The 72,089-nt window shown below is 41.2% G+C and overlaps 1 protein-coding gene across 1 annotated transcript; it reads right to left on the bottom strand.

The window, feature by feature from the left end:
- Positions 1-43,017: 43,017 nt before the first annotated feature.
- LOC124545785 lies at positions 43,018-71,429 on the bottom strand. The gene is made up of 4 exons (XM_047124731.1): positions 71,384-71,429; positions 58,698-58,784; positions 48,165-48,229; positions 43,018-43,251 (listed from the first exon to the last, which is right to left on the bottom strand). Exons 1-4 carry the CDS (start codon positions 71,427-71,429, stop codon positions 43,141-43,143), a joined length of 309 nt encoding a protein of 102 aa, XP_046980687.1. The 3' UTR covers positions 43,018-43,140.
- Positions 71,430-72,089: the final 660 nt, after the last annotated feature.

Here is a 72,089-nt window from a genome sequence, read left to right as displayed (position 1 = left end):
CGTCTCGGAAGCAACTCTTCCCTAACTTCTCCTTACTACAATTTACCAAAGTTGGTTTAAAAAAACTATCTGGCTGTGTTTTCATCTGACCAATCAGGGTCTCAATGCTAACCTTAAGCTCTGCCTACAAAAACTCTGTCTATCCAATGAGAAACGTTATACTCTTCGTGGTGAAGCAATGTTTTTAAAGTTTGCAACGTAACAGAGACGCGAAAAAGTCTCTGGTGTGGTCCTTTTAGTGTTATTGTATGATCTATACTGTTCTTCTGGAGGGCTCTAGCTTTTAACATGGCTGCGGGGTGGTCCTAGCGGTTAGCTGGCGACGTGGGTGTCCGTCCCTTATTGTAGGGCCTTCCAGCTTAACACGGTTCTGCTCTCGGCTTCTGTTCTCGTTTCTCCCCTCGGAACTTCGTCTGTCTCACGGTGGGAAGGTATGACATGCATTTAGGCATTCGTGTGTTAGTCTGTGGTATTCCATTTGCTCACTCGTTACTCGTATTACTTTGGTTAATTTAATGTCACGATTTATTCGGAGCTATGTGACATACTACTGGATTTGCTTGTCATGCCAGGGTTTTCATGGAAGGTGTTGGGTTTGCCTGACACCTTACAATCTATCCATCTAATCTTCAACATTCTTCTGCCTTATTCTGGCATGTATTAGTTTATTTTATGTTTGTGAAGAAGGCTAGATTACTCTAGCCGAAACCTGGGTAAAGACCAGAAACATTTCGCAACTGAGGCGGATTTTTGACATATTAATTTCTAGTACACGTTTACTGTACTGTGTAAATTAAAATAGTGTCAATGTACAGATCTTTACTGGACATTTTCCACCTTTAAACTAACATTTTCCATGTTCGGATTAACCGAACTTACGGATTACCTGGGTTCGGATTAGCGAGACGTTGCTGCCCTGTATAATATTCTCGCTTACTGGAATTTGTCATAATTGCAGGACGTTTTTCTGAATGGTAAACGTGTTTGGAGTGCTTTGTTACAGTTTTTCGTTGTTCTGAAAATATTTTTTACTTATTTACTTGTAAATGCAAATTCTGCCACATTTATTGATATTATTATAATCGACGTTTATAGTACAATATTAATTTGCAGGTATCACTTATGCCCGAAGACTAACTGTTCAATGGGTGGCTTACATATTCGACTTTTGTGGTCAAATCGGAAACATCATTCACCTACTGGCAGTCATTAATTACTCTGTACGTCAAATACCCGGTGCTTCAGACATCTTCGATTGGATGAAATTTCCTGCTCAATATTGGGCATACGATGATTGGCTGCGAGCTGTTTACCGTTCTCAATGACTGCCCTGTACTCAGTTCTGATCCTGTTCTGTATTAACGAGCGTTCAAGAGGGCTGTTCCCTTTGTGTCAATTTGGTGCTGGAGTCTCTGGGGAGAGATATCTCAGGTTGTCGTTTATCACAGACGTTACCTACGATTCTATCTTCGATTTAAGGTAACAATCTAAACTACTATGATATTTTGTTTACTGTAAAGTATGATTTGACATTTATTTGAAAGTACTCTTACTACGAACAAAGTGTAATTAGCTGAGCAACGAAAAACTTATATTTCACTGATCGAATTTGGTTGTGATCTATTTCTTTAGTCTGAGTGTGTTCTACTTGTCTACACGTAACATACCTTTTCATGTGCCAGTATGTCAATAAAGTATGTCATTCATGTTTGAAGTCTCTGTGTTCGATTAGCATTTCGTGTGGACACTCTCTCGTGTATATGTATATATACTCAGCTCTTCATGTATGTTCATTGAGCCGTGGTAAAAATTGCTGTTTTGAAGAGCGCGCCGCAGCATGTAGTGTGAAGCAGTCGCCCTCCGTTTCTGGCGGTGGCGCCGCTAAGGCAATCACAGCTTTGGTGTCTCCCTCTGGTGGGACAGGGTTAAGGTTGCCTGCTCACGCGCATTTAAGGGGCGCTATGAGCTCGCCAGTCGGTCAGTCTGAGTCTGGGTCAGTCTCTAGGCCGCATTGGTTAGGCAGTTAGTGTCTGTCTGTCGTTCGGATCAACCTTTAAAGCCGACAAACGAGAGTCCTTCCACTCCGCCAGTAAGAGATCTCAGCGAGTGGTCGCCCGGTCGGGGCTTAGTTCCTGCATCTGAGTCTGCGCGTTAGGCCGCCACTCTGCTGGAGTTTACTCAGGCAATGGTCATTGGTGGTTGGATCGATCGGTTGGTCGGTCGCGCACTGAGACACAAGATGACTTGGTCGTCTTGAGCGTCGGCGCATGTGAGGTCGCCACGTGAGTCCAGTGGGCCGCGGCATATAGCGAGGGGTAGTGACTTCGCGGTCGACACTAGAGCAACAGTAGTCAACCCACGACATCGATGTGGCCGGTGCGAGCTGCGACGCCGTGAGATGGGAGATCGGCGCGCCTTCCTGCGTCCGTTGAAGCGGACGGTTCGGGAGAGCGATTTGGGGGTGCTGCGCCAGGTCTTCTCGAGAAATCGCAGTTTACTGGAATTTAAGTGATTGGTGATATGTTGTTTAGTTTACTCTAGTTAAATTCTACTTGTTTTCTTGGTGAGGTCACCGGCCGTTTTGCTTTGGGTTCGTCCCACCATTCTTCTCCGTTTGCCCACCCGTGGAAAGGTGGTTGTTTATAAATTGGGTGGTCCATTTTTCCCTTGTGGAGTAGGGGCGTGTTAGAGCAACCTGCGGTTCGGGTTGTTCGGTAATCTCCCTATCAATATACCGTACGTTAGTAACTGCCTCTGTCATGTTTGTCGGATTTGGTGTGTTAACGAATTTATTGCTTGGAGTGTAACGGCCTAGTACCGGAAATATCTTTTGATCTTTGGAAACTTGCCTATGATCTTGAGAGGCGGTATCTGTGTACTGTAGAGCATGTTAACTATTGTTTGGCCAACCTTGTAGAATTTTATGTAAGATTGCATTTCATGGGCTCTTATTAAAATGATCATTTTAGTATATAAAGTTGCCACCCTTTCATCGTAAGTCTTTTCTTAGAAGTTAAAATCAAGTTGCACCTTCGGTGGAAAGGTTAATATTTTAATTGTTAGTGTTATGTACCATTTCCATCCCTCCTATGGGGGAGGGGGGTGGGTGCACAGTTTGTGCGCTTGTGTAAATTGTTAAAACTCTTAGTTCAAAGTTATTTGTTGTGTTGCAGATTTGTACCAGTGTAGTCATTCAGAGGCTGTTGTTAGCGGTCGTAACTACGGCCTTGTCAAAAGGGAGCGGCAAGGTTCTCTGCCCGAAAGCTCATACATTTAAAACTTGTTTCTTTCTGCCTCTGAATAAATTGTAACTTTGATATTTAGAGGTTGCTTTCTGATTCTAATTTTAAATCAGTTTCTTTTTAAAAATTCTTTTAGGCACTATGAAAGTGAATAAAATTCGCATTTGTTAAAAGGAATTTGGTTATGATTTCATCAGTTACTCCCTGGCAACTACTTCCATGCTAACATAGTGTGATTAAATGTGTTAATGTTCTTGATGAATCGCTAGTAAATAAAATAAATTCTTAAGAATATTCTTTGAAAATAAATCACGGTTCATGTCGAGTTCTTTTGGTATTCTCTGTAGTATTTGTAATGCAGTTTACATTTTCTCACCTGTATGGTATCAGCCTTTTAGATGTAAAAAAACACTGGACTGATTACTGTCGCTGTTTTTTGTGTGTTCTTGAAACTGATACTGAAACTTTGCCCTGTTTGGCCGATATGGAAATAGCCTGATATACGTAAATCCATGAGTTCTCTTTCACAACATCCAGGGAACCATCATGAATCGCAATGACTTCAGCGTAATTTCTTTCTTTGAATAAAAGTGTCATTTCTGTTCGTCACCTTGCGTATTTCTTTCTGGTACATTCTTTAAAATACAGTAGCACTTTCTTCTACGTATGGTACAAGTTTGCCCACTAGTGTATTATCTTGACGCGTACGATTGCTATCAAACTGATAAGTGATGATATTTATTTATTTACTCGGTTTTTCGTCACTTCATTCGATTCTTGAAAACTGACTTTGATGCTCTACAGCTATTTGTTCAAGGAATCTTGCGTCAGGCAGGTCAATTCTCAGATATTTCACATATCGCGTAAGTGCAGAAACGCTGATGTAAAAAAAAAAAAGAGCTATTATCGTATTGTACGCACTAGCCGTTCTCCTCTCCTCCATAACGTTACTTAATATAAACATTTTAAAAAATACTCACCACGATAATAACAAGAGCTACGGTAGATTCCAGAAGTGCGATGACGACGGTAGTTCCAAGCTGCTGCCGTGCGAAGCTGCTGCTGATTGTCTTCTCACTGCGACCAACCGTCGCACCTGTGTGCAACTGGGGTAGCCCTCATCAGAGACGGAACTACATGGACCTTCCAGGATTTCAGACAAATCTCATTCCAATGAGGTTCAGTCTACACACTGATGCACATTATTCTCTCCGCCACTGGCTAATCGTCGCTGTACTTTCCTCTCACACTGTGCCATGCCGTCAGTACTCACGGTTTGGAAACGACGTAATTTCGAAGTAAACATTACATTGCAATCGATTTTCAGGTCATTTCTCTCTCTCTCTCTCTCTCTCTGTCTCCCTCCCTCTCTCTCTCTCTCTCTCTCTCTCTCTCTCTCTCTCTCTCTCTCTCTCTCTCTCTCTCTTATTTTTTTCAGCTTTATGAAAACTTTGGGAGGAGTTTGGATCTCCAAAACTCTCACTCTGACTACGCTAATGTTAACTGGAAAGCTTTATTGACATACTATAATACGACAAGGGATAGTATATGTGGACAAAAAACAGTACTCAAATCAAAGACATAGTGCATAGCAAAATTCCGCCAGTGAAACAGAACATTTTCGTTGCTTCTCTAATTATAATTTATAAACGTACAGCATATACTTTGTAAACATACAGTATCAATGTAAATTCACTGTCATTTACATGAAACCGAACTATGAAATAAGAGTCAAAACATATTCTATGCGTTTGTAATAAATGCATATCACGGAATCGCTGGAATTAGACAATGATAGTATACTATAGAGGCAATATAGACGACAATTGAAACTAATGGTAAGTACCAATGTATAATTCCATTGTATAACTATTCACATGGACAACGATCATATATGTAGATTGTCTAAGCATGTTGTATTCCCAGGTTATTTGAGAACATCAGGAAATGCTAAACAGCTGTCATAACAAAATATTGAACTAACTGCAGCTAGTCTCGACGTTTCCTTTTCAGATTATCATTTTATGACTTGTACTGTACTACGGGCTCAGTCGAACGAAAAATATTAATCATATCGTCGTATGAAATAATGGGGAACGTTCTGCGATATCTACACTAAAGATTACTCACACTCACTGGTCATACCGGACTCGAGAGTCCATTACCGCAGCAACGTATTTTCGCCATCTGTCCCTGTCTTGGGCTATTTCCTTCCATTCACCTTCAATACCTAGGCTCCTCAAATCAACCATCACATTGTCCTCCCATCTACGCCTTGGTCTCCCTACAGGACGTTTTCCTTATAAGTTCCCTACCAGTACTCTGCACGCTGCTCTGCCCTCATCCATTCGAGCTACGTGACCTACCCATCGCAGCCGACATGATTTAATAATAATAATTGTGTCAGGGCATGAATAGAGTTCTTGAATCTCATCGTTATTCAGTTTTCGCCACTCTCCGCTAATGTCATCCCTTTTTACTCCAAAAAATTTCCTCAAATTTTCCTAAAAATTAAATTACTAAGTTTAAATTGGGCCATAAGTAAGAACAAACGAAGTCTGTAACACAAAATTGTTTTGTCGTATGTCTGCGTTCAAGAAACAGCAAAATCCAGCCCAAAAATACAAAATAGAACTACAGAGCAAGAAACTGGATAGATCAAGAATTAAAGGACAAACCACAATATGCACATTGTGCACTTATGATTCAGTAACAGCGTAACACCACTGACATTTGATTACATTAGCAAATACATACATGCCAAATAAACATATCGCATACTAGTAGCAAAATTCGAAACATATACAAATTTAATAATCTAACTCATTACAGTAATTTTTTTAAAGAAGCCTTGTTATTTGTTTTAAAGTTATTAATTTCATGACCACAGATTATTTAAAATGTAGTTAATTATTAAAGTCTTTGTTTATCCTTTAGTTAAATTGGATTAACATCATGAAAGATGAATTGCGTTTGTTGAGACTAACATATATTAAAACTGGCTAAGAATCATTGTGGTGAATTCTGAAGAGCTCTTAGTTCACCAGCAACTCTGCTGAACTTTCCTCAGTCGCATGTAGATTGCATCGACACAATAGATGATATACCACAGCATACGAAACACTAAAGAGAGAAATCCACACAAAATCATCAATACCAATTTCAGTTTTACACACAGATACAAAACTCTAACAAGTATGATGAATCAAATCTACTTACCAAAGAGTTGTAATGAAATACAGAAGCAAAATTGTAAAAAAATTCCATAAATCATCTAATAGCTACAACAAATATTGCATTTGTTATGGAAAACCCAGTAACGAGAAAACAAAATGAATTGACAGTTAGAGTTATAAACACCATGGACAGGTAATCACGTAATAAGACAATACATAATAAACAATCAGAGGTGGAATACACTAATCTCGAAAGTACATATCAAAAATTACTTGCAAACGATGCAATAGCATTCAAATTAAACAATGCAAATAGCGCTATTAAAATGAGTCACAATGTTGATGAACTACCAAATAATCCAACAAATAAATATGCTGTAAAAACGAGAGAAAAGTAATGAAAATTTTAATGGGTACTAACAGACTGTTAACATACAACATGTGTTATAATAAATCAAGCCATGCCAGCTTAAAGTGCCCATTCAAAAATACATAGGCCTTTAGAATTAAAAGCTCATAAACTTTTTGCAGAGCACATTGCCCCATATTGAACAGTAGCAATAATCCAACATACCTCCTCTATAAGAAACTAAGCAAATCACTATCACAGCTGTATACTTACATAAAGAAATACAGAATGAATATCTCACATAGTTTAGCAAAACGAATAAAATATGTACAGATTCCACATAAAGGCATATTTATTTCTTTTGATATTGCAAACATATATACAAATATACCAGTAAAAGTAACTAAAAAGATTATGTAGCTCAATCTTTTATAATACAGAAACACATCTTCAAAAGAAACTCACGAAATTATAGACTTTCTAAAAATTAAATTAGCTCGTAATTATTTCGAATTCAATTACAAAATGTACACCCAAGCAGATGGAGTAGCTACGAGAAAATGTTTAGCTACCACAGCAGCTGAAAATTTCCTCAAAAAAACGGCCAAAACATTTTTCAACTCTCAGTTACCAATATTTAATATGATTAATTACTTTGATAAATATGTAGCCTGACACTGTAATGCTAATTGGTGGAAATGATAAAAAATTCCAAGAAATGTACCAAATACCTAACAACCTACAGTCCAAAATCAGATCTACTGTGGAAATAGAAACAAGTAATTCAAAAAACTTTCTTGACCTAAAAATTATCAGAAACAACAACCTCCGCACGTTTGACATTTCCAGAAATATTACCATTACAGATAACGTTATAAAAGCCACTTACTGTCAACTGAAACCACAAAAGCATGCATAGTTCCACACAGCGATCAATAGATTAATTAATTTACCACCATAAAAAGCAGCAACTAAAAAGAAACTAAAAATATTCTGTTTGTTGATCATAAAAATGATTTTGACCCATCGTCGTAAAAAAATTGCACAAAAAGCACACGAAACCGAAACACAACTTAATAGACAACAGCATCTAAGTGGACAAAACTTAAACCAGCAGTAATGTACGTACCTACAATTTATCTAGGATGAACGCCAAACAAGGTAAATGCACTATTCAAAATTATGTACATCCATCTAGCCTTCATCACCAACAGCAATCCCTCAGCAAAAGTGCACTCAGACAATACCGAAGTCCCAGAATATATCGGTCTGGGAATACACAAAATCACTTCTGATATCTGTAATGATTTCTATATCGGCGAAACAGGACGATATTTTAGTATCAGATTCAAATAACACACCAGAAATCGCGTTAGTAATCAATCTAGCTACTATTTGCGTCTAAAAAGCCAGTACAACATAGCTGAGGAAATTGTAACTGCATTACAAATATGACACAGAATATCAAAAGAACTTACTATGTACATGCTTGAAGAACAGGGGATACATTAGTATGCATATATGCTTATAAGAGACGATCCAAATACTAAAAGAACACGAAGATTTTAAATGTAAACTTTATCTGGAAAACATTAATGACATATTGGAACACGTAAAGGGATCGCACGTGTGGACTTCGTACGCTTTCACTCATGTCAGTTTTCACTACTAACGGGATGCTTGACTTTCATACTGATTATTTCTTTGCTATTAATTCTACTTTGAACATATTTCGCACACTGTATTAACATATGCTGCTCAATGTATATACTCAATTATACAATTGTACGACAGATAGATCAAGAAATATCAGACCATAAACACTGAGATGCGTGGAAAAATGCCGCTTTATGCATAAAGATTTTATACGGCTGTTCTTTATTAATAAGACACTCCTACAGTCGAGTCAACTTCAGAAAATCCGCGAACCTTGCAGCGCTTCTGATAGCGCTTTTGGATCTAACTTCCCAAATCGCATAGTGTGCTGTATTGCACACTATTTTGTGTCTCAGTTTATCATTGTGGCTACACAATTACAGAGAGACACACTTAATCAGAACACGACATTTATTACACTTATTGTTCTGAATCTTATGAAGATTTTTAATGTAAAAGGCACAAGCCAACTAAAGGTCATTTAGTCACAAAGTTCTAGATAATATTATTTACCCGTCCCAGATTCTAAATCCGTTCGGGGGTTGCTGGCTTGCTGGTACTCGTCCAGAAAGTGGACATTTGTGTATCACAATAGAAATATCGGTGACACTTGTATACAGCTGCCCAATAACTCGCGAACAACTAACAGAAAACTCATAGACAACTTACAGACAATTCGAAAGCGTCTCGAAGGCATGTCCCTTTCGAAGCCTTTAAACTACCCAATGAACAGAAGAAAACTGTCACGCTCTTTTCAGTACACACGATTGGTGTTGAAAGTAGTGCAGTCTTATTGGAGAAATCTGTCGGAGTAGCACCATCCATGAGCTTGACCAGAAGTAAGTTGTGGATACTCTGTTAACATCTCTATGTCTGCTGTGGAGTTAACTCTAGAGGCATGACTACTACAGGAGCTCTCAGTGTTCTTCGTGTACAGAAATCTTCCCCCTCCTACTGGAGGGATCGTGAAGCAACGTCGATGTTGTGGGTATCACCTCGGAAGGAGTGTCGGTGGCAATCATCGCCTTGGGGTCGACGACATCGACCTCCATTGAGACGATGTTGAAACGCTCAGGCCTGTGTATAGAGACATGTTCCTGAGATAAGGGAGTCTATTGCCGCATGTGCTGTGGTTGGTCAGGAGAGAGAGCCGAATGCAGTTGTCCTGAAGAAGATAACATGACAGAATTTTCTTCGGTATAGAACACTCCCTGTCGTGGACGGAACAAGTCTTTTGTGCCGTTTGATTCTCAAATATGGAGCGACCCAACAGCTTGGTCATGCACGATTGCAACCACAGTCACTTGCCCCGTAGAAATATGGAGGCAAACACCTGGTCATACCACCCGAATTCTCTGCACGACCGCTACAGTCAACTATTTTGACAATAGACGGAAGGGTCCTTTGTCGTCGACGATGTAACTTCTCCGTTAGAAATCGATAGTCTTGAGGTGTGCTGCGATATGAGGATAAAAATTCAGTTAAGGTATAATCTAGATTGTGTTGATTAAGTACTGATTATTTCGCGTCATATCCTCACAAACTTGACAGCAGAGAATTGGATTCTGGGCGAAATGGTACCGACCGAATGTGTGTGATGCGTTTGCCTCGTAATATGTCTGCAAACTCCACAGACGAGAGTTGGGTACCGTTATCAGGAACCAGTTGGTAGATATCATTCCTGATAACGCTTGAATCGTTTTTCAGGAGGTATTGGAATCTTACCAAGCATTCACGACAAAGAGCACTGAGTCCATCCCTTCACCTCCCCACCCCCCCCCCCCCCCTTCCCTACCTGCACTCCAACAATGGCCCTGCAAAATCAATGTTAGCCATTGCCCCACGTTAAGTAGGGAAATGGAAAATACTTCTTAGGCGATGTGATTGGTGGCATTGGCAGAGTGCAAAGTTAGTATGGCTGGGCTCCATATCTTTGTCACTTTCAGCCCAAAAAAGATATTCACGGGCTATCCGTTTGGTGAGAACGACGCCCCCAAGAACTCTGGTATAATAAATGCAGCACACGTTGTAGGAGGGCCCTAGGAAGGACGATTCTAGTTTCCCCATTCTCATCGAGTAAGTGGAGAAACACCTTAAAAATTGTGATTTCATACCTTGTGTGTTAATATGAATTATCCAAGGGGTACCAAGTATCTTCTTATCTAACTGCCACTGTGTTTCGGCGTGAAATTTGATATCCTGCTGAACAGGGTCGCTGGGGGAACAGATCAGCAATGGAAGTAACACTAAAAGAAAACGTTCCACTGTTACTTTCGTATCAGTGGCTGTGCAGATGCATAATTCGTTTTTAGCATTGAATGAGGCGTCCTGCTCTGCCGGAAGGCAGAAAAGCGTGCAGGAGTAGGATGAGGCGTGGTGATATGGTACAATATCTCGTTGCTATACACACATAAGAATACAGCCCACCATTGAAGAAGCGCTAGGATTATCTGTGGAATGCCATTGCCGGCATTGAAGATGGGAAGCAAAGGCTTGTGGTTCGTTAACAGGAGAAATCTTTGCCCACATACGAAATCATGAAACGAATTGAGAGAAAAAACAAGTGCCAACGACTCTATTTTTTTTATTTGGATATAGTTTGTTGGCGCCACACTGATTCTGATGCGCCGTTCCACACTACTTACTTTGTGCGAAATTACAACTTTAAGCTCATTGTCTGCAACATCAGAAGTCACAATAAGGAGGTTCTTGCAATTATAGTTAATTAAGTGGTTTTAGTGATCACAAGACTAAGCTTTTGAAATCCACATTGACATTTGGTAAACGAGTGATATCAAGATTTTTCGTAAAATGTAATGTATGGATCTGAAATGGTCGTAACTTGCGGAATAAGTATACTGTAACAGCTGAGCTGACCCAGAATCGGTTTCAGCTGCTTCGTGTCAGTGGAAGGAAGGAACTTCTGAATGGCCTAAATATCTTAAGATGGGGGTCTTATACCATCCATTATTTATGTGTGTCCCAGAAAACCTAAAGAGTGGTAGTATACGCTAACGAGGAAGTCTCACGTTTACACGTTGCACATAAAATTAGCTCATTCTAAAACTGGAACCTGTGCTTCAAAATTCCCTGAAAAATCACTCGTGTCTTTCCCCATGACGATGATAGGACCAAGACAATTGGCAGTTGCCTGAACGCCACAAGATAACAGTTCTAGATATTGCTGGAAAATGACTGGGTACTTGAATGCTAGACCTTTGCCTTTGCCTTTGCCTTTTCGGGGCAGTTGCACTACCAAGTGAGCTACCCAATCTCCAATCACGCCCCGTCCTCACAATTATACTTCTGCCAGTACCTCGTCTCCTACCTTCCAAACTTCACAGATGTTCTCCCGTGAAACTTGCAGGACTAGCACTACTGGAATATAGAATATTGCTAAGACATAGCTTAACCACAGCCTGAGGGATGTTTCCAGAGTGAGAGTTTCACTCTGCAACGGAGTGAGGGCTGATTTGAAACAGTTTTAATCTTCCAGGAAGTTTCAAATCAGTGCACACTGCACTGCAGAGTGAAAATCTCATTCTGGGAACTCGTTCGCAGTTCCCTGCAAAAATATCGAGCCTTGCTACTTCCACAGCCGTCCATAATTATGAAAGTGTTGCCGGCGCCAGATTTTGTGCACGACCTGACGTCTCGATTATGCACCACTAATGATCGACGGGATTCATATCGGCCGATCTGTGTAGCCAGATCATTCGCTCGCACTGCCCAGAATGTTCTTCAGACCAATGCGAACAATTGTGGACCAGTGACACGGCGCACTGTTATCCACAAAAATTCCATCGTTCTTTGGGAACATGAAGTCCTGAATGGCTGCAGATAATGTCTAGTAGCCCAATATTCAGTTGGGCTAGAGGACCCGGTTATTTTCACGTAAACACAGCCTACATTATTATGGAGCTACCACCAGCTTGTAAAGCGCCTTGTTGACAACTTGGGTCCACCGCTTCGTGGGGTCTGCGCCACACTCGACCCCTACCAGCAGCTCATGTCAACTGGAATCGGGACTCACCTAACCAGCCCACGGTTTTACAGTCGTCTAAGATCCAAACAGTATGGTCGCGACCCAAGGAGAGGCGTTGGAGACTATGCCGTGCTGTCTGGAAAGGCACTCGTGTTGCTTGTCTGTTAGTATAGCCCAGGGGTTCCCAACAAAATTTTCTCGAGGATCCCCTCATCGTGCATGATTGGTACCTTGTCATATCACAGTGTCAAGTATCTGAAAAGCCAAATTAAGAAGATTTTTATACGTTTTCTGTTTTTGGTACTTAGAAAAAACATTGACATATTCATTATCGAAAAAATATTGAGCTCAAAACTTTTTCAATTTAGCCATCACTGTTATTATAAAATTTTTGATTATTGCTCAAAATCTTTGTCTTCAAATTTGGGTGTTTAGTATAACAAACTCCTTAAAAAATTAAAAATTGAGTATGAACTGAAAATGACACGAAAAAATTACAACTGAGTATATTAGTCTTTCAGGTCTTCTACACTTGAGATAGAATTGAGTAGACACGTGTGAAATGTAAGAAAACACTAGTTTCATAGAAGGTATTATTTATATGAAAAAATAGTTACAACAGAGCACTCCATCAGTATACAGTTAGTCTTAATTTTCAGTTCTTAATTAGATGAGTTGAATCTGATCTTTCAGTCCAATATTTCAGAAATATTAGGTTCCGAATTTGAAACTTTCACTATGAAATCCGACCACATGTCTAGCCGATTCCTATATTTGTTTTTGATGAAACACATGGAAGAAAATGCTGGCTCACACCCATATGTGGCGGAAAATGGAAGGATCTTTTTCATTGACTTATCTCCAAGTTTCCTGTAGTCCTTGCGTGCTGATGGCCAGCAGTTTGTAATTTTATCACCGATGAATATGTTTACCATTGTACCACAGCTGGACAGATCCACAAGTTGATCTTGCTCTTCTTCAGTGAGGCCTTGGATTTTGTCTATATCTTCACAGCTGAATGGATTCGAATCCGTCTGTCGTCAGGGTCAGGTTCAGGGAAATACTCTCTAAAAGTGGTGGCTACGTTGCATCGATGCTCGGCTACATTGATCTTGATCTGATAAGGCAAACTCTCCTCTGATGACTCCAAGAATTGTCGTAAAGAAGAAAAGTTAATTAGTGACTCGTTTTCTATCCTTGACGTCCAGATCTGATACTTTTTGACCATAGCACTAATCGTATCTTCAACTTTGAACATGTCTACATTTTAACCTTGTAAACTCAAGTTTAACACATTCAAGTGTTCAAGCACATCAGCTAAGTGCGCAACTGAGCAATGCCAAGAGGAGTTAGTGAGAAAATCCACGTACTTTGTGTCAAGAAGGAAGATACGAACGTCGTCTCTAAGTTCAAAAAATCTTGACAAGATCTTACCTCGAGGAAGCCATCTTACTTCCGTATGAATAGGAAGTTGCTCATGCTCACTGCCGATCTCTTTACACAACAAAGAAAATGATCTGGATTGCAAATGTCGAGTTATAATGATGTAGTTGATGATTTGAACTGCTTCGTTAAGTATCTTTTGCAAAGGTTCAGTCAATACTTTGCTACTAAGGCTTTAAGGCTTCACGACGAATACAACAGTGAGTCCTTTTCACCTCAAGGGCTACTGCTTTGATACGAGCTAGAAGTCTCTCTTTTTTTTTTTTTTTGCCAGCCATTGACTTTCCTCCATCCGTCGACAAGCCTACACATTTTTCCCAGGTCACATCGCATTCATTGAGATAATTACTTAATGCATTAAAAGTATCGTCTGCTAATGTATGCAGTAGTTTGCATGGAAGAACGTAATCTTGGAACATGTGGTCCCATAAGAATCCCGCGAAGCGAAAACCGACATTATAGCTTTCTTTGATATGTCTGTGCTTTCATCCAATTTTAGAGCGTACATGTCACTCATGCAAAGTCTACCCAGCGATGTTTCTTCGATGTTAACTGCCATATCAGTAATTCGTCTTTGAACAGTATTATTTGAGAGCGGGACAGTTCCTATTACCTTAGCAGCTGCATCACCTAACATTCTCTTGCAAAGTATTATTGCTGATGGCAGTATACGTTCCTGAGCAATGGTGTGGTTTTCCCCACACGTAGCAACAATCTGAGCCAACTCGTAAGACGCAAGGGTTGCATTTTCATTTACATTTGCACCTCAGTGTTTGGTAATTGTTGTACGAGTAATTTTCAACTCTACTAATTTATTTTTGAAAAATCTAATGACTTACTGTTGTACTCTGTGTGCTTTGTTTCATGATGGCACCGGAGTTTTGCTGGTTTTATACATTCATTCGAAAGGCTTTCATAGCAAATTACACATTGAGGTTTAGGCTGTTGCTCAGTTCCAATGAACGTAAAACCGATTTCCAAGTAATCAGAGTTATACTTTCTAATTTTTCCAATAAGGTTAACACTGATCTTGGAAGGGTTAGGTTCAAGGGACGCCATCGATTTAGGTTCAATGGACACTGTCAACTTCGGTTCGAGAACCACTGACTTACTCGCTTGAACATCAAATGCATTATCTTGCTCAGCTGCAAAGAGGCAGCGCGCGCAGTCTAACGGCATACAGCAGAACTATTTGCCTCTATCTCATTCTAGTTTTGCGCTAGAGTGTGCTAGTGGCCGTTGGCTCTAAGAAGACGCTAGACGCTGAAGTTAGCGTTGCCGAAGCTCTGCTCTAGCAGGAGGCGGCCAAAACAAAAAATCTGTTATGATAAGAAATATATTTAATATATTTTTTATTCTAATAGCATCTTGCGGACCCCTCTGGCATAGCTCGCGGACTCCAGGAGGTCCGCAGAATACCTGTTGGGAACCACTGGCATAGCCCATTAACGCTGAATTTCGCAGCACAGTCCTAACTGATACGTACGTTGTACATCCCACATAGATTTCTGCTGTTATTCCACGCAGTGTTGCTTGTCTGTGAGCCCAGACAACTGTACACAAACACTGGTGCTCTCTGTCGTTAAGTAAAAGTCATCGAGCACTGCATTATACGAAGTGAGTGTTAAGGCCCGACATTTGGTATTCTCGACTCACTCTTGACACTATGGATCTCGGAATATTGAATTCCGTTATGATTTTCGAAATGGAATGTCCCACGCATCCAGCTCCAACTACCATTCCGCGTTCGAAATCTGCAAATTCTCGTCTTGTGACCGTAGTCGTGTTGGGAACCGTTTCACATGAAGCACCTAGGTACAAATAACAGCTCCGTCAAATCTCTGCTGCTTTATACCTTGTGCACGCCATCCTACAGCAATCTGTATACGTGCATTCCGCTATTCAGTGACTTTTGTCACCCCAGTGTAATACTATGCTGTAGATAGTGCAACTCGTTAACACGTTCCTAAATATCCATAACTGCGTCCCGCCTAACACCTGTAAGCCTGTAAATTTAAAACTGTGTGACTGATCCTGTGTGAATGCGAATTGTAATTGAATTCTGTTGACAGCCCTGTGTAAATTTGAAGGTTTAGTGCTACATGGCAAGATTGCAGCGACTTAAATATTTTCGGGAAACGAGCACCCTTAAGTCTTGGGCAGTGCATAGACTTACCCCGTTAAGATGTGTGTCATTCACTTTCAGTCTCCTTCTATAACTACAAACATCGACCTTATGAATTTTTATCACAGGAATTTACTTACCATTGGCAAAACAACAGTTCGAAAGCTTGTGAATAATGATACGGTACATAAGATTGCCATAGCGTGGACTCTGTAGGCAATATTTCTTCGAAAACGGAAAAAGTTATTTAAGAAACACGAAGTTAATGGCATCTTCTGTTCACCAACGGAACCGAAAGCTCTTCTGGGCTCAGACTATATTGTTTTCTGAAGGTTTATTGTCTATAAGGTTCTATGTAGCTGTGGGAAATCATACTGCGGCGACAAATGTGTCGAACATCGTCGACACATACGTCTGGACCAGCCACAGAAATCTGCAGTGGCCGAGCGTTGTCGCAGTGGGGGCACAATGTGTACTACTAAAATACCAGAATGCTCTTGTCGACTTCTTAGTGCTGGGTCAGTGTGGTTAAGCATGAGGTGAAAATTCATAGTTCGACATCTGATGAAGAGAGGCACAGGATACCAACGAAGAACAACATTGGATCGAAAGCTGGAAAACTGGAAGTCTCATCGATCACAAAGGGGAGCTGATGGTCATACAAGGGATGAGCTACGGTAATTCGGATGACAAAGGCGAGGATAGTCACGTCAGCGAGGGTGCGTGTGTCATGCGGCTCACGACAGAGGGAATTGGTTAGTCCGAAAGCAGGGCACAACATGACCAACCACTATTGCGAGTGCGCCCGAGCTCTTGCTTCATCGTCCGACATTTGGCGTAGCTGTGAGTCCTGTACCAACTCATCCACTTCCCAAACTGAGCACTATGGGACTTAACGTCTGAGGTCATCAGTCCCCTAGAACTCAGAACTACTTAAACCTAACTAACCTAAGGACATCACACACATCCATGCCCGAGGCACGATTCGAACCTGCGACCTTAGCGGTCGCGCGGTTCCAGATGAAGCGCCTAGAACCGCTCGGCCACAAAGGCCGGCATCCACTTCCCACCTTCTCGTCCTAGAACACGTTCGGATCCGCTACATTAACAGCAAAATTGTGTCCCAGCACCCAACTTTCCCAGCCATTAATCACAAATCGAGGTACACTGCTGAGCCACTGCACCTCTACGCCAACTTCCACGCACCTTCATGCCTCATCCATCCTGTCCGGACGGAATTTCAACCAACTCTCACGATGAAATCCGTCACGATATATACCCGTCTTTCCAACCCTACAAACCACGTTCCGCATCTCACCTTTCTTCTACTTTGCTCCCTCCCACTTCCTCCACCTTGCTGATTTTGAGTCGCTTCCTGCGGTACCACAGAGGCCCATCGTCATACTCATCACTCCGTCTTCTCCATAATCTTGATCATTTTATATGCATCACCAGCATCATCAATACACAACATAATCGACAGTATCATCGGTGATCTTATTTTCAACGTAATATGAAAACATTTAGAAAGTTTTCGATAAACTTCAATGTTGTCTACCAGTGTTCTCAAAAAATCTTAAAGTTTTCATCTTTTTCTCTGTAAGAAACGTACATATTGTCCACCATTACGTATTTATTTAAGAAATCATCTCTTAGTGTCATCTGTTTTTATATATTTTAAACCATGTTTTCAATTTGTATTACCTATGGCTGAAGAGCAGTTTTCACGAGTTGCCAGCCCGACCCATTTTGGAAAACTAAAATTACAGTAAAGGAAAGAAACACAGATGAGGAGTGTGTTCGTCGTACCAGGAGGTGTTGGTCCGTTGCGCCGGTGAAATAGTTAGGCGATTTCACAACGACGTCTGACATCTGGTCCAAGAACCATTTCTCAAACAACATAATGTTGGGTGAAGTAAAAATGCTGCACTTGGAGGTCGGCACGCTATCTCTCATTTAGATTGAAGACGAAAGTGTATGTAACACAATCAGATCGGGTGCATTTTAAAAACAAATGTATGAAAACGAGGAGCTGGCAACACTGTCACATAGTACAGTGCATCAGAATGTACAGTGCGATACAGTGCGACGTGCACTATCCCACGTTACGGTACCAGCCGTCGCGGCTCGCTGGGTAGACTGCAGGAACATCAAACCGACATCCACCTTTGAGCTATCGTTCGAATCATCGTCAGGCTGCTTTGGATTCTTTGAATTGCATACATGTGTCTCAATAGGTATGGGAAGGTGAGGCTGGCTAAGCTTATAGGTGGCAGTGTAGTGGGTGGTGGTGGTGGTAGTGGTATCACTCATGGAAAAATTCGTGTAGTAGTTGGTGTTTGAGCTGCACCTTTTTTAGACTGAACTCAGCTGATGGGTATACCTGCTTAAAGAAAGTGCCTGTAACTAAGGGTTCACCTCCAGAGGCTGTAATGCTTCCAAGTAGAGAAGGATTTAGCATATTTCATTAAAATATAAGAGGTATACGAGATAAAGTTAGTGAACTGTTAATAGATGTTAACTCTGAAATTATTGGTATATCAGAGCACCACTTAAATAATTTGATAATTCAGAGGCTTCCTTTACCAGGCTACAGATTAGCTGGCTGTTTCTCAAGGAGTTCCTTGCGGGGTGGGGGAATGCCTCTGTACGTAAAAAAAACAGTATTTCATTTGAGTCCATAGACGTATCACCACACTGTACTGAACAGATATTTGAAAGTTGTGCAGCATTATTTGAATTTAGTGAAACTAAACTTCTAAGTGCTGTTGTTTATAGGTCCCCTAACTCTGACTTCAGAGCATTTTTGTTAAAGCTAGAGAGGGTTCTTGATTCACTTTGTAGGAAGTACCAGAAAGTAGTTATATGTGGTGACTTCAATATTAATTTTGTACATGACTGTGTAAGAAAAAGGATGTTGGTAGATCTCCTAAATTCATATGATCTGATGCAAACTGTGTTTCTTCCAACTAGGGTGCAGCGGAACAGTAGCACAGTCATAGACAATATTTTTATTCATTCTTCATTACTAGGTGGGCATTCTGTTAGTAAAAGGGCGAATGGCCTTTCAGACCATGATTCACAAATTTTAACACTAAAAGGTTTTTGTACTCAAACCAATGTATTTAATTACAAACTACGTAGGAAAGTTAATCCAACAGCAAGAGAGAGTTTTTCAAAACTTGTCAAGGAACAAGAGTGGCAAGATGTTTATAGTGCCGATAATATAGATGATAAATACAATGTTTTACATAACACATTTCTGTTGCTCTTTGAGAGTTGCTTTCCATTAGAACATTCTAAACGGGGTACTAGCAGTAATGGACAGCACGTTTGGCTGACTAGTGGGATAAGGATATCATGTAGAACAAAGCGGGAATTATATAAAAATGTTAGAAGTAGTCACAATCAAGCTACAGTAGCCCATTACAAACAGTATTGTGAGATGCTTAAAAATTTTATTAGCAAGGCAAAAAGTATGTGGTTTGCAAATAGAATAGCTAATTCACAGGATAAAATTAAAGCCATATGGTCAGTTGTGAAGGAAGTGTCAGGTCAGCAGCACAAGGTTAATGATATAAAGTCAGTTTGCAGTAATAATACTTCTGTTATTGATAAATCATATTTATGTAAAGTATTTAACAACCATTTTCTGAGCATTGCTGGTGAATTAAATAAAATTTTAGTTTCTACAGGATATCATATAAATTTCTTAGCAAATGCCTTTCCGAGATTGATGTCTGATATACTCCTCTATGATACAGACAAGAGGGAGATTGAGTCAATAATTAAACCACTGAAGACTAAGGACCCTCATGGTTATGATGGAGTGTCTAGTAGAATATTAAAGTACTGTGCTGCACATGTTAGCCCTGTATTTAGCCATATATGTAATTTTTCCTTTAAGAATGATCAGTTTCCTGAGCGATTAAAGTACTCAGTAGTAAAGCCGCTTTATAAAAACGGAGAAAGGGATAATGCAGATAATTTTAGAGCTATCTCTATGCCATCAGTGTTTGCAAAAGTTATCGAAAAGGCTGTGTATGTAAGGTTAATGGATCATTTAATATCACACGATTTACTATCAAATGTACAGTTCGGCTTTAGAAGTCGTTTGACAACTGAAAATGCTATATTCTCTTTTCTCTGTGAGGTACTGGATGGGATAAACAAAAAGTTTCGAACGCTTGGCGTATTTTTTGATTTAACAAAGGCATTTGACTGTGTTCATCTCACAATTTTGCTCCAGAAGTTGGACCATTACGGAATAAGGGGAGTAGCTCACAATTGGTTCACCTCTTACTTTACCAACAGGCAGCAAAAGGTCATTATTCACAATACTGATAATTACTGTGATGTGCGATCTGATCGGGTTACTGTCAAGTGGGGGGTGCCCCAGGGTTCAGTGTTAGGGCCACTCCTGTTCTTTATTTATATAAATGATATGCCCTCTAGTATTATGGGGAACTCTAAAATATTTCTGTTTGCTGATGATACTAGCTTGGTAGTAAAGGATGTTGTGTGCAACATTGACTCAGTTTCAATAGTGCAGTACATGACCTCAGTTCATGGCTTGTAGAAAATAAACTAACGTTAAATCACAGTAAGACTCAGTTTTTACAGTTTCTAGCAAACAATTCAACAAAACCTGACGTTTTAATCTCACAGAACGGGCATATGATTAGTGAAACTGAACAGTTCAAATTCCTAGGTGTTCAGATAGATAGTAAGCTGTTGTGGAAAGCCCATGTTCAGGATCTTGTTCAAGGAGTTAGTACTGCCATTTTCACTATTCGAACGGTATCGAAAGTGAGTGATCCTTTGACACGTAGATTAGTCTACTTTGCTTATTTTCATTCACTTATGTCGTATGGTATTATGTTTTTGGCCCGCATCTCGTGGTCGTGCGGTAGCGATCTCGCTTCCCACGTCCGGGTTCCCGGGTTAGATTCCCGGCGGAGTCAGGGATTTTCTCTGCCTCGTGATGGCTGGGTGTTGTGTGATGTCCTTAGGTTAGTTAGGTTTAAGTGGTTCTAAGTTCTAGGGGACTGATGACCATAGATGTTAAGTCCCATAGTGCTCAGAGCCATTTGAACCATTTATTATGTTTTGGGTAACTCTTCCCATTCTAGAAGGATATTTTTGGCTCAGAAACGGACGGTTCGGGCAATAAGTGGTGTGAGTTCACGAACCTCTTGTCGACCTCTGTTCACGAGTCTGGGTATTTTGACATTGGCCTCTCAATATGTATATTCCTTATTGTCGTTTCTTATTACCAATATTAGTCTATTTCCAACAATAAGCAGCTTTCACTCGGTTAATACTCGGCAGAAGTCAAACCTCCATTTGGATCGGACTTCCTTAACTCTTGTGCAAAAAGGTGTGCAATATACTGCTGCAACTATTTTCAATAAGCTGCCACTCGAATTCAAAACTCTAAGCAGTAATCCACGCGCTTTCAAATCAAAACTGAAAGGTTTCATCATGGGTCACTCCTTCTATTCTCTCGAGGAGTTCCTTGAAAAATGAAGCTGATTCTCATTCTATAGCTGATAGCGTATGTTTAAACTTATGGACAGATTTTCTTGCAGGTTCATGATATTTATTTTTATCTGTTATTACTTTTATGTTGTATGTGCATGTACTGACGCGTTCCATGACCTTGGAGATTTTCTCCTCAATTAGGTCCTACGGAACTTGACGTGTAAATAAATAAATAAATAACCGTACAGTGCGCACCCATAACTGATTGTCTCAAGTTTAGGTAGGGCCGCCTCCCGATGCGGCATGCAAAAAAGACTACGCCGATGTTCATTTGGTGCTAGGTGTACCCGACAACCAAGTAGCTGCTGCTGCTCGTGCGTACGCTGCATAGTACCCGCAAAGGCGCCATCCCATTAAGAATGTTTTTCATCGCCTGGAGCAACTCCTACGGACAACGTAATCTTCGTCCACAAGTAATGGACACTGGTCGTCTGAGGACTAAATGTTAGCCACGAACAGGGGACGTCGTTCTTGAAACAGTTCACCAAATCACCTCGGCAAAGTACCCATGTCATTGCAAAAATGTTTCAGATATCTCAAGCTCTGGTTGTTGAAGGGTTGTATGAAGAAGAACTGTATCCGTATCATTATACGTTAACTCAACACCAGCTGTACAGTTTTGTGAATGCTTTTGCACCAAGTGGAAGATAACGAACATTTTATAATTGACGCGATACGGACTGACGAAGCCAGCTGCACTTGTGTAGATACACTACTGGCCATTAAAATTGCTACACCAAGGAGAAATGCAGATGATATATGGGTATTCATTGGACAAATATATTATATTAGAACTGACATGTGATTACTTTTTCACGCAATTTGGGTGCATAGATCCTGAGAAATCAGTACCCAGAACAGCCACCTCAGGCCGTAATAATGACCTTGATACGCCTGGGCATTGAGTCATACCCAGTTTGGATGGCGTGTACAGGTACAGCTGCCCATGCACCTTCAACACGATACCACAGTTCATCAAGAGTAGTGACTAGCGTATTATGATGAGCCAGTTGCTTGGCCACCATTGACCAGACGTTTGCAATTGGTGAGACATCTGGAGAATGTGCTGGCCAGGGCAGCAGTCGAACATTTTCTGCATCCAGAAAAGCCCGTACAGGACCTACAACATGCGGTCGTGCCTTTTCCTGCTGAAATGTAGGGTTTCGAAGGGATGGAATCAAGGGTAGAGCACGGGTCGTAACACATCTGAAACGTAACGTCCACTGTTCAAAGGGCCGTCAATGCGAACAAGAGGTGACCGAGACGTGCAACCAGAGGCACCCCATACCATCACGCATGGTGACACGCCAGTATGGCGATGGCGAATACACGCTTCCAAATTACGTTCACCGCGATGTCGCCAAACACAGATGCGATCATCATGATGCTGTAAACAGAACCTGGATTCATCCAAAAAAATTACGTTTGGCCATTCGTGCACCCAGTTTCGTCGTTGAGTACGTCATCACAGCCGCTCCTGTCTGTGATGCAGCGTCAAGGGTAACCGCAGCCATGGTCTCCGAGCTGATAGTCCATGCTGCTGCAAACGTCGTCGAACTGTTCGTACAGATGGTTGTTTTCTTGCAAACGTCCCCATCTGTTGACTCAGATATCGAGACGTGGCTACACAATCCGTTACAGCCATGCGGATAAGATGCCTGTCATCTCGACTTCTAGTGATACGAGGCCGTTAGGATACAGCATGGCGTTTCGCATTACCCTCCTGAACCCACCGATTCCATATTCTGCTAACAGTCATTGGATCTCGACCAACGCGAGCAGCAATGTCGCGATACGATAAGCCGCAATCGCGATAGGCTACAATCCGACCTTTATCAAAGTCGGAAACGTGATGGTACGCGTTTCTTCTGCTTAGACGAGGCATCACACCAACGTTTCACCAGACAACGCCAGTCAATTGCTGTTTGTGTATGAGAAATCGGTTGGGAACTTTCCTCATGTCGGCACGTCGTAGGGGTCGCCACCGGCGCCAACCTTGCGTGAATGCTCGGGAAAGCTAATCATTTGCATATCACTGTATCTTCTTCCTGTCTGTTAAATTTCGTGTCTGTAGCACGTCATCTTCATGGTGTAGCAATTTGAATGGCTAGTAGTGTATTTTCTACCTCGTCAGCAGCCATTATAGATGAAAACAAAACCCGCATGTAAGCCATGAATGTGGCTTAGAGGCTCGTTTTCACGTAAACCCTTGTACTGGAATCATGGGACGAGTACTTTTGCGCCATTACATTCTGCTGGACAAAGTTGAAAGCGCTCCCGTATCTTACTTTTCTATGCGATACTATGCCTAACGCATTAGAAAACGTCCCACTCGGTGTCGCGCTAGAACGCCCAGTGGGTAACGCAAAGTACCTAGAACGCCGCACATAGTACACTAGCATATCTAAGCAACTGGCAGCAACGCCTTCTCCGTATCGAAGTACTGATTCACCAACAAACACTCACATCTCAGAGGGGGAAACAATGGCAATTTGGGGAGCTGCCAGTTGCTAAGATATATATGTTCGATATGCTAGTGTATTATGTGCGGCGTTCTACGTACTTTGCGTTGCCCACTAGACGTTCTATCGCGAAGCTACTAGTATTACTTATCGCCGTGCGCTAAAAACGCCAGAGCGGAAGTAGATAAGGGACTCAGCTCGCTGCTGACGGCCGGAAGTTGCGGTCTGATAACTGGCAGCTATGTAAGTGACGTTTCTGGTAAGACAGCGTCAGTCGTCGATCAGCCGCACGAGCGGCAGCGTCGACACAGACTATTTCAAATGGTTCAAATGGCTCTGAGCACTATGGGACTTAACATCTGTGGTCATCAGTCCCCTAGAACTTAGAACTACTTAAACCTAACTAACCTAAGGACATCACACACACCCATGCCCGAGGCAGGATTCGAACCTGCGACCGTAGCAGTCGCGCGCACAGACTATTTATGCCGTGTTATTTTAGGAACAGAAAGCAAGGCACGTGAGTTTATTATTTAGACGTTCGTTCCGTATTTCTCTTTATAAGCAGGACATCAATTTGTCGCATGTCAATAGCCCATCACATGACTCTGGGATCCATTAATCTGCCTATAGCCCAGCAAAGAATGATCTTGCGACTGACGATTTTTCTGCAAACAAAGTGGTCATTTAAGTCTGTAAGAAGTTCACTATATTCTTAATGTTTAACTAAGGTAACAGTAACAGAAAGAAATACACAATATATCGGATTGTCGAGATGTAATTTGGATACAATTTGATGCTTGGACAAAAAAAAAGTTTGGTGCGAACACGACTCGCACATCAGCAAGTATGCATATCCACTCGCCATGGCATTGTTGCTGTTATAGTCACGATGTAGCAGTAAAATTAATCTACTACAAACACCATGGTAGTCACTTGCAACAGATATTAACATCCGTCTCGTTTTGTACCTACATTTGTAGAAATTTCTAGATGCCATGTATGTGTACTGTTATTCATCATTTGGATTTACAGATCCTTGTGTTGACCGTGTTTTCAGTTAAAATTGTAGGATGTGAGGTCCGCTAGTACCGCAAAACACCGTTTCTTCTCAGTACCAAAACAGGTTTCAGCAATACTGTGCCATCATCATTTGGTTTCCCGCTTTATTAATTCTGTAATGTGAACATTTTTATTAAGCCATTACAAAACTATATATATGCTTAATTCAAACAATAGTTCGTTTCTTTTTGTTAATGCTTTTACACTTGGTGTGCATCATTTTTCCGGATCACTTGTGAGTTATTTACTACAAGTAACCTGTCATCTGCAACAAACGTTGATGACTTTACAAAACCACACACACACACACACAAACAGGAAAAATGGATACACTACAGTCTGCAAAGACATTACAAACAGCTTAGAAGCGTACATGAAACACACACACACACACACAAAATTAAAATGTAAACAATATTCAGATTTGGCCCCGAAATCTCCGGTGAACAAATGAACACTGACTGGGCTGGGAAACACAACAATCACTAACACACTGTGTTTTGGTGAAGTTAAAAGTTCTTTTACGACTTTATTTGTGGAAAATACGTTTTATATTTACGTATGCATCACGACACCTCACCATGATGCGTAGAATAAAAGGGCTTGCCACACGAAAACCTAAGTAGAATCGAAAATAGGCGCGAAATGTCGCGACAAACTAAATTACGTTCTATATGACAGGTTAACTCCCAGCAAAATTTATCATCAACTTCGTTTGGTTGCAGATGACAAGCCTGTGGTAAGTAATACACAAGTGATCTGTAAAAATTAAGCACACCAAGTGTTAAGATATTAACGAAAGGTTAGGAACTATTGTTTGAACTAAGCATCAACACAAATTTGTAATCATTCAATAAAAATGTTAACATTATAGAATAAATAAAACGGAAACCCACTGATGATGGCACAATGGTACTGAAACCTGTTCCAGCACTGAGAAAAACGGTGTTTTGCATAACTGGCGGACCTCACATCCTACAATTTTATGTGTAGTGTGTTTAGATGCAGATTGAGTCACAAAACTGAAACAGAAAGAAGGTATATGCATTGCCATCTATGAGAAAGTCTCGGTGTGTGTCTCAGACACGTTCCAAATCAATTTTTCGACCTGAAACAACCTGGTGTTTTCCTAAAATATTTCGATGAGTGGTGTATAACTTGAATGTACAAACCTATAGACAGTGAATAACTGAAAGTCTTTCCCAGAGTAAACCCTAAACTAAAAGATAGTGATCTGCCCACAATATTTCCAAACACACCATTTTGTTTTTAGAGATATGTGTCTATTGTAAAAAGTCTTGCAGATGTAGAAGAAGACAACATGCAAACGGCTATTAGGGATACCATTGAAATCTATATCATCTGCAGCTGGACTAACTGGAAAGTCTGAGTACCGTAAGATTAGTTTTGGAAAACAGAACCATGAACGCAAATATGTCTGTGACGAAGGTAATATATGCTACACTTTCGTATTCAGCCAAGCGACTCTGACTCTTTGTTCCTCATTCACAAAAACATTTTGTAAGATTGATAAGTTGTCTAGTATCTAAAAGTATAGCTTTTCCCTCGCTGCAGCACTGTTTACGTTTTTATGCGTCATGTATCACCAGGTGGTACCTTAATGTGATCCTGAAGTGCTATTACGTTAGGTAATTTCTTATTTTGTGGTTATCGAACCTGTAGCTAATGGTATACCATGTTACGCTGAAACAGCTGTAATGTTGCCAAAGGCTCTTCCAGTCAGTTATCAGGTAGGTGCTAGCCAGAGTTGATATATTATACAGAAGTCTCAAATTCTCAAAGCACGGGCCTGCAGGTCTTTGGTTGCATATGTCTGTTCATTAGTGATGAAAAAACTTGAAGACTCACATGAGTCATTTTAATATTTCTTCCTTTTCAATTAATCAGGTGTAAGCAACGAATGTTTCCTTATGTTTTGTATAATTGTATTAGCCAACCATTTCATTCGGTAGTTGCCTCACGAATCTGGTAAAGCTTACGTAGTGGTCTATTTCTGCAGTAAAGCGCTTCTCCAACTGGAATTCTTTCTTCATGTAGCCGTGGTAGGCTGCCACACTGGTATACAGTTACTTTGACTCTCCCCTATGAGTTCTTTCTCTTCCTACATCTCTCACTTGCTTTCCAGTTATGATTATGCCAGAGTTTATAGTCATTCTCAGAAACTGTTTTATTTATGATATCCACAGACGAAAGATGTTAAACTAAACTAAACTCCGTCCGAACAGGCCATGAAGGTCCAACGGTACTGACCGGCCGCCGTGTCATCCTTAGCCTACTGGCGTCACTGGATGCGGATGTGGAGGGGCATGTACTCAACATACCGCTCTCCCGACCGTATGTCAGTTTACGACACCGGAGACGCTACTTCTCAATCAAGTAGCTCCTCAGTTTGCATCACAAGGGTTGAATGCATCCCGCTTGCCAACAGCAATCGGAAGACCGGATGGTCGCCCATCCAAGTGGTAGACCAGCCCAAAAGCGCTCAACTTCGGTGATCTGCCGGGAACCGGTGTTACCACTGCGGCAAGGCTGTTGACAAGATTCACGCTACAAAGACCTCTGTACACACTCTGTATCATGATTAATATTTTTCAAAGCTTAAAATAATAAGCAACAAATGTGAGACTCCCATAAATGTAATGATTAAATTATCATAATAATTATCTTAAATGAGAAAGAGCAAATAATGACGAAAGAAATGGGAAAATCGCCATCCATTGAGCGTCTCGTATGAAATGAAGATTGCGTAGCAGAAAAGTTCCTCTCCAACTAAAGCCTAGGTAAAATGGGCATTTATCTGTTTTATCGAACTTTCATCACCAGTTTTAATATAATAAGCTACTTTAAAGTATGATTCATCTGAAAATTTATTTTGGCACCAATGCACGCGATCCAGTCGAAGACGCACCTCGTACACGTATATTAATTCGTGATTACCTATTGTCGAAGCACTCAGAAATGCCGTCAGTATTGTAAGAGGTCCGCAAGACCGGTAGCGTAGGCACAGAACTGTAAACTGACACTTCCTGGTCACGTGATGTTCAGCAGGTGACGTATGCCTTCCGTCACGTCTCTTTCGTTGGTCCTGGTAAATTTAGGAATGACGTTATCGTTTGCTCAAAGCTTTACATGAGTGGAAATATTTTTCCAGTGAGGGATTGTTCAACAAATAATTTTTCACTCATCAGGGAAATGCAGTAGTCATGACCCGCGCTAGTGATCAGTGAATGATTGCTTATACGAATCAGTAAGGCAGTGGAACTTGTAGTCAATCCTGCAACTTTGTCCGCTATTCGTTACAGCGCCATAGAAATTTGCTAGTCATAAGAGTCTGCCAGTTTCTCCTCAAACTTCAAGTAGGTTAATTCACTAGGGTGTCACCTGAATTACCTCGTTATAGATCTGTACAGAAGCGCCCCAGCACAGGCCACTAATATCCCTGCACTCACTTGACCAGAAATCCTGTTCTTCCTAACACCGAAATACTACTTATTCCGCTATATCTAATTTCAATACATCCACTTCCCTTTTTTAAATTCTCTAGCCTACCTATCCGATTAATGGGTCTAACACACCACAATCCGACACGCTGAATGCCACTTTTGTTTTATCCTGATCACGACATCCTCCTGAGAAATCCTAGCGCGGATACCTGAATGGGGTACTATTTTATCTTAGGAATATTTTCCGCAACACGATGCCATCACCATTTAACGATAAGGTAAAGCTGCATGCTCTTGTCAGAAATAACCACTGTACTTTCCCCATGCTCTGAGACGTTCACAGTGTCACCATAGGATAGCAGTGTTGGCTAGTTTTACAAGGTCAGATGAGTCACTCATCCAGACTGTGGCACACATTATCATCCAGACTGCTGTGCCTGCATATGTAAGAAATTTGAAAGTAGGCATTGTGGGTAAACAAATAAGAGTTGTGGGTGATATAAATAGGTGTGTCGTCAGATAGCAAATTTAAATTTATGGCACATTTTGTGATATTTACACTCGGGTGCTAGGGAGCGCAAGTGCTACATATAATAATACATGAAATACTGCTACTGATTCGTAAAATACGTTAAATGCATTGTCTCATTATAAATAATTTTCGCTCGGTAAGTAGTAAAATTAACCGCGCGCTGAACGAGCACGTCTACCGATCATTACTGGACTGCATGTACCACAGTGATTTGTTGTTTTAAACACAGATGGTCTACATCTTTGGTAGAACTGCAGTATTCGAGAAAGTAATTACATTAAATGATTAAATAAAGGTAAAAGTTATACTTTAAGTACAAAGTACTGTTTTGACAAGTTGCAACATTGTTAAGGAAACGAACATCTCTGAAATGGCTGGACTAGCAGGACAGAGCAGATTAGATTGTAGAAAGGGACCAAAATAATTTGCTGTCAGTTGTACTCAACGTACAAATTTTATTTATCAACACACAATATTACACGGATGCAAAACACTCAAAATTTTAATCGACCTCCTTTGATTATCTTTAGATCTGCTAAAGGCCAAACTCAAAATCCAAGACGCAAGGCCTAAGCAAGAAACTGAAATACACGGTTCTTCTGGAGGTTTCACCCAAAATTATTTTCTAAATCCTCAATCTCGTAAACAGGCTGAAGGCCTTAGCAATTTAATTTTAATGGAACTGGGCTGGACGCTGCATATTAAGCAAAAAGAAGAGTATTAATCAAAAGGCAGAAGGCCTTATATTAAACCATTAAATGCTAAATTCGGCTGAAGGCGCTATACAAAAGCATATCAATCTGATGCCTTAAGGGCAAGACAACAATGCTAATTTAAGAGACGTTAAATCTCGGCTGAAGGGCGCACAAGAGCAAATAATTTAACGGCTTAGGCCCAAGAAAGAAGAGTCAATTTTGAAAAGCAGAAGGCCGTATCTTAAAACATCTCATGTAAAATTCGGGTGTAGGACCCATATAAAAGAATAACAATCTCATGCCTTAAGGCAAAGACAAGAACATTAATATAAGAGATATTGATACTCGGCTAAAGGCCACACTTCAGTCAAATAACTAAAACCCAGACAGGGAAATTACTATGTAACATACAAGGAACGGCGCTCAGACGTTTCAGGGGTTGGGCTGAGAGTGTAACACTAACGCCCGTTTAGGTGAGACAGGCAGCCTGTCCAACGACTTCTTAATCTGATGGCAACCCACTCGGTAGACAGCCAAGCGACCAATCAACAAGATCAGTTCCGATCCACGCAAGCTGCAACACGACCACAAGATTTCAATACAATGAAACACAGAATACTGGTGCCCACAACGACCAACAACAACTCAGCAGTTGAACTACACGCCACGCTGGACAGCAGCAACAAGACGAGGAAAATACACTGCCGAAAATGACGTCAATGACCATGGCAGGTAACCGGAACGTCAACGGCCACAAGGCTGAAAATACCACTGGTCAACATCAATAACATGGAATAAATTAGCTTAAGTTAAAATCCACTGGAAGACAGCTGGAATCTTGACCGACTTGAATGCACACACGTTGTTGTTCGCGGGAATTTCAAAAAACCGAAAACCGGGATCAAACGAAGAAATGTAAACAGTTGAGGCTGTATAGTAGGTTAAGTGAGGACTCAACTTTCATGTCCAAGATCGGTGGGCGACGAACTTCGTAGCACTCGCAAGCAGCACCTCACACTCCAACCGCGCGTGCACACCGCCACCAGCCCCGGGCAGACTTGCTGGCTGCTCCACGCGAACCGACCGACTGGTCACGCACCGCCCAACCGCAAACTATATCTTCCACAGCAAAGAGAGTACAGCAGTATTAGTATCGATACACGCTGCTGCTGTCACTCATGGACAGGTCAGCAACATAACCACAGGAGAAATAAATCCACAGGACTGCAACCAAGGTTTAAGCCAAGACAAGGATGACTCGAGACAGCCACGGCTCAGCCTCTTTAGCTGAAGTGAATAAATATTAACACTTAAAATTGGACCTCGTTTCATTCTATTTCTTGGTCAAAATGATTATAATACATAAACTGTAGTATGTAAATTTCACAGCCTATGCCAGTCTACGGTTTAGACTATCGTGATGTATACAATGCGACTGTAATTAATGCTCCAGTTCCAGAACGCTATAAAAGACGATCCACTGCTCAGAATTACGTAACATTTGTGCTAAATAATATCAAAAAACGGGAAACGTTATGCAAGCAACAAAAGAACGAAAATAAAGCAACAAAACTTTCACTAATAGATGCTGCAGCAAGCAGAACACTATGAAAAATAAAAGGAGTGGAATACAAGGTTATTTCTCAGTTTACGACTGATTGTGAGACTGTCTCAATGCAGGATCGCGCGCAAGAAGTGCGACAGAGCACCAGTAGCTCTGCGGAAGATCTGGGTCCTGAAGGGTATGAGAAATAGCGTTGATCTGATGTCTGCCAAGGGTCTGGAGGAAATTATTGCGAAATTCAGAAAGGAAGGTTCTATTAAAGTTCAGTATGTCAGATGGAGGAAAACAATTGATCTGGATTCAGTAGAAGAAATGGCCACAGCACTGTAGGGGGGATCGAGTGGTGACGTGCAAACATGCAGTGTACGTGTAACACTTATATCGATTAGAAGTAGGCTTAGATTATGTAACTGTGTATCTGCAATTATGAAGTGTGTATTCTGTGTTATTTAAACTTCTTGATCTTTGGCAAGAAAATTAAAGTTTTGTCATGTATAAATGAAAAAACAATATGTTAAAATGATAAATTATTACAGTATATGTATGTTTAAAAAAAGAAAATATTTATTGAAAGCTGTTTCAAGCTTAGGACACTTGTATTTCTAACATGTAAAAGCTGTAGGGAATTCCCCCCGCAACGGAAGTGGAATGGCGCGATGTAAAACGTGGTTTTGGCGGTCGAACTGAGCTCTGTCCCTTTGTGTGAACAGCACGCCGTATGTGTTTAGCCGAAACACGGAACACTTCGACGGTGCTAAGAGAGGCAATTGGAAGTTGCTTTAGAAAGGGTTTGCCTCGGATGTGGATCTGGCTATTATTTGGTATTCTCGGCATAAAGGAATGGCTCTAATATGTTGAAAATCCGACGCGACGAAGAGATTTTATAGAGCATTCGAACATCAAGAGCCGTGAGTACAGTCAGCCGCCATGCCATTTGCCACCAATCTTTGCCACTGGTTCACTAACTTCATACATTCAGTAACCTATATGGGCATGGACCAGCTAACTTGTGTGTTTTTTTAATAACAATCACAAAACAATAAATTCGTGGGCGTAACTATACTTTCTATCCTGATCACGAACCTATGCAGGGTCCTCACCTAAGTCCAACTAAAATCGAGTATCCTGATTCAAACGAACAATTCTTGCATTCAAGTGCTTAAAAGCAATTTATTGTCTAATGTGAAAGAAATAGTAAAAGTTAAAGCTAAAACAACAAAAGTGAAGTTGGACAGGCTATTGCTAAAGTATCCTTAGTTTATTACAAAATATAGCTTTGTGGGATTACAGCGCAAGACTGTGTAAATATTGTTGTCTAGAATACTTGTTTATCAGGTGATAAAAAGGCAACTAAGTTATGCTCATTTTCAAAAATATTGTGGTTTGGATTTCTATCATGAAAGTGAAAGTAAATTATGAATTACTCTAAGTGAAGTGAATGATTAGCTTTGTCAATCAGTCTTTCCTATTCTAATAATCAAATAGCATTGACTAGTGAAACTAAACTAGTTTATGGGTCTTCATCATATTCTCCACCTATTAGGAAAAAAAGTGAACTATTAATATTGCAAAGGAAAACTGAAATATGTAGAAGAGTTTAAACAGTGTATTTATGATATTATTGATGTTAATTATGTTTTTTTTCATGTCGGTCAAGATAAAAGCCCCTCATGTCCCAATTTAGTTCTGCACTTCAGTATTTGATTAAGTAATGCTCTTAAGTGTAGCTGTCATTAGTATGAGCTTAGTGACAAATTACTTCCTATAAATTACTGGTGTGTGCGTTATTGGTAACTGCTGCTACACGCAGTTCAGAGTGCACTGTGTAAGTTTGTATCCTGTTCGCTATTCAAATGGAAATCTCAACGAAAGTAACTTCAGTAACCAATATTCAATTTTCTTAAACATATATTTCCATATTAATGCGCCTAATTGGACTGGCGACCGTTCATTTTTTTCATTCATTTAAGATTTTACCATTTTCAGTAACTCCCAAGGTTAAAGTCGGTCTGGTTTTCCTGTTAACTTCACCAAATTCAAAATTATAGTCCAATGCTTTTGCCCATTAGACACACGCGCGGTCAATCTTCTAAATCCTCTCAGAGGGTAACATTAGCATGTTTCACGTTAAAGTGAACTGACGACACGCGTGTCAGTACGGGACGCAAAAGCATCCTTATTACTATCCATTTAAAATTACCCCTTCTCATGAGTTGCCTCATGCTGTCCTACCAGTAAGACCAACATTCGCTCTAGAATTTCTTGCTCGCATGGAGGTGGACAATGAATGGTCAAGGAACATTCGGAGGAAAGACCAAGCTCATATCCATTTCCAAGGAGATGTAAATACTTTGTGTTGCCTTAGTAGAACTCAGCTTTGCGCCTTGAAGCAGACATTAAAACATTATGGTAACACCTTAGGATATACCAGCATAGTACGAACTCAATTATAAAATATGGACAGTGGAAAGTCCGCTCTCTCATAAACCGGTACCCTTTCATTCTCCTGAGGTAGCTGTGTAGAGCGGGTTGACGGGATCGTTTATTGTGGAGGAGATGGGTATGATTACATGTACCGTCATTAATAAACACTGAGAGACATTCTGTAGATGTTATAATCAAGAACAGATGCCAACAGGTGTAGCTTAGTAGTAGATATCCTCACAGTAGTGAAGCAACTTAATCATTTAGGAAAAACAAGTCTTTCTGTGAAGACTATATACTAATTGGATTCCTTTCAGAATAGCTGATGAAATAGCTCCATTCCTAACGATCACATATAACAGCTCGCTCGACGAAGATCCCTACCCAAAGACTGAAAAGTTGCACAGGTCACACTAATATTCAAGAACGGCAGTAGAAGAAACCCACTATAATACATATTGTTAACGTCAATATGCAGCAGGATTTTGGAACATATATTGTGTTCCAACATCATGAACGGGTTATTGACACACAGTCAATATGAAATTAGAAAACATCGATCTATTAAACTCAAACAGCCCTCCACTCTCACCAAGTGTTGAGTGCTACTGGCAAGGTATTTGAAATTGATTCCGTATTTCTGGATTTTCAGAAGTAATTGCACACTGTACCTCAGAAGCGCCTTGTGGTGAAACAGCGTGTTGTGGAATATCGTCTCACTTATGTGCCTGGAATCGTGATTTCCTGTCAGACAGATCACAGATCGTAGTAATTGACGGAAAGTCGTCAAGTAAAACAGAAGTGATTTCTGGCGTTTCAAAGGTAGTGTTACAGCCCCTACAGTGTTAGTTATCTATATAAATGATATAGGAAACAATCTGAGCACCAGTCTTAGGTCTTTACAAAAGGCATTTATGTGTACGGTGCGAAAATTGGTGATTGACTCCAAATAATGAAAAGTGTGAGGTAACCCACACAATTGCTATGAGGAATCCGTTAAACTTCGGTTACTCGTTATATCAGTGAAACCTAAAGGCCATAAATTCCTAGGGATTATAATTACGAACAAGTTAAATTGGAAAGAACACGTTAAAAGTGGTAGTGGTGTGAGGAAGGCGTTTTATTGGCAGAACCACTGGAACATGCAACAGAGCTATTAAAGAGACTGCCTACATTACGCTTGTCCGTCCTCTTTTGGAGTACGGCTGTTCGGTAAAAAATGGAAATGAGCGTTTGGCGTCATTGGCCGAGAGGCCCCTTGCGTGGCAGGTCCGGCCGCCTTCGTGCCGTCTTGTTACATTCGACATCACACTGGGTGATCTGCGTGCCGGATAGGGATGAAACGATGATCAAGACAGCACAACACCCAGTCCTTGAGAGGAGAAAATCCCCGGCCCAGCCGAGAATCGAACCCGGGCCCGTAGGACGGTAATTCGTCACGCTGACCACTTTTTTTTTATTTGTCGTGTTGGGTCGCACATAACTAAAAACGTGCTTATGGTTGTAGCAAAAGTCATAAAGAAAGAGAGCAAAGTGTGGGGCTAAGGAAGCCATGAAACAAACCCTGAGGGTGGAATCCATACCACCATTTTTTAACAGGTGCTACATTTTGCACCGGATGGGAAACAAAAACTGCGAAGACCTCTTCGCACCGGGGATAAAAAGAGGAAATGGGGCACATACTACTATAGAGTACGTTGTACCGTGTAGTGTTCTATCATCGTATTGTAATTTTAGTTTCTCTTACCCGTGATGTTCCAGCTATGTGGAGGGTCGTGGAACGCACTACACAAATAATTGGAAAAAATATTGTCTATACTTTGGGTTACGGAGCATTTTGTAATATCGTTCCTGCAAATTGATCCAAAAGTCTAAAGTGTCCTTAGTGCCTGTTTGAAACAAATAATGCACCACATGTCCACGAAGCCACGTCATGGCATTAGTTTTCGTGTGTGGATAATACGTCTCATCCGGCAATAATATAGTCTTGGGGTCGATATGATTCGGCGTTACTCGAAGGAAGTATGCTGACATTTGCCTCACTAAGTGCCACACTGCCGTAGACTCGCCACAGCTAAGACGGTGTTCATCGTTGTCTTGAACGCCACAGATCGTGCATGTGGGTGAGTCTACCATATGGATCGCATGTAGCCTTGATCTGGTCACCTGCTTACCGTTGACAGTGATATACCACATCGCTGTGACGCCAGTGTCCAGAGTTACGTGGTGAATTGTCCTCCATACTACTCGCCAGTTGACGTTCGGGTGCTTCCTCTCCACGACGTTATCGGGTCGTCCAAGTTGCAGGACCCGATTAGCCGTCTTTGCCGTCGCTGGTTGAGTCGCTGGTAATGCAAGTCGAACGTAACTGAGTTCGAGGTAAAAGACACCGATGTAGAAAAGCGAGGAGGGGACGTGGTGTATCGGCACAGGTGGCAACAGGGAGAGCGGTGCTAGTTCTTCTATTAACAAACCCGTCAGACTGTCCGGACGGCGGTGCCATAGCTTGACTAATGTGCTCACAAATAGGTCGACCGCTCTGTCATGAACGTGATAAAGGCCAAGCCCTCCCCGATCCAGGGGAAGGGTGAGAGTCTCATATTTTATCTTGAAAAGCATTTATGAACTCACGAAGGACCCAAAAGCCGCAAGTATACTGCGATCTAACAGCACCGGTGTATGTAATATCTGGGCGATGTGCGAACACTAAATGTGTGTTAACATACTGGGTCCGTTGTACGACGTCCAGGGCTCGTAGACGGCATTTCGTAAAAGCCGTCGAAAGTTGTTAGCAGCAGTTCGTCGTATATCGTCTGTAAAATCAATGCCGAGACATTTCAAAGTATCTCCGAGCTGTAAGGGGGTGACACTGTCCTCAAACAATCCGACCCCGATGTTCATCACTACCGATTCTGCGACGTTGATACGACTACCAGTGGCCATGCTATATGTCGCTATCCAATTCACTGCGCAAGCGGTGTCGTCGCCGTTGCGGATGACAATCACCACGTCGTCAGCGTACGCTTTACATCGGAAAGAGTGGCCTCGTAACGTCATACCCGTTAGTCGTTGGCGCAGGCCGCATAGGAGTGGTTCCATGGCCACAGTGTAATGTAAAGTGGACAGAGGGCAGACTTGGCGTATCGATCGAGAAATTGTGAGGGGCTGCGTAGGTCGGCCGTTGACGATCACCTTGGATGTCGCGCCACGGAGTAGTCGCATGACGACAGTGGCGAATGGCTGTGGGTACCGCATGCGTTGGAGGACCGCTTCCAAATAGTCGTGGTCCACTCGGTCGAAAGCTTGGGTGAAATCGATTGCCGCCAGTGCACCCTTCAGACGACATGCTCTCGCCAGTGAGATCAAGTCACGATATTCACTGAGTGGTGTTTGAATATTATTGTCGCCTCATAATGACGTTCGATCGGGTGAGATAACGTTTCGTAAGGTCTGGTGTATCCGCGCCGCCAACAGGCGAGAAAAGATCTTAAAGTCGCAGTTCAATAGCGTCAACGGCGGTAGTCCTGCAGTCGTGAGCCACCGGACGGTTTTTGAATAGGAATAATCATCCCTTCCACAAGGGCGGCAAGGAGTGGCACTGCCGGGTGATAGTAGTTCGCGACAGATGTCCGTCCATCGGGTGGCTAATAAATATTGAAAAGTCCGGTAACATTGCAAGGGGAGGCTATCAGGATCCGGAGACTTGTTGACAGCTCCTTTTTTAATGGCGTCGATCACTTCTTCTTCGGTAATTTCTTCCATGAAGGCCGCTTCCATTGCCGAGGTGACGGTGTCGTAAATTGTCTCAGAGACGTCCTCCAGTGCTGTCGGATCAGGGGTCTGAGCGGAATAGAGCTGGTAATAATGATCGTAGAACGCTGTGTTTATGTCTTGTTGCGTGGTGAGGTGACGACCGCCCTCCGCGTCGATGAAGCGTATCACCGCTCGTTGGCGTCGTTTACGTTCACGAAGTACGTGGAACATCGACGGGCGTTTGCTCTTAGTCCGATCCTGCGTCCTCGAGCGGTTGACCGCCCCCTCCAGGTGGCGCCGCATATTAGCGATGATCTGAGCCTTAGCATGGTGGACCACCGTTTGTAGTTCCGGAGATGGCGTCATAGCGTCGCAATCGCGCTGTTCCCTGAAGTAGAAGTCGAGTGTATGTCTGCGCCAAGCAGCGTGGTCGCGACCGTAGGTTATCAACGTTCGCCTCAGTGACGGTTTGGCGCAGTCCAACCACCAGCGGATCGTCGTGGGATATGCATGGAGGAGAGTCTCATATGAATGCCACGTATCCTCAACGGCTTGGCGATAATCCGGGTACGACAGGTGAGCGATTTTTAATTTCCACTGGCTGCGGCTTCTCCACACTTGTTCCCGCCGCAGGGTGACAGCACAAATGTAAGCTGAGTGGTCCGAGAAAGCTGCAGGCCACAGTTCCGCATCCTGTGTTCCAGCGACGAGCGAACGTGAGACATAAATCCGGTCGATGCGACTGGAAGAGTGACTCGTGAAGTGTGTGAATCGCGGTTGGTGGCCGTGAAGATGTTCCAAAGTGTCCACCATCTGCACGTCTCGAATTAGCGTCTCGAGTTCCGGGCAGGGATTATGTCGTGGGAGTTGGTCCCTGAGCGCCAGTAAGCAATTGTAGTCACGTCCATACACCAGATGGTCGTGGAGGCCTTGGAAGAGCGGGGCGACGTCTTCCGCAAAGAATCGTGAACGTTCACGACGTTTGTCCGTCCCGGAAGGTGCGTAGATATTGAAAAGGCGGACACCTAATACTGTGAGTGCCATTCCTCTTGCCCCAGGCAGAAAGACGATATCGTCCGCCACTATACCTTCCCGAAGAAGTACAGCGACACCGCTGCCTGTGAGGGAAGCTGAAGAGACGCAAGCATCGTAACCGTACATGCCTGGGAGGTCGTCGACGTACTCTTCCTGCAGAAGGGCTATATCGATGGAAGCAGAATTCAACATATTCCGAAGCAAGCATAACTTAGCGCGAGTCCATATAGTGTTGATGTTTATAGTCGCAACGCGATAAGTTTGAGGTCTATCCATAGCACCCGTGTTGGCCATCAATACCCTTGTAAGGCTGTCTCGTCACTGTATCTAATGGCGGGAAAGGATCAACACTGGTGGGGTAAACTCCCCCGCGTGTCGTCTGACACGATGGGCAAGGAGTTTTCCTCACTGTCGTCTGCCCAGTCGCCATGAAATACCATCGTCTGTTGGTGGCTGTTTGTGACTGATGCGGCACTCGGCGCTGACCCCATCGGCTCTACTGATTGGGAATCGGCAGCGGCTGTCTGCTTGTGATCCTGCTGTTCTGTGAGGTCGGACGGACTGAAGCCCTCACCATGGCAATCAGTTGGGTAGGATGTTACTGCGGCCTTTGTACCGCCGGTACCGTCGTCGGAGTATCCACAGTCCATGTCAGACGATCGCTGCAAACACTCGTCCGATGGAGCACGCCGCCGTCTCTTGTGTTTCCGCGGGGAATGCTGTTTACGGACGTGTGTTTCAGTATCCAAATGTGGGTGGATTTCTCCTGCTGCTCCGGTGTCTGGAAGAAAAGCCGCAGACGGCACAACCGATAGGTCAATGTCGATCCTGGCATCCATGCCTTCTTGCAAGGTCGTCCGGTGATTATCTTCAGGTGGGGGCGCCATTGTAGAGGCCGGATCCGGTACTGGAGAATCCATCATGGTCTCGCTATCGGGGGCGGCTATCGGACTGATGTGGTCAACAACGGGAAGGATTGCTACCCTTGCAACCTCGGCATAATTTGAGAGGAAGGGTCGTCACCGTAGAAGGAGTCATAGATTCACCTGTCGGGATTTGAGTAAGCCGTCGGCGGAGACAATACGACCGGCCGTGCCCTTCTTGGCTACAACCGGAGCAAGTGCGTCTGACCGTGATGCATAATGATCGTCCAACATCCGCCGATGACTACATATGATGGTACATGTTTGGTCAGTTCAATTTTGATCTGTCATACCCCGTTAAGAACGGGGTACATGGTAGAGGTGGTCCATTTTTCAGTCATATTGCTGACCACTCTGCCGTAAGGCTGGAAAGCCGCGGTGACTACGACCGGTGGTACTTCGAAAGGGAGTTCGAAGACGCGTATCGTACGGAGGCCAAGCGCCTCGTGATCGATAGAGACCGCCCCAATATAGTCATAAGAATGTTTGAATTTAAGATCGTTCGCATGTGCGCTCACGATTCTGTTGCACAGCTCGTCACTTACTAACTTGACGTAGACAACACTGATCGAGATGGAGAGATGGATACCAATTATGTCCCGCGGTTCAATTTCAACTTCGTCACGTAGAAGAAGTTCCACTTCAAAACCTCGCGGTCGTGCATGATCAGGTTGAAAACTGATGTTGATGTTGGTTTGTCTGTATGACTCTGCCATGCTGCGTCGGTAGTGATGGACTCTAAGCTAGCGACAACGATGTAGTAAACAACAACGGGCACTCACGACCGAGCGCACGGGTCGTAAACAAGACGTCCTCGCTGCAGCGCTGCGGAAAGCAGACTGCACCACTCAGCTATCGGGGCGGACACTGCTGCTCGGTGTGGGATCCTCACCAGATTGGATCAACGGAGTACATCGACAAAGTTCAGAAACGAGCAGCACGTTTTGTGTTGTCGAGTAATAGGAAAGAGAGTGTAACTGACATGAAACAGGAGTTGGGATCGGACACCGTTAAAACAAAGGCGTTTTTCGTTGCGGTGGTACCTACTCACGAAATTTCAATCATCAACTTTGTCCTCCGAAAAAGAAAATATTTAATCGTTGCCGATTTACTTAGGGAGAAACGACCATCAAAGTAAAATCAGGGAAATCAAAGCGGGCTGGGAAAGACATTTGTGTTCGTTTTGTCCACGCGCTTTTCGAGATTAGAATAATAGAGAATTATTGTGAAGGTGGTTCGATGTACCCTCTACCAGACAAGTGTATTTTGCAGAATGTCCATGTAGATGAGAGTCTTTTGCCCACCAACAGCGTTGATTTGTGTGTACGATCATTTTTATGCAAGATGGCGCTCCACCGCACATTGAAAAGCCAATGAAGCATCTGACGCAGAGGCCTTTTCGAAAAGCTAGAATTATCAGCCATCATTTCACCACAGCCTAGCCGTCCCCATCACCTGATCTTAATCCGTGTGACTTCTGAGACTCCGGTCTGTTGTGGAGGATGCTGTTTCTCGATTTCAATCTCTGGCAGATAACGGTGGACGGAATGGCTGGAGCTAGTCTCTCGGCAGTTAATAACCGATTTCATTGTTGCTTTTTTTGCCGTTTTTCGGTTCAGGGCCATTAAAAACTGATTTAATTGATGTTTTTATGAATTTTTTAAATCAATACAATTAAAAACCTATTTTATCCGATGTGGTACGACTCTGCCGTCGTTGATGGGCTTTCTTAAACTTACTTAACTAACAGTGTCACAACTGTTGAAAGTCAAACTTGAGTGCATCGTACTGCATAGTACGGTCGTTTGAGTAAGCATTTCACATCACTGTCGTATTATTGCGAGTCGTCTGTCAATTCAGGTCGAACTTATTTACATTATGACGTTTTCAACAACATCTTGTGGGAATTTTTTTTGGTAAAGTTTACCCATTATTTGATAAACTTTTGTTCCAATTTTATGTCACATGGAGCAGTGGTTGTTTTTTTTTTTTACAGCGATTTGAAGCTGGAATGTTAATTACAATTACGCTGCATTCGTAGCCGGCCGCGGTGGTCTAGTGGTTCTAGGCGCGCAGTCCGGAACCGCGCGACTGCTACGGTCGCAGGTTCGAAGCCTGCCTCGGGCATAGATGTGTGTGATGTCCTTAGGTTAGCAAGGTTTAAGTAGTTCTAAGTTGTAGGGGACTGATGACCACAGATGTTAAGTCCCATAGTGCTCAGAACCATTTTTTTTTCTGCATTCGTACCTTCATCTTTCCTGATATTTATTGTTAGTCCCTCCAATTGCTTCACATCGTCCTTTATTGAAATAACGTCATATTACAGGCAGTTAACCTCTCTCTCTTTCTCTCTCTCTCTCTCTTTCTCTCTCTCTCTCTCTCTCTCTCTCTCTCACACACACACACACACACACACACACACACACACACACACACATACGCACAAACAAACACATAGTCTGACAGATACAACAAATACTGGTAACAAATGAATGTTCCACTCACATCGCCCAAAATAAGTGAACACAACTAACGGCATCCCCTTCATAAAGCGTACTGTCGCTCGTACCATATAAGACTCAGAGGACATTTCCTGTTCTTTATCAGAGAACGAAGTCCGTCGTCACTGGCGTACAGATAGGATCAACAGTTCTCCAATTTAAATTATCTTTTCTATCTAAACTATGTTCCAGTCATTTCTGTAAGCCCTTAGCTCTGAATCGCATAAATTTACATCTGTCTTCCACAATTCCACAATGAACTGACCATTTTGCTCCTCCTTCGTCATTCCAGGAAAACTGTGTGTTTGCAAATACAATGCTGGGTGTCATACCTATCCAGACCTCTCGCTTGTCTCTAAGGGGAGTCAGTCATTTCTACAAATCTTATGTTCATATTTGGTAGACACATAAATCCCTTTCCGTCCACGGCAACAATTTTGACTTCAAGAAATAAGTTTGCCCAGATTAATTTGGAAACTCTTCTATTTGAAAAATCAACTCTCTCTGTCTCTCTCTTTCTCTCTCTCTCTCTCTCTCTCTCTCTCTCACACACACACACACACACACACACACACACACACACACACACACACACACACACAGACAGACAGATTTGTTGCAATTCAGATCCATATGTTATATTTGCAGCCCTGCTAAATAGGTATGATAAAAAAATACCAGTTTGCAATTTTATTTGCGATAGATTTCCTAGTCTGATACCGAAAAATTCAATCTAATTTGTTACGAAACGTACAATAATTTTTATGTTGGTTTCTAAAAACCGTATTAATAATGCAACTGATAGATTCTCCTCAAATAGATACACATAAATGTTACTATGTTGTGAATTTTTACGAAGTGATGTCTCTGATGGAATTAGTCACAATGTGGTAGAGTTCTTTTGTGAGAAACAAGGAGAGAAACTGCTTGTAAAGCATGTAACACTTACATCCTCTGAAAAGGGCTGAAAGTTATCGTTTTGGCAGATGCAAGTAAATTAATAAAGGTCTACACACTTTCTGCTGGATTGATTTTATTTAATGCTGGTGCTATATATTCTTACTCAGAAATCAGTGGTTTAAATTTGTGCATCTTCATTGTAAATACCACACAAAATATGCGTTGACCGGGATGATATTGTCACAGGCGTTGCTTGTAACGTGCATTATGCCATGCAAAGTGTTGTTCTGCAAAACTTTAGCATATTAACCAGATTTGATACGCCGTTCCTGCGCAGTTGCTGTTGACATTATTCTTGATGTTGTTGTCGATGGTGTTGCTGTATTTGTAGTTGTTCTGGTTGTCGTAGTTGTAGACTGGAATATAGAAGAATAATATTAATCATCCAGAAACGAATATTTACTTCGCACACAAACAGTCATTTGTATTTTGCCTGCAATAAAAATGATTCAGTTTCCTCGGCTTCAGCAGTTTACTTAAATGTGTAAAAACATCTAATCATTCTACACTGCAAAAATGTAGTTACATACTGGCAGTTTCAGAGGCTTGGTTTCTGAAATACAACTATCTGCATCGAGACAACATTATATGGCCGTAAGCGATAACGTTATGTTATCCTCTTGTAGTGGAGGGAGAATAAAATTTCAGTTAATATTTGTTCTCTGTATTCTCCTACAGACGTGGTCCACTAGGTAATCACGTAATTTTGCTATTCGCACAGAATGAATGGCTGACACTTTCCATGAACTCATTTACATTGTTGGTACATATGACAAACGTTTTTTGTGTTAAGCTGAAGTGTATTGGAACGGGCCGTAAATACAGCGAGCTGCCTATTGGTTAGAAGTGATCTACCGACATCCAACCACACGGGCATGGATGAAGTGAATGGTAGTTTCAACTGGCGATTGATTCTTCTTAATTTCTGCTGGACTACGGTACACAGTTTCAGTCTGTCAAGCAAAGGGATGTTCTGAATAAGGTTCGAGTTGTTTTACGTTAGTGACATAGAAGTTTCGATGAATTTGCCTCCACATTTCCCCACGACACTGGGACGTTACGAGCAACCGGCTTGTATTGTCACGGTCACTGGTCTGCATTTGACGCTCGGCCAGCAGGCAGAAGTGGCAGCTAGCAGGGCAAGGAATGTGAGGCGTCCAAGTTCCTGAACAACTGGCTGAAGGGTTTTTCCGAGTCCGCTATCTGAAAGGGTAAAGACGACACAATAGCAGCAAAGATACACGAAATGCAAGACGAAACACTTACAATTTAAACGGAAGAGTTACAGATCCTAAACGCATTATACAGATATACCAAGTACACCAGAAAAAGCTTCAGGCTAGACTCTAGACTGGTTATTATAGGATTCAGTATTCAAAATGAAATATTTACTCTGCCGGGGATTGTGTGCTGGTATGGAATTGTAGGCAGAATAAAACTGTGTGCCAGACCGATACCGTACTCGGAAAGTTTCACTTGCTAAGAAGTGCTCTACCTACTGACCTACCCAGGTGCGGCTAACAACTCGTTCTCACAGATTTACTTCTGCTAGTACCTGTCTCCTACCTTCCAAACTTCGCAGAAGTTCTCCTGCGAAACGTGCAGGGCTAGCGCTCGTGGAAGAAAAGGGTATTCCGGAGATATGGCTCAGCCACAGCCTGGGGGATGTCTCCAGATTGCAAATTTCTCTCACCAGCGGGGTGTACGCTGTTATGAAACTTCCAGGCAGATTAAAACTGATTGCCGGAGGGTAGGAGACCAGGTACTGCTGGAAGTAAAGCCGTGATGACGGGTCGTGAGTCGTGTTTAGATAGTTCAGTTAGTAGAGCACTTAATCGTGAAAGACAGAGGTCCCTAGTTTAGGTCTCGGTCCGACAAACAGTTTTAATCTGCCAGGAAGTTTAATCTCAGCGCTCGCTGCGATACTGAAGTGAAGATGTGAGGACGGGTCATGAGACGTACCTGGGTAGTTCAGTCGGCAGAGCACTTGTCAGCAAAAGGTATAATTCCTGAGTTTTTGTTTCGGTCCGCCACACACTTTCAATCTGACAGGGAGTTTAAAATGGAGTATTGTTATTCATTGAATCAGATTATAAAATTAATGACAAATAACCTACTAGGGCATTCTGATCACATGATACATCGTCAGTAAACACCACAAGAAGCTACATTTAAAATCAGGCATATCTGTAAACTGTAAGTCGATATTCAAATTTAGCGGTTCACACTTCAACGTAACTCGAAGGGAGCATGAGCTCCTAGATCCTTACCGAATAATGCTAGAGGAAGAGTAACCACATTCTTTTTTTTATTTCGTAAGTGTATATAATGCTCCGAAACCTTTTTACCTTGGAAAACTGGATGTTGGCATACATTCGTGACTTTGTGAATAACTTAGTAACTACGTTGATATTTTAACTATTTCTTGTAAAATGGCCACAATAAGTTTATCTGTTTCTTAGCGTTATATGTCTATGTATAACTGGCATTAATTTGAATGGTTGCCATTATTTAAGCAACTACTTTAGATTAAGTCGTGTGATGTGACAAAGAGCTTGTAAGGGAGAATGAAAGAGTGAGTCTTTTGTTTTTATCTTTTTTTGGCGGGCCCTTTGCGGTGTTTTTGCCGTGAGACTGTACATCCAAGGAGTCACAGGCGAGCTAAATACTTCACCATTTTAGTGGACCATGAATAATTTCATGAGCACGATTTAAGGAATTACTGGACGTAGGTTATTTGACTTGGATTTCTGTGATTTACTTTGCGTAACTATATGAACATTTTGTTTATGGGATTGAGGGCAGCTGTGAAATCATTTTATCAACTGCAGTTAACACCTGTATTCATGTCTTACAGATTTTGCATGTTTTTCACACTGTCTGTCCACAAGATTTGAGTTGAAGTTGCGATTTACAGTCGGGAACTGCGTATTCGGATTCGAAATGTTTATGTTGTCTTCTCTTGAATTACTGTGCTCTTAATGCATTTTGCTCACACATATTTTTGTATACAATATTCTGCTCTCACTACATGCTGTTAAACTACATAATTATTTAATATTTAATTATTTTGCATTTGAATATGTAATCACTGTGAGGCCACCATTATGGTATGAGAGATTAACGAACATTTATTTGGTTTCTAATATAACCTTATAGTTTCTTCAAGAAGAATAATCCTATTGGATTCATCCAGTCATTTTTCCTCCTCATTTCTATTTCTCGTTAACTTGCTTATTTGAGTACTCTCACCACGAGCAGCCTGCCGCCAAAGGCCTCCGTTCAGCTTATGGACACGAAATGGTAAGATGTATACCTCGGTGGTGAGATGTATTTTCCCAGGATCTCGAGTCCAGTGAGGTACAACTGCTACCACACGCTAGTATTCCTCGTTGGTTACTTCTGCACTATGACAATGGACATGACAAATGACAGGATTCTCGTAATGCCAACGGTTGATGGGAATCCATTTCCATCCGGTGGAAAGAATTTCAACGATTCTTTAAAGTAAATTTTTAATTTATAATGCTTTTATGTTAAGTATTTCCAACAAATTTCAGTTAGCCCTCGCAATAAAGGTCAACAAACTGCCCGCTTGACCTTCACAGAATGATCTCCGTACATGGTTGAGTACAATACTAACTCAAACGACAAAGCCTCATAAATCTCGGTAACATGAAAAGAATTTGCACACTTCAGTACCTATCTTTTGATATTATTAGACCGTTATGATTTTTAGATAACCCTCTGTGCAACACATACGATCTCCAAAGTAGGTCAAATATTTTTGTATGTTCGTTGTTTTTTAATTGAAGTAATTATTTTTAATTATCGTGCCGAAGTCTGTCAGTAGTTACGGTTTAACTAACGTTAGAGATCCCGCAGATTATTCCATATATCATCCAACAGATGGTGAAATGGCTAAAGAACAGTAAATGTAGCCAAATGTGCTCTAAATCAGTCCCTGTCAACTGGTGATTTAAATTTGGAAACATTTTAATGGTGTTACATTGTTCGTTTGGCGTCCGCGAAAATAATTTTGATACGTTATACATAAGTTAAGTGTTATTAGTTTTTAATAATTTTTCACGATGGGTCATTTTTATTGAAGGTACCAAAAGGATGTTAATTATTGAGAATGAACTTTCGAACAACATAAATTTGACGTACACGTTCTCTCTAAAATTTTCTCTGCTTGGATTTGAATAGTATTTAGATAAAGTTTCTATTTTGCAATGGAATAAACATTCAAGGACGTGTAATTTTCTTTTTCGAAGATAGGAAATTCGTATTAAACGGACACAAGTTATACATTAATAACAAAATGAAATTACGTTGCTAAACACAAATAATAACTCCAACAAAATCAAGTATTTTCATTTTCATGTATTTTTCTCTACTTGCGTGAACTGTACAGTATAGGAGTGCCGCCTATGCTCCTCTCCTAGCATCTAATATAATACTGAATTGTCTACAAGTAACGGCATAAATCGTGCTCTGCGCTCCGATGCCTTAAAACAGACCCATTTGAGAGGAAAATAGATGAAAGGTAACAGCGAAGATTGCTCGGTAATGTATGACAAGCAAAATTCACTCGAAGGTACTGCAATTTAATTCTTCTTAAGTGCGGAGTGTCTAGCTTAAATTAATATAAATTCTTTAAGGTTTGGGATTGCTGTTTTGTCGTCCACTGCGAACAGAGATGCTCAAATCCCTTACAGCTACTTCAAACCCAGTACAAGCTTTGATATCACTGAGTGCTCAGATGTTGAACATCGCACCTTTAAGCCACGTATCTAGGTGAAAACAACTACTTCACATTGAGTACGAGCTAATTTAGTAATGAGGCTCTAAATTTTATGTGAATAGGATCTAAACCATATTATACATATGTGGCGAGTCAGGTGAGCTATTAACTAATACTGATGTCCATAACGTGAACGATCATATAAAAACTAAATTAAAAAGAAAGAGAGAGGAAATCCCGGTAATCAGAAAAAAAGTTACTTTGTGGTATGGCGAAATATAAAGTGTTAAAGCTTGGAACGTTCATCATTTTGAGAAAGGCGGTTGTATCTTTTATAAATGTTGTACACAGTAAATCAAGTTGAGTTTAAAAAATTAGATACAAAGCCTTCAATACATTACCAGAACACACATATTATTGCTTCTATGTTTTCATATAAGTTTTGAAGCATAAACGGCGAATATCTTAGTAAATAAGACACTAGGTGAGTCGAGAAATATGAGTTTTACTTATAATTCGTACCTGTGTTCTTTGGTTTAGGCACTGGATATTGCAACCATCGATGAAAAACTCGCTATAAAGGGAAGCTGTAAAATGAAAAAAAAAACTTTGTTATTCACTTCAGTAAGCCACTTAATTAGTCTGTAATACTAGAGACAATCCTATGTACAACTTCATAATAAAACATGACGTCATCTAATCCATTTCTGGTATCGAAACCCCGATTCATACACAGAATTAAATACATAAGACAAGATCTGTAGCTTCTGGCATATTTTTAAAATCGTTGTCACTCAACTCCATATCTGAGAATTTTGCATCGATAAAATTACAACGAGAATTAACTGAAAAACAGAAACAGTGTTCCTCTTTCAACTTCTTGATACATTGCACTACAGCGAGTTCAGAGTTTATAGATAAAAAAAATTAAAGTACATTCTGCCGGTTAAATATTTCCTCCTGAATTTTTTACAGTTTGTGTTAGCCTATCGTTTTTGAAAGCTGTTTCCTGTTTTGCACGACGGAATCAATGGAGCGAGACATGAAACCAACATACACATTCTTAGATGAGGTAAGAGTCTTTTCGATGAAAGCCTGGGCCTTTTCGCGAAATATTATGTCTTATTTGCATTGGGGATTAGCACTACAACAAGTATTACTACAGTTTAGAAGAATCAGAAAAATTACAAGGATTATTAGAGATGATAACGCCTGACTAGGAAGGTTTCGCAAAACTTGAAGATAAAACCTGCAGGTTACTTCTGTACTCATGTGCTGGTGATGCAGATATAAAGCTGTTCCAACTCAAATGGTGACTTCACCTTCTAGATGTGAACCCTGCCTGTCGAGGCTCTGATGGCCGAGTATAGATGGTGGAACCGCAACACCTGGTGCAGAGGAAATAATGTACCCATCCGCAACTCGAGGGAGCTTAGATTGGCATCCCTGTCACTAGCATTATTTATTATCGTTTGGCCTTCCATTCACAGATATGTCAAGTCCCACACAGTTCAAATAGGTATAGCCATGTAAGTTAACGAGCATTGCGCTCTCATTTAAAAATATTGCCGAAGAGTGAGCCTTCAGGAATTGTGAAACGAACCCTGAACTGTGTGCCATAAAGAGCGCAGATTCGACCGGGACGGGGAAATTCACAGGTGGCTATTGTGCTGAATGAGGCCTAGGCGCTGTAGATGTGTGAGTGAGAGACACAAGAACCTACGCAATAGGGAAATCCCGTAGAAGCCGTTTGTGGCCATGGAGACGTAGCGGTGTTAAATATGACGGACCTAAGATCGGCCGTAAAGGGAAACATTTATGAAATCTATTCAGTTATGTAGTAATTTAGGGAATGAAGCCACAGTAATTTTAATCTACCATCATCCATAAATTTTCATGGTGATCTCAGTAAAACTTGAATATTTATCATATCTATAACAGTTTAGGATTTACTGTTAAAGTGAAATTAACAAGTTTTGCAACAAAGACCTGAATGATCAAATATGAACGCTTTGATCGATCTTAACGATCGACGTTTCATACAGAAGCGCTTCATTAAAATGACAAATTTTGTAAATATCAACACTGTAACTGTATTTGCTTAAAAGATATGGTAAATTGAAATTATAAGTATTTTCAGTTAAGCATCAGGTCATCATTTCCGCTACAATTCTTACCCTCTACAGTCCCCTCCAATATCATGGAAGTTCTTCCTTGATGTCGTGTAACTGCATAAAGGAGAGACTGATATCTGAATGAACAGAAGAGGTGGTTAATGTGTAACAATGTAATTACTGATATATGATGGGGCGGTCATAATTGTAAAGATTACGCCTCATATAATTTTCTAGTAATGACTTTGAAACATAGCGTGTCACAGTCCGAGCACTGGAAGTTTACGACTTTCGACAACTACAGCATCACTTGAATGTAGAAGTGATTCGTAGAGCGTGTAATAATTAAAATCTGAAAGTACTGAACCATCTGAAGATGTATATTTTTGTGCAATATGGTATTTCGTAGCAGTGTAAACTATGTGTTAAACTACATTATTGACCCGTGTCTTTATCGTCACGAATAGGTCCCTGCCTCCAAGAAACCTACTGACATGTCCAGTATCATAAATATCTAACAATATTTAACAGTTACATCACATTTGGTTTCTTTGAAAAATTCTTCTAATTCTTCTGGAAATTTAATTTAACTAAGAGCCATTTTTCCGTGTACTGACCTTCAGTTTAGTGTTATTTTATTTGAAAGCAATTAAACTATTTTGTTTGAACCCTGGCACTAAACAGGTCGAATATTGAATGAAAATTCATTTTTCTTCTGATATAACTGTGTGTTGATTGCTTGGTTTGCAATATTTGAATGATGTTTGAGGGGTTGGTATATCATAATGCCATAATTCATTTAGTTGGTGGGAAACTTCCTTTTTTTATGTCGTGTTTAACATGTTGTTGTTGTTGTTGTGGTGGTGTTCAGTCCAGAGACTGGTTTGATGCATCTCTCTATGCTACTCTATCCTGTGCAAGCTTCTTCATCTCCCAGTACCTACTGCAGCCTACATCCTTCTGAATCTACTTAGTGTATTCATCTCTTGGTCTCCCTCTATGATTTTTACCCTCCACACTGCCCTCCAATGCTAAATTTGTGATCCCTTGATGCCTCAGGACATGTCCTACCAACCGATCCCTTCTTCTAGTCAAGTTGTGCCACAAATTTCTCTTCTCCCCAATTCTATTCAATACCTCCTCATTAGTTACGTAATCTACCCACCTAATCTTCAACATTCTTCTGTAGCACCACATTTCGCAAACTACTATTCTCTTCTTGTCCAAACAATTTATTGCCCATGCTTCACTTCCATACATGGCTACACTCCATACAAAAACTTTCAGGAACGACTTCCTGACACTTAAATCTAAACTAGATGTTAACAAATTTCTCTTCTTGAGAAACGCTTTCCTTACCATTGCCAGTCTACATTTTATATCCTCCCTACTACGACCATCATCAGTTATTTTGCTCCCCAAATAGCAAACCTCCTTTACAACTTTAAGTATCTTAATTCCTAATCTAATTCCCTCAGCATCACCCGACTTAATTCGACTACATTCCATTATCCTTGTTTTGCTTTTGTTGATGTTCATCTTACACCCTCCTTTCAAGACACTGTCTATTCCGTTCAACTGCTCTTCCAAGTCCTTTGCTGTCTGTGACAGAATTATAATGTCTTCCGAGAACCTCAAGGTTTTTATTTCTTCTCCATGGATTTTAATACCCACTCCGAAATTTTCTTTTGTTTCCTTTATTGCTTGCTCAATATACAGAATGAATAACATCGGGGATAGGCTACAACCATGCCTCACTCCCTTCGCAACCACTGCTTCCCTTTCATACCCCTCAACTCTTATAACTGCCATCTGCTTTCTGTACAAATTGTAAATAGCCTTTCGCTCCCTGTATTTTACCCCCGCCACTTTCAGAATTTGAAAGAGAGTATTCCAATCAACATTGTCAAAAGCTTTCTCTAAGTCTACAGATGCTAGAAACGTAGCCTTGGCTTTCCTTAATCTTTGTTCTAAGATAAGTGGTAGGGTCAGTATTGCCTCACATGTTCCAACATTTCTACAGAATCCAAACTGATCATTCGCGATGCCGGCTTCTATCAGTTTTTTCATTCGTCTGTAAAGATTTCGTGTTAGTTTTTTGCAGCTGTGACTTACTAAACTGATAGTTCTGTAATTTTCAAATCTGTCAACCACTGCTTTATTAGGTATTGGAATTATTATATTCTTCTTGAAGTCTGAGGGTATTTCGCCTGTTTCATACATCTTGCTCACCAGATAGTAGATTTTTTTTCAGGAGTGGCTCTCCCAAGGCTGTCAGTAGTTCTAATGGAATGTTGTCTACTCCTGGGGCCCTGTTTCGACTAAGATCTTTCAGTGCTATTTTGGTTAGTGTTCCAAGGCCAGATCAGTCAATCATCAAGACCGTTGCCCCTGAACTACTGAAAAGGCTGCTGCCTCTCTGCAGGAACCACACGATTGTCTGGCCTCTCAACAGATACCCCTTCGTTGTGGTTGCATCTACGGTACGGCTATCTGTATTGTTGAGGCACGCAAGCCTCCATACCAACACCAAGGTCCATGGTTCATGGGGGGAGGGTGTTTAACATATTTAAAAATAAATTTGTCTACGTAAAGGCTAGTGTGCAACGGCGTTTGTGTTGTAAATAGGCTGTATAGATTTTTTATTGGTAACGCCACGTAGCGCTCTGTATGAAAATCACTGGCTGCGCTGCGTGCAGTCTGTGGCTGTTTTTCATTGTTGTTGGCTATTGTAGCGTTGGGCAGTTGGCTGTTAACAGTTCGTAGTGTTGTGCAGTTGGAGGTGAGCAGCCAGCAGTGGTGGATGTGGGGAGAGAAATAGCGGAGTTTTGAAATTTGTATGACTGGATGTCATGAACTGCTATATATATTATGACTATTAAGGTAAATACATTGTTTGTTCTCTATCAAAATCTTTCATTTGCTAACTATGCCTATCAGTAATTAGTGCCTTCAGTAGTTTAATGTATTATTTAACTGGCAGTAGTGGCGGTCGCTGTATTGCAGTAGCTTGAATAACGAAGATTTTTGTGAGGTAAGTGAGTTGTGAAAGGTATAGTTTAATGTTAGTCAGGGCCATTCTTTTGTAGGGATTATTAAAAGTCAGATTACGTAGCGCTAAAACTATTGTGTGTCAGTTTAGTGTTGAACAGAATAGGTAAAGATCGAAATGAGTGAGTGCATTCAGTTCTGCTCAGCTGTTTTAAAATCAAATAACGTAAGGGATTTACCAGCACAGTAATTCGCTAATTTTACTAAGGGGATATTTCATATGTCGACCCTTAGCCGAGGATACCTCACTGGAATCTTCTGATTTTTTCTTTTAGTTTGTGTAATTAGTGTAGCTTTTGTTTATTGCTAGCGCGTAATTGTAGAGAAAATCTCCTTTGTAGTTGCAGTCTTTCATTGTTGTACAATACAACAGTTGTGGCATGCATGTAAATTTGCACCAACTATTTCGCAGCTGCGCTTGCCGTTAACGAGATATTATTTTCAGTGCTATGTTCTCTTACTTTTGCTCTTCAAATTGTGCTTTTCTGTGTTATCGTGTGAAATATTGTGACAATAATGGCGTGTGAAAAACGTAACGTTAGGTTCCAAGGTAAACTGAGAAATAATAGTGACGACGAGCGTAGCTTATCAGTACCACTGTGTAATGAATTAACTAATGTTCAAAGTTGTAATTTGGTAATTGTGCATAGGGAAATGAGCGGGCTGCAAATAGTGGTGTAGGCAGTGAAACAATTAGTGAACAGGGAAGCATTATCGATCGATCGGTCGGCAATAGCTTGCCTCAAGAATCCGAAATTACAGGACACAATCTTGCAAATACTGTAGATTCGGGTTTTGTGTCCTCGCCGTTTTCTCAAATAATTCAAGGCACATTTTCTGCTTTTCAAAATGCGAATATTGCCGGTTCAAATGCATTGCCGAATAGCACTGACGAACATGTTTCAGGCACCATTGCATTGTTATTACAATTAATGCAACAAATGGGACAAAAGCTTCAAACGGTAGACACAATGGAACAAAATCTTCAAAAGTTAGACACAATGGAACAAAATCAGAGACAAACACAGCAAAAGCTTCAAAAGTTAGACACCACACTTAAACAAACACGTGAAGATTTAACTACTGAGTTACACAACATTGAATCGAAATGTCAGAAAGTCTGTAATGACGTAAAAACACAAATTTGTGAGCATTTTCAACTTATTTTTTCGCGGCATGGAAATGTATTACAGAATCACGGAGCAGCCATAAAAGAACTGCAAACCATTGTTCATGAAAATCATGAGACCTTGTGGGCTAAAATTGACTCAGTTGCATCTACCGATTCGGTTACGCTACTTGAAAAAACTCAGGAAAACATAAAGGACACAGTAGATACTCTGAAAATTGGTTCAGAAAGACACATGGAGAAAATTAGTTCATTATCAGAGAAAGTAGCCGAACTTTCGGATCAGTTCACTAACTTATCCACAAAGGTAGATGATAATCTGAATGACACAAAACCGGTAGTCTTTAATGACCCAGAAGAATATGAACAAATTAAGAAATTCAAAGAAAATCAGAATCAAATTAATACGCAACCCAAAAGAGAAATCCGGGAAGTACAAGATCGGTTGGCACACGTAATACAAAAATTACATATTTCAGAGGACACTCGCGCTCCAACATGGGAAGAGGGACTTAAAAATACGGAAAAGCCACAAAATAATAACACAGAGCATTTCGGAATCTATGAAAGAAATTGGCAAGGTGCACCGAATTTTGAGATGGAACCGCCGACACGAAGTAACAATGACCGATATGCTACTCGCCGACACGATGATTTTGACTATAAGCTGTTAATTACTACAAGTAACTTCAAAACATTTAAGAATTCTGGCAACGACATTCATCCACAAGCGTGGCTCCATCAATTCTCTCATTGTTTTCCTCTCAAATGGTCATTAGAGCACAGATTAGAATTTATGTGTGGCTACTTAGAGAATGAACCAGCTGAAATAATGCGATCGGTCATTCACGATTGTCACAGTGAAGGAGAATTTTATCATGCCTTCCTCTCAGCATATTGGTCTCAAGCTACACAAGACCGAGTAAAACATAGCATCATAATGATGAAACATTTCGAACAATCTGAATTTTCCAGTCTTTGCACAGTAAGGTACCTGTCAAACCCTTACAGCCCCTCAGAACTCATCCGCATTTTCTTAATCAAATTGCCTGAACATTTACGACATACTATTTTGGCAGGACGTTGCAAAGACGACATTGATGCTTTTCAGGGACTCTTACAAAAATTAGAAATTGACACTGACAATCGCGCGACGCGAAAACAGGATCACAACAATTAAAGGTCACATCCGTGACAATTCTGCAATGAAAGAAATAATAACTGGACACGACATGGCTATTCTTACAACGCAGATCGTGAACAAAACAGACAGCACCCATATGACAACCACTGGCAGAGTAATAGTTACAGAGAAAGATCGCATTTCCGTAGTAATGAATATGACAGAGACAATCATAGAAACGGACAATATGTCAACCAGAACTATTATTATCACGGGAGACAGAATAACTTCAGACGCAACGGTCCACCGTGCAGTGGTAATTCAGGGAGAAATTCTTTACCACTTAACCGACAAGAAAGAAACTACAGGAACTACCGACATGACGACAGACGATATAATCTAACGACAGACCTGAATATCATCAGAACTGGCGGGACTCAAACAGTGCTGGGCTCTGTCGGCAAGGTGAAGTTGTGGAAGTTAGGTCTCCTAATCCCAATATCGACGCACGCCAACAAAGAAGTAGCAGACAATGACTCGCACCGCAGGCAGCCATGTGCGCTGGCTGGATTAGAGAAAAATAACATAGATGGTAACCTTGAGAAAAATTTGAGCATTCTTTGCCGATGTACCAGATAGCACATGAGAATTCCGTTGAAGCTGGAGCTCTGCATAGTTGGAAGAGTAAAACCGTTTATTGAGAGATAATCTGTTTTTTTAACTTAGTCCTTGCTATAAAATTTTTCACTTCACACTATTAGAACAATTTGTCATACTGAGAAACTGTTAACATGCAAAAATGTTTTGAAGTTAACTATCCAGTCTAGAACCTAGGGAACATATTTAGACAGTATTTACGAATGCATTGTTATAGTGATCAGATATCACAATGTTATTGTGTGTGTACATTCTTGCTTGTTAGTTGCACGATTACACAACGACTATAAGGCTTACATACTTAGAACATATACTGGTACTGCTAATGACATTTTAATGCAACATTTTGGTTTACTTGAAAATACATTCTGGATTTAAAGTACTTTCTGAGAGATACCAGATGACACAGTGGTTAGTTTATTTGACAGCTACACGATTATAAGACGACGCTGTTCATGTGTGACACAATTTACATTGTTGCTTCTGTGGTGTATCTGTTTTATATCTGTGATGAATAATCAGGACTCTATGCACTGTGAGAAAATTTTAGATTTTGATCAACATTGTATGAATAAGTGTGTGGATTTGATTTCTTTGTTATTGTAATTACGAAAAATTTTTTCAAATCTGTATTGGCCAGTGCCCAAAACAATTTGTAAAATTTGTTGTGGGGAGCATGGGGGCTATGTAAGTTGGATGTATAGGTTTTTTTTTATTGGTAACACCACGTATGCCTCTGTATGAAAATCACTGGGTGTGCTGCATGCAGTCTGTGGCTGGTTTGCATTGTTGTTGGCTATTGTAGCGTTGGGCAGTTGGCTGTTAACAGCACGTAGTGTTGCGCAGTGGGAGGTGAGCCGAAGCAGTGGTGGATGTGGGGAGAGAAATAGCGGAGTTTTGAAATTTGTAAGACTGGATGTTATGAACTGCTATATATATTATGACTATTAAGATGAATACATTGTTTGTTCTCTACCAAAATCTTTCATTTGCTAACTATGCCTATCAGCAGTTAGTGCCTTCAGTAGTTTGAATCTTTTATTTAGCTGGCAGTAGTGGCGCTCGCTGTATTGCAGTGGCTTGAGTAACGAAGATTTTTGTGAGGTAAGTGATTTGTGAAAGGTATAGTTTAATGTTAGTCAGGGCCATTCTTTTGTAGGGATTATTAAAAGTCGGATTGCGTTGCGCTAAAAATATTGTGTCTCAGTTTAAGCACAGTCGTATACAGTTTTTCTAAGGGGACGTTTCAGTGTGCTGTCGTGTTCAAGGTCATTTCATCGTGACGGTAATGCATTAAGAATGCTCCTTCCAAATTTTTGAACTGTGTTTCGAACATACTAAATTGAGTAACCACATTGAATACTTAGCCAGTATGATACAAAATTACTTAATCGAATTGTACACACTATCATAGATTATGTATGTCACTGCTATCGTCAAATGATTCTGCAGTGAAGTCTGTCGTGGTGTACTGGGACTGTATTATTTCACATACACCAATGCTTATGTCAGGCAACTAGGTTATTCAGCCAAATATTAATAGTTATTTCCCTGTAAGATCTGTACCACATTTAACCCTTTTATCAATCAATAATTTCATATCAAAAATATTCTATTTGAGAGAGTTATCTTTGCTATTCTTAGCAGGCAGTTCTGTAGATTTGACCATTTGTGTTCGGCAGTTTTCGGAACGATAGCGTTGCTCCAGAAGTCCTTAGGTGCTCGATCGCTCAGCCTAGTGATTTAGCTAGGTGTGGGAATGTTACAAAGTGACTTCATTGTCTTAGTAGGAGGCTTAAACGCTAGAACTCTTAATGAACTGTTAGATAATGTAAGAGATGTAATGGAAGATATATTTTAAATTCGTAACTTATCTCAGATAAGAATTACTAATTCTTGTTCTCAGCATCAAATGATTCCTGATATGGACAGTAAGAGGTCAGACATAATTGAAAACACCAAAATAGTTCACAAACCCCAGAGCTGATAGAAAAGGTGACTTATACAATGATCACGGCTTAGCGAATTCAGAAAAAAGAACATTTGCTATGGATGTGGTAGAAAGATAAACAAACGAATAGAGATTACAGGTAGGAAACATATTGTCTACAAGAAAAGTCTGTATGACATCTATATCAGAAGCAAATAATAGTAACAGCCATTTCAGTAGAACTAGTTAATGACTTTGAAGAGAAATGTAAGAATATGAAGAACATAAACGAAATCGTTGAAAGTTTTGGGACCAAAAGAAAAATAAGTCTGTAAAATGATGGTATGAAAGCGTTGAAAGTAAAGCAAAGAACAGAAATCTGTCAAATGAGGCTAAACGATTTATTAATAGAAGCTGCAACAGGAAAGCTGTGATACATACATTTCTCACACAGCTCTAACATAAAAACACACGTATATGAGTGTCGGAATGCAGCTTTCAAGATATTAAAAAAAAAAAAATCTCATATTTCAGGTGAGAGGCACAGCAACAATCCACATAATATTAGAGGAACAACGCAGGAAGAAGTAGGATCAGATATAGAAGAAAATACTGCAGCGGATAAAATAGAGCAGGAAAAATCAGTACAACCTCCAAAAAGGAAACGAAAAGAAAAGAACCAGGAGGCAGCAATCATATTAATGATAAATTAGTTGCATACCTACTAAACAAAAAAGTGGACTTTGGTGTATCACTTCACATTACTCAAGAGTTTTCTTTGTTGATATAGACTTTTAGAATAACATGCTAAATTTGATCTGAAGATTCCTAGGTAGCAATTAAATAAGCGAATTGAACTAGAAAGTACTGAGGACTTCCACGTTACCTCTGCTGTAGTACCTTTCGTGAGAAAATGAAAATACATCTCTGTCATATCAAGTGCCAAAATTAAAATTGTTATTATTTAGTGAATCCTTGTTTAACAGGTAAATAGCATCAATCATACGCAAGAACATCAAACAATTATTGAATTGTGCATAATTATACATACCTGCAGTGAAAATACTGTCGGCATTGCGAATCTGAGTTGCCAGGTTTAAACATTCTGTAGAACAGGACACCTGTGCGGTGGTGATGCCTAATAAAAAAGAAAAACATTGTAACTCTTCAGGCTTTCCCGGCGAGATCTTGACATGTGGAATAATCGGGTCTACTGCCGGATGTTTGTGTCGCTTTGGCACAATATTTCGGCCAAGTAACTCGTTGCCTTCTTCAGGTGCTACCTGAGACTGCTGCATTGGAAGATCTTGTCCAGTATTTATGCCCAAAGCGTGCTGGGTGCTCTCTGGGAATAAATAATGGGCAAGATCCTCCAATACGGCAGTCTCAGGTAGCACCTGAAGAAGGCAACGAGTTACGTGACCGAAATATTGTGCCAGACCGACACAAACATCCGGCAATAGACCCGATTATTCCACACGTCAAGTAAAACGTTGTGAAAACGTTGTGAAAAAGACTACATGGCACTTGCAGACTGTACAGTGTACAACGGGTACATGTGCAGGTATTTCTATTGATAACTGAGGATGGTGTACTGATAAACATTACTTCAATGTTTATGTGATTAACAGAATAATAATTAGAACTATTACAAGTTATGTATTTTTTGGTTGGCTAATACCTCCAATAACATGTGCCAAGAGCAAACCATTATGCTTATGTTCCTCTGAGCAGCAGATCATGTCTTAAAGTGTGGCTGTGTGGATATAAAACGGTCAATCTACACTAACAGGCATAGTCCTCTCAGTGGTGCATATACAGCAGTATAGAAAACATCAGCTCATAAAGCTTGTGATATGTGTGGTACAAGACCATTCGATGTAGGGAAATAAGAAAACCACCACATTAATCTATATGCATATCAAGGCACCACATATAAAAACATCTGCGCTTACACTCTGCATCGTCACTGGGAACATAATTTAATTTGTTACTGACACAAATTTAATTTGTTACTAACACAACCTCCCCCCACATCAACCATGGACTTTGTCATTGGTGGGGAGGCTTGCATGCCTCAGCGATACAGATAGCCGTACCGTAGGTGCAACCACAGCGGAGGGGTATCGGTTGAGAGGCCAGGCAACCTTGTGGTCCCTGAAGAGGGGCAGCAGTCTTGATAGTAGTTGCAGGGGCAACAGTCTGGACGATTAACTGATCTGGCCTTGTAACACTAACCAAAACGGCCTTGCTGTGCTGGTACTGCGAACGGCAGGAAGCAAGAGGAAATTACAGACGTAATTTTTCCCCAGGGCATGCAGCTTTACTGTATGGTTAAATGATGATGAGGTAAAATAGTCCCCCATTCGGATCTCCAGGCGGGGACTGCTCAAGAGGACATCGTTATCAGGATAAAGAAAACTGACGTTCTATGGAGCGGAGCGCGGAATGTCAGATCCCTTAATCGGGCAGGTAGGTTTGAAAATTTAAGGGAGAAATGGATAGGTTAAAGTTAGATTTAATGGGAGTTAGTGAAGGTGGCAGGAGGAACAAGACTTTTTGTCAGGTGAATACAGCATTATAAATAAAAATTCAAACAGGGGTAACGCAGGAGTAGTTTTCATAATGAACAAAAAATAGGAGTGCAGGTACGCTACTATAAACAGCATAGTGAACGCCTTATTGTGGCCATCATAGACATGAAGCCCACGCCTACTACAGTAGTACAAGTTTACATGCCAACTGCCAGCCTAAGTGGCCGTGCGGTTAAAGGCGCTGCAGTCTGGAACCGCAAGACCACTACGGTCGCAGGTTCGAATCCTGCCTCGGGCATGGATGTTTGTGATGTCCTTAGGTTAGTTAGGTTTAACTAGTTCTAAGTTCTAGGGGACTAATGACCTCAGCAGTTGAGTCCCATAGTGCTCAGAGCCATTTTATATGCCAACTAGCCCCGCAGATGACGAAGAATTTGATGAAATGTATGATAAGATAAATGAAATTATTCAAATAGTGGAGGGAGATGAAATGTTAATAGTCATGGGAGACTGGAATTCGATAGTAGGAACTGGGAGGGAAGGAAACGTAGTAGGTAAATATGGATATGGGGTAAGAAATGAAGGAGGAAGCCGCCTGGTAGAGTTTTGTGCAAAGGATAACTTAATCATAGCTAACACTTGGTTCAAGAATCATGGAAGAAGGCTGTACACATGGAAGAAGCCTGGAGATACAGGAAGGTATCAGACAGATTGTATAATAGTAAGACAGAGATTTAAGAACCAGGTTTGAAATTGTAAGACATTTCCGTGGGCAGATGTTTTCTCTGACCACAATCTACTGGTTATGAACTGTAGATTAAAACTCAAGAAACTGCAAAAATGTGGGAATTCAAGGAGATGAGACCTGCATAAACTGACTAAACCAGAGGTTGTACAGAATTTCAGGGAGAGTATAAGGGAACAATTGACAGGAATCGGAGAAAGAAATACAGTAGAGGAAGAATAGGTAGCTTTGAGGGATGAATCAGTGAAGGCTGCAGAGGATCAAGTAGGTAAAAAGATGAGGGCTAGTAGAAACCCTTGGTTAACAGAAGAGATATTGAATTTAATTGATGAAAGGAGAAAATACAAAAATGCTGTAAATGAAGCAGGCAAAAAGGAATACAAAACTCTCAAGAATGATATCGACAGGAAGTGCAAAATGGCTAAGCAAGAATGGCTGGAGGACAAATGTAAGGTTGTAGAGGCTTACCTCACTAGGTGTAAGACAGATACTGCCTAAAGGAAAATTAAAGAGACCTTTGGGGAAAAGAGAACCACTTCTATGAATATGAGCTCATATGGAAACCAAGTTCTAAGCAAAGAACGGAATCAGGAAGGTGGAAGGAGTACATAGAGGGTGTATCCAAGGGCGATGTACTTGAAGACAATATTGTGGAAAAGGAAGAGGATGTAGATGAAGATCAAATAGGAGATACGTTACTGTGTGAAGAGTTTGGCAGAACACTGATATACCTGAGTCGAAACAAGTCCTGTGGAGTAGACCACATTCCATTAGAACTACTGACAGCCTTGGGAGATCGAGTCCTGACAAAACTCCACCATCTGGTGAGCCAGATGTATGAGACAGGCGAAATTCCCTCCGACTTCAAGAAGAATATAGTAATTCCAATCCCAATCAGGTGTTGACAAATGTGAAAGTTACCGAACTATCAGTTTAATAAGTCACAGCTGCGAAACACTAACGCGAATTCCTTACAGACGAATGGAAAAACTAGTAGAAGTCGACCTCGGGGAGGATCAGTTTGGATTCCCCAGAAATATTGGAACACGTGAGGCAATACTGACCCTACGACTTACCTTAGAAGATAGATTAAGGAAAGGCAACCATACGTTTCTAGCATTAGTAAACTTAGAGAAAGCTTTTGACAATGTTGACTGGAAAACTCTCTTTCAAATTCTGAAGGCGGCATGGGTAAAATACAGGGAGCGAAAGGCTATTTACAATTTGTACGGAATCCAGACGGCAGTAATAAGTGTCTAGGGACATGAAAGGGAAGTAGTGGTTGGGAAAGGAGTGAGACATGGTTGTAGCCTATCCCTGATGTTATTCAATCTGTATATTGAGCAAGCAGTAAAGGAAACAAAGGAAAAATTCTGAGCAGGTATTAAAATCCATATAGAAGAAATACAAATTTTGAGGTTCGCCGATGACTTTGTAGTTCTGTCAGGGACAGCAAAGGACTTGGATGAGCAGTTGAACGGAATGGACAGCATCATGAAAGGAGGATATAAGATGAACATCAACAAAACAAAACGAGGGTAATGGAATGTAGTCCAATTAAGTCTGGTGCTGCTGAGTAAAATAGATTAGGAAATGAGTTACCTCAGTAGTAAAGGAGTTTTGCTATTTTGGGAGAAAAATAACGGATGATGGTCGAAGTTGAGAGACTGGCAATGGCAAGGAAAGCGTTTCTGACGAAGAGAAATTTGTTAACATCGAGTATAGATTTAAGTGTCAGGAAGTCGTTCCTGAAAGTATTTGTATGGAGTGTAGCCATGTATGGAAGTTAAACGTGGACGGTAAATGGTTTGGACCAGAAGAGAATACAAGCTTTGGGAATGTGGTGCTACCGAAGAATGCTGAAGATTAAATGGGTAGATCACATAACTAATGAGGAGGTATTGAATTAACTAGAAGAAGGGATAGGTTGGTAGGACATGTTCTGAGGCATCAAGGTATCACCATTTTAGTATTGGATGGCAGTGTGGAGGGTAAAAATGGTAGAGGGAGACCAAGAGATGAATACACTGAGCAGATTCAGAAGTAAGCAGGTTGCAATAGGTACTTGAAGATGAAGAAACTTGCACAGGATAGAGTAGCATGGAGAGCTGCATCAAACCAGTCTCAGGACTGAAGACCACAACAACAACACAAACTCAACACAAAGTATGCAAAAAGCCCAATTTAACGTAAGAAGGTTTGTCTCCTAAATGGCTTCTTTTTGGACCTACATTCACTGGAACGTACTGTTTGCATTACCTGCATCATACTGGGTTGAAGTAACAGAACCAGTTGATGAAATTTAGTTGTTAAGTTTGCTACGAAGAACAACTACATGGACAGCAAAAATAATGAACTGGATAGTAAAAATAACAAGCAGTAATTTGATGCATCAAATTATATGTAAAAAAGAAAACCAGAACTTGCAATGTGGCTGTTACGGAAATCTTACGAGTAGTCTGCATTACTGTATTGCCTGTTTGACTTACTGTAGTGAGACATCTACTTCAAATGGGAGAACTGCTCAGGAACTGATGGTCGCTCAGTGAGCAGTCGATAGATGCACGTTGACAGTTACTAGGAAAGACCGGAAAACAATCAATTCTAGCAATGAACAGGTGGGAGAGCAACACGTAGTCACGACTGTAATTTAAATGAAATGACAGTGACGTGTAGCCAGAGGAATGTACGTTAGGCGGACAAAGAGAGTTCCTTACTAAGATACAAGGGAATAAGAAGACGACACCCTTCCGGAAGGTGTGATTGCATTGTTTGGCCGTTAAAAGAGTCTCCATTGAGTACTGAGTGAAAGAGGTAGGGAGAGCTTAAATACACCCCTGTGATGGTTAAGTGTACCAGCTAGGCTAGAGTCCAATATACATTTCAAAAACCTACGACATAAAGTGTAAGCATCCGCAGAATTGCATTGAGATGTTATATGCACCCAGGCCATTTGTTGAAATCTGGGGTTTTGGACTAATAGAAACCAAAGGGACTGAATCGTTGGCCAAGGTTATAAAAGCCTGTCCCTCCGTACCGGAAGTTGATGGAGCAGAATAACGAGCTGTAGTTTATGTACTATGACCTAACTATCTGGAGACAATGGGTGAGGTTGACAGAAAACATGTCGTTCACAACTCACACATTAACTTAAAGAAACATTTTTGCGTGACGTTGTAGCGAACTACAAAATTTGCCAGGGAAGGCGATATAACTTCACTACTGTTTACGACATGCCTAGCAGGTACGAGATTGAAAATGTTTTGGTGCGAATGGAGAGCCAGAAATCTACTGTAGTACTGTAGTACGCCCTGAGACTTTTTGTTTTATGCGCGTGTGTAGAGATTTCTGGCTCTCAATTTACAGAAGTAGAAAATGTAGAGCTATCCGTGTGAAAAACATTGTGTGCCCAGATGAATACCTGCCACTTTTAACGTTAGTCCTTGACTCTTATTTATAAGCATTCCGATATTATCACAGTCCAATATACACTACGTGATCAAAATTAGGCCTATACGCACACCCTCAAAAACATATGTTTTTCATTTTAGTTGCATTATGTTGTCACAACGGCCAGGTACTCCATATCAGGGACCTCAGTAGTCATTAGACATCGTGAGAGACCAGAATGGGGTGCTCCGCGGAACTCGCTGCCTTCCGATGTGGTCAGGTGATTGGGTGTCACTTGCGTCATACGTCTGTACGTGAGATTTCCACATTCCTACACATCCCTAGGTCCACTGTTTCCGATGTGATAGTGAAGTGGAAACGTGAGGGGACACGTACAGCACAAAAGCGTACAGGCCGACCTCGTCTGTTGACTGACAGGGACTGCCGACAGTTGAAGAGGGCCGTAATGTGTAATAGGCAAACGTCTATCCAGACCATCTCACAGGAATTTCGAACTGCCTCATGATTCACTGCAAGTTCTATGACAGTTAGGCGGGAGGTGAGAACACTGGGATTTCATGGTCGAGCTGCTGCTCATAAGCCACACACCACGCCGGTCAGTGCCAAACGACTCCTCGCTTGGTGCAAGAAGCGTAACCGGCCGAAGTGGCCGAGCGGTTCTAGGCGCTGCAGTCTGGAAGCGCGAGACCGCTACGGTCGCAAGTTCGAATCCTGGCTTGGGCATGGATATTTTTGATGTCCGTAGGTTAGTTAGGTTTATCTAATTCTAGGTTCTAGGGGCTAATGACCTCAGAAGTTGAGTCCCATAGTGCTCAGATCCATTTTGCAAGAAGCGTAAACATTGTACGATTGAAGAGTAGAAAAACGTTGTGTGAAGTGACGAACCACGGTACGCAATGTGGCAATCCTATGGCAGGGTGTGGGTATGGGGATTGCCCGGTGAACCTCATCTGCCAGCGTGTGTAATGCCGTCAGTAAAATTCGGAGGCGGTGATATTAGGGTGTGGTCGTGTTTCTCATGGAGTGAGCTCGCACCCCTTTTTGTTTTGGGTGGCATTATCACAGAACAGGCCTACACTGATGTTTTAAACACCTCATTGCTTCCCACTGTTGATGAGCAATTCGGGGAATGCAACTGCATCTTTCGAAATTGGTTGAAATGGCTCTGAGCACTATGGGACTTAACATCTATGGTCATCAGTCCCCTAGAACTTAGAACTACTTAAACCTAACTAACCTAAGGACATCACACAACACCCAGTCATCACGAGACAGAGAAAATCACTGATCCCGCCGGGAATCGAACCCGGGAACGCGGGCTCGGGAAGCGAGAACGCTACCGCACGACCACGATCTGCGGACTTGCGTCTTTCAACACGACGGAGTACCTGTTCACAATGTCGCGGAGTAATTACACCACAGTAACATCCCTGTAATGAACTGGCCTGCACTGAGCCCTCACCCGAATCCTACGGTACTCCTCTGGGATATTTTGGTACGCCGACTTCATGTCAGGACTCACCGACTGACATTGATACCTCTCCTCAGTGCAGCACTCCATGATGACTTGGCTACCATTCTCAGTCAAGTAGCTCCTCAGATTGCCTCACAAGGGCTGAATGCCTGTGTGCACCCCGCTTGCCAACAGCGCTCGCCGACCATCCAAGTGCTAGCCCAGCCCGATAGCGCCCAACTTCGGTGATCTGACGGGAACCTGTATTACCACTGCGGCAAGGCCGTCGGCGGAATAGAGGGTAGGCTGTGTGTTAATTCATTGCATAGACTATCCCCATTTGAAAATTCACCCAAACCAGTCCAGCTGCTTCAACGTGAAAGAGTACCAATGTCCTATCTTAACGACGAAGGGTAGTAAGCAACTTCTACTTTGGTGCAGCGTAAATATTATTATATTTGTACATGCAATACCGTCGTCTGTACTCACGTGTCTGCCTGTTACCGGCGAATACCCTTGCGTATCATAATCAAATCCAGCTTCACCACGCCCTACTTACAACGTATGAAGGCACGGCATCTTTGTGTCATAAAGCATTTAAATGACACCATCGTCGCGATTCTCCAAGTGTCTCAAAAACTGTATCATACGCCTGACGCCCAGCGTTTAAAATGCAACGGGCTTGTATGAAAATACGAATTTGAGACTTTGAGGACTGTAAAGCATTATATTCATTTCGTTGAGTCGTACTATGTAGTACTTGTGAACTAGTAAAAGCGTTTTCACAAGCACTACACCCTGCGGACGTTCGAGTCTTCCCTCGGGCATGGGTGTGTGTGTTTGTCGTTAGGATAATTTAGGTTAAGTAGTGAGTAAGCTTAGGGACTGATGACCTTAGCAGTTAAGTCCCATAAGATTTCACGAACATTTGAACATATGAACAAACACTACACAGTTAAAATATCAAAGAGGTCTAACGCACGGCTTTCCGTGCGGGAAGGAGCGCCTGGTCCCCGGCACGAATCCGCCCGGTGGATTTGTGTCGAGGTCCGGTGAACCGGCCAGTCTGTGGATGGTTTTTAGCCGGTTTTCCATCTGTCTCGGCGAATGCGGGCTGAATCCCCATATTCCGCCTCAGTTACAATATGTCGGCGATTGCAGCGCAAACGAGTTCTCCACATACGCGGACACCACCATCACTCTACCACGCAAACATAGGTGTTACACTTGTCTGGAGTGAGACGTTCTCTGGGTTGTCCACCGGGGGCCGAACAGCACAATAACTCTGGGCTCGGTGTGGGGCGGCGAAGGGGTGAAGTGGACTGCGGTAGTCATCGTGGGGTTGTGGACCACTGCGGCTGCGGCGGGGACAGAGCCTCTGCGTTGCTTCTAGGTCCCCCGTTAACATACAATACAATACAATAAAATACAAGAGAAATTATTGTCCCACTTTTCGTGTTATATTCTTAAAAACAATAATCATCTTGTACTACAAACTTCTGAAGGTAGCCTGTGTTTTAATTCAGGATATAAGCTGTTTCCAAGCTTCTTCCACGTTTAGGGGCGAAGGACTAACAAACATAATCACACATAAACTTTCGCATTTGTTCTATTGTTCTACATATGCGATTTAGAAGGAAGTAGAAGAATTTAGAAGTATATTCTCTTAAAGCGTATTCCACTAGGGAAAAGTAGATACCGCCTACACGGTAATTAAAGAGAATTGTGGAGAAAAGAGTAGCAGCTCTATGGCAGTCAAGAGGTCAGATGTCAACTCAGTGCCTAGCACAAATGGGATCTGAAAGATTTGAGGAGTGTATAGACGCTGCAATTAGGAAATATGAATTTGAAGGCTGTTTTATACAAACGGAAGAGGATGTCGATGAAGATTAGATGGAACCACTGTGAAAAAATTTGGCGAATCACTGAATGAACTACTTTGAAGTGAGGTCCCTTGAGTAGACGACATTCCGTCAGAACTAATGATAGCCTTTGGAGAGCCAGCCATAGGAAAACTATTCCATCTGGGGTGCAAGATCTATGAAACAAGAGGAATACCCTCAACTTTAAGAAGAATTCAGTAATTGCAATTGCAAAGAAGGCAGCTGCCCACTGGTGTGAAAATTACCGCACTATGGGTTTAATAGGTCTCTGTTGTTGAATATTAAGAGAATTCCTTACAGAAGAATGAAAAAACTGGTAGAAGCTGACCTCAAGGAAGATCAGCTTGGATTTCGCGGAGATACAGGGACACGGGATGTAGTTTTGACGCTACGACTTATTTTAGAAGATAGGTTAGAGAAAGGCAAACCTGTGTTTATAGCATTTGTAGACATAGAGAAAACTTTGATATTGTTGACTGGAATACACTCTTTGAAATTCTGAAGATAGCTGAGATAAAAGACAGGCAATGAAAGACTATTTATAACTTGTATTAAACCACATGGCAGTTTTAAAAGTCATGGGCATGAAAGGGAATCAGAGGTCTGAAAGAATCGAGACAGGATTACAGCGTAACCCCAGCGTTATTCAATCTGTATATTGACAAGAGGAAAAGGAAAGCAAAGAAGAAACTGGAGTAGGAGTAAAAGTTCATTGTAATTCTGGCAGGGACAGCAAAAGTTTTCGAAGAGCACTTAGACAGAAAGGACAGTGTCTTGAAAGGGGGATAAAAGACTACAACGTCAACAAAAAACAAGACTATGATAACGGAATGTAGTCGAAGTAAATCCGGCGATTCTGGGGGAATTACATTAGGAAACAAGATACTCAAAATAGTAGTTAGGCATTTCTATTTAGGGAGCAAAATGGCTCATGATGGCGAAGTAGTGAGAATACAGAAAATGGCAACGAAAGCAGTCGGAAGAAGAGGAATTTGTTTACATCGATTATAAAATTAAGCGATAGGTAGTCATTTCTGACGGTATCTGTCTGGAGTGTAGCCATATGTGTATGAATGTGAAACATGGACGACAGTCAGTTCACATAAGAAGAGCGTAGAAGCTCTTGCAATGTGAACCTACAGGAGAATGCTGTAGATTAGATAGGTAGATCACGTAACTAATCATAGGGTAGTGATTATGATTTGGGAGACAAGAAATTTATGGAGCTACATGATGAAAGAAGCGAACGGTTTATAGTTCTTAGACATCAAGGAGTCACCAGTTTAGTACTGGAGGGACGTTTGAGGGGTAAAAGTTGTAGAGGGAGGCCAAGAGATGATTACATTAAGCAGATTCAGAAGGATATAAGTTGCAGTAATTAATCAGAGATGAAGAGGCTTGCACTGGATAGAGTAGCATGGAGAGCTGTATCAAACCAGTCTTTGGAGTGAAGACCGCAACAACAACAATACATGCGATAAAGACTGCATATCTCTATGAGTGAGATTTTCCGATTATGCTTCAAGCCACTACTAAAGCATGCAATGAAAATTTATTGGAGACGTACATTAGTTTGATTGGAAAATCAACAAAAATGAAGGGAAACCTGTTAAAATTGATACTTTTTGAGAGAATTCATCTTTGCTGTAAGATAACATCAACAAGCAACAAGATTCCGTTGGCTGTCGAAATCAATTTTTAGCTTGCTGCCATCATTCATTATCAATATCCAAGAAAGGAAACAAGTAATGAGAATGAAGATTGATAAATTTGATCATTATCTACACGATATTTCTTTCATTTGTTTAACTGCCATATAGCTTCATAGAATGGAAAATGTTTCCAAGTACCACGATAGATAAATGACATTCTCTGTCCAACATATCGCTGGTGCCAGTTGCTATTCTTGCTTCTGCTACTGATCACGGTTTTAACGAGATGAAACGTCTCAGAACGGAACCCGATCTGCTGCGCCTAAATTAAATTCTGTGTACAAATATGAGAAAGTTTTCTAAACGTTTGCGTATCGTATATCTGAGGAGGACGTGGGTGCCAGTCCGGTATTGACCTCGTGGGATGTGGGAAACCGCCAAAAAAGCGCAGTCAAGTTGCTCGTCACACCGGCCCTTGTCGATAATCCGCCGGGCAGATTCGAAAGGGGGCCCTGTTTCTAACTCCGGAAGGGAGCACATTAATACTCATGGCTACCCGGGTGGGTATGTTTCCGTATACAAATCATCTTGTTTAGCAGTTAATCTAGAAATTAACCCCCACATCAGCTGTCTAAAAGTTCACCTGCATTTTTGATAACTGACCACAAGAGAAAAGTATTTTTAGGTTATCTGAAAACCAAATGTGAGTAGTAGCCCATTTCAAAATAGTTGGAATAAAACTTCCCAACAAACACACATGCCGATGTGCAACTTCGTATTTTCGTGATATATTTACCGAACTTTATTTTGGGTCTGCAATGGCACAAACTTAAATACTCACGTGTAAACTAATGGATGCCTGTGTTTAGATTTAGCGGGTCGGCGCACTCAGAAGACGGCAGGAAAATGTATGGCCATTATATTCATTGATGTACTGTGGCCGTACTCCCAAAATCAAATGGATAATCTAGTGTATTATTTCGGGCGTCTCATAGTGTAATCCGTAATTAGCGTAACTGCTATAGTATTGTAAGACAGTGCAAAATACTGTTTACCGTCTTCCACGAGGTAACTGCCTATTGGGAGGTATTTGTCCTGTTTGCGGCAAAAGGAAATCGCATAAAATGGAAAAGTGTTATACTGGACAAAAAGATCGTTTGCCATCAAACAACGTACGTATGTACGCAAGTGAGAACTTACGCTCTTACATATGAGAAACCAGTTTTCATATAGTGAAGAAAAACTTGAAACGAAAGAGAAATAAGGTGGACGAGTATACTACATACTACTTCATTTAGCCTGTAAGGAAAATAAATTATTAAATAAAATTGGCTTTCGGGACATTCCCGTGCAACCATCTCAACAGCAGAAGATACGGCAATGTGTTTCAGCAATTTAGAACTTTCAAGCCGTACCTTAGTACGAGGTTGCATAGGCTTAGACTAGCCCTCCCACGCAATAAATGCGATCTTTTTGTCGCAAATGACGGTAGGATTATAGGGATAACACAATACTCAGTAGCTGTGCGGATAAAATCTACTACCCCGATGGAAATCGAACACGGACCCCTTCATCAAACAATTTTGTAGGTTTTGTAGGTATTTCTATTAGACTTAAAAAACAGTTTTCAAGCGACAGGGTTACACTTCATACTTTCACCCCTTATTGGCACTGACCGAAAACATGATCTGTTCTCCATATATTCACTGCAGCAAGCTGCGTGAGACATTTGCACGTTTACTGCTCAACTTCGAGTCACACTTTTTAAGTTTAATGCTTCTTGAAGCAGTTTATAAATCGTTAACACAAAAATAGTGAATACCTGGGGGTACCGACGTTTGGCTGCTTTAAGAAGTAATGATTCGCATGGGGCTAGTGGTCAATTTAGATGGCAACAGAGCTATAGAGACCTACATCTACGATAACGAAAGTATTCAGAATTATTGCCTTTTAAAAACAAGACACAAATGTCTTTTAATGACAGACGAAGACCAAAAATTATGTTTCTCTTGACCGAACCGTAATTAAGCAATGGTGCGAAAAAGAAACAGTTACTTACCTACGCAAGCAGCGACTACGAGAACGGTAAACAGTGTTTTCTGCATCGCGGAAAGTATAGTGGCGTCCGGAACAGTGCTCTTTAAATACTTTTCACCGTCCATTGTTTTACAGAGGTCACCGTGATAGTTATTATCTGTCAAAAATAAAAATGTCGTGAGTAAACCTCAAACGTGCGTATCACCTAATTAGCGACCTGATATTCTATTAAGTTTCTGATAAGGCAGGGGAATGCACCAACGGTAAGTGCATTATCTATTCATTTATGTCAATAAAACCGGTAAGACAAGTGTCTAAGCCCTGGCCAACTGAGACAGTTGACCGAGCGAGATGGCGCAGTGGTTAGCACAATGGACTCGCATTCGGGAGGACGACGGTTCAATCCCGTCTCCAGCGATCCTGATTTAGATTTTCCGTGATTTCCCTAAATCGTTGCAGGCAAATGCCGGGATGGTTCCTTTGAAAGGGCACGGCTGATTTCCTTACTCATCCTTCCCTAACTCGAGCTTGTGCTCCGTCTCTAATGGCCTCGTTGTCGACGGGACGTTAAAAAACACTAACCTAACCTGATACAGTTGATTTGTTGGAAACGCGGAACTTCCGTTGTCAAGGCCGAAAGAACAGAAAGACTAGTCACTAGTCACTATGTTCGCATTTGCCACATCTAGGTCGACGGTGAATGACGTATGTGACAATCATCTGCAATG

The sequence above is a fragment of the Schistocerca americana genome, chromosome 8 (genome assembly GCF_021461395.2).
Source record: "Schistocerca americana isolate TAMUIC-IGC-003095 chromosome 8, iqSchAmer2.1, whole genome shotgun sequence".
In the NCBI taxonomy this organism is placed as follows: domain Eukaryota; kingdom Metazoa; phylum Arthropoda; class Insecta; order Orthoptera; family Acrididae; genus Schistocerca; species Schistocerca americana.
Note: the sequence above shows the minus strand (reverse complement) of the source record. Positions and strands in the feature narration are given on the sequence as shown.

Bases quoted from the DNA above. Each gene is read 5' to 3' on its own strand.
- LOC124545785 (XM_047124731.1), bottom strand. From the start codon at position 71,429: ATGCAGAAAACACTGTTTACCGTTCTCGTAGTCGCTGCTTGCGTAG. The intron at 58,785-71,383 runs GTAAGTAACTGT...CTTTTTTATTAG, and splicing joins CGTAGTCGCTGCTTGCGTAG to GCATCACCACCGCACAGGTG. The intron at 48,230-58,697 runs GTATGTATAATT...TTCATTTTACAG, and splicing joins CGACAGTATTTTCACTGCAG to CTTCCCTTTATAGCGAGTTT.